General features: G+C 49.0%; 1 protein-coding gene and 1 long non-coding RNA gene across 2 annotated transcripts; both read left to right on the forward strand.

The window, feature by feature from the left end:
* The first annotated feature begins 15,994 nt into the window (after window positions 1–15,994).
* LOC115079803 (fatty acid-binding protein, intestinal-like) lies at window positions 15,995–23,097 on the forward strand. Its single transcript, XM_029583666.1, has 4 exons — window positions 15,995–16,151; window positions 17,939–18,111; window positions 19,376–19,483; window positions 22,815–23,097. Exons 1-4 carry the CDS (start codon window positions 16,085–16,087, stop codon window positions 22,863–22,865), a joined length of 399 nt encoding a protein of 132 aa, XP_029439526.1. The 5' UTR covers window positions 15,995–16,084; the 3' UTR covers window positions 22,866–23,097.
* Window positions 23,098–37,151: 14,054 nt separating this feature from the next.
* LOC115093329 lies at window positions 37,152–58,695 on the forward strand. The gene is made up of 2 exons (XR_003857334.1): window positions 37,152–37,500; window positions 54,189–58,695. It is a non-coding gene; the product is annotated as an uncharacterized LOC115093329 (long non-coding RNA).
* The last annotated feature ends 12,587 nt before the right edge of the window (window positions 58,696–71,282 follow it).

The following is a 71,282-nucleotide window of genomic DNA, read 5'->3' on the forward strand; positions in this document are numbered from 1 at the left end:
AGTGGCACCAGGTCGCAAAGCAGGCCCCGGCGTCGGCAGCTCCCCTAGCCGCAGGATACTGGCTCGGAGGCAGCCTCCGGGATGCATGGAAGGATGGCGGCGGCGGCCCAGCCCACCGCAGGAAAAGGACAACATTGGCGGCCTCCGGGCCGCATGGAAGCATAGCGGCACAGCCCGCCGTGCAGGAGGGTGACGTTGGCGGCCCAGCCCAGCATGCATGAGGGTGATGTCGGTGGCCTCTGGGCCGCAAAGGTAGGACGGCAGCGGCTCGACCATTGCGGAAGACAGGTGGTGGCCTCCGGGCCGCTAGAGACGGCGATGGAATGGCCTGGGAGACTGGCGGCAGAGGTAAGAGGCTGTCCTGTGAGCAGCATCGCAACAGGTGGAGCTCCAACTCCTTGAAACTGTTTTCGAACCTTTGGGGGGGGTTTCTGCATCGGGCCCCTCTTCGCGTTCGGTTCCTCCATTTGGTAGGTACCCTTGTTTTGCCTTCGTTCTTCATGGTCGATTCCCAACTTCTGCACCGTGGTGCCCGTCAGTCATTGACTGCACACTGGCCTCCTTTTTCGATGGCGTTGTCAGGATTTTGACAGTGCCCCCAGTGCCTGCGGACCATGTCCATCATGGATCCACATGAGGTGTGTATCCTCTGCCTGGGGGCCTCGCACATTGTCTGGGGGTGTCGTTTGTGTGATCAAATGATCCCTAAAGGACGTTGAGCATGCCTGGACAAAATGGAGAAGCTCTTCAGATCCCCTAAATTCTCTATTTTGGCCTCCATATCCTCAGCGCCCAAGGACCGCGGGGAATCATCTCCTTCTCTTTCCATGGCAGTCCCGCTACCTAGTACCCCTAAGGATCAGGGAGAGGGGGATCGATCCTCGGTGGTCAACCCCCTCCCGCTAACCTCGGGGTCTTCTTCATCCTCGGTGCTGGGGAAAGACCAGGCAGAGCGCCGGAAATCCAGAAAGCATTGACACCGGTCACCATCTCACCACGGTTCTGGTCCCGGAGCAGCATTTGCAGCTGCCGAGCTGCCATCAAAGCGGCACCGGCCACCGGAGGCCCCATCCTCTGGTGTCCCTGGCAGCATAAGGCATTCTCCACTGGCAACGGTGCTGGGCGCCGTGCCTCCTCGTGATCCTTCCAAGGATGTGCCGACAATGCCTTGTCCCCCTCCATCAGTCCTATCCACCCAGGGCTTTCAGGAGGAGCTGGACCGCAGGATGTAGTCGGCGTTGCTCAAAGCACTACAGAGTGTCAAGCTGCCAGAGCCACCGGCCTCCATACCAGTGCCTGAGCCTCCGCCATCGATGTTTCCACCCCTGCTGGAACGTCTGGACATCCTTCTTGGCGCGCTACCGACACAACCGGTGCTCGAGAGGCCTTTGATTCCTCCTCAGCCACCGACGCCCTCCACCAGAGTGATCCCAATTTCTGGGTCCTCCAAGGCGGATGAGGCCTCAGGGACCAGGCACCCTCGCCCGTGGTTCCCTGGGCTGCCACCGGTTCCTCCCGGCATACCGCGGCCAATGATTGCTCGATGCTGGGGGTTCCATTGATGCCACCGGTGCCCCCACAGCCTTCAGTGTCTTTGGGGACTAGGCCCACTGCCCCTCCCAGCCCCCACCCTGGACACCTGGGCCCCAGCGAGGAGGAGGGTCCTTATGACCCATGAGGCAATGACTCCTTGGACTCATCCTCTGAGTTCTCCAATGACCCTTTCTTGGAGCCCTCCCCTCTGGAGGAACAGCATCGGTCTCCGCCCGAAGACTTATCATTTGCCAGCTTTGTAAGGGCCATTGCAGGGGCCATCCCCTTCCAATTACTGTTGGAGGAGGATATCTGTCACAAGATGCTGGTGGTGCAGAAGTCGGGGTTTGACCACGAAAAACGAAGGCAAAACAAGGGTACCTACCGAACGGAGGAACCAAATGCAAAGGGGGACCCGACGCAGAAAACCCGCCAAAAAAAGTTCAAAAACAGTTTCAAGGCGTTGGAGCTCCACTACCGTGAGGCTACTGCACCGAGGAAAAGAAGAGACTGAAAGGGGACCTGGCGTGGACGTGTGGATAGCAGCAGGCTGGGCATGCTCAGTCTGCCAGTCAAAATTTCTAGAAACTTTGATAAAAGTTTTCTGTGCCAGGCTCCATTGGATGATGTAATCCGCATGTGACCACTACCATCCTGCTTGTCCTTGGAGAAAATATCTTGCATACCTCTTTGGTTCCTCCATTTATTTTTCTTTTGAAACCTTCATTACCCTTTGACTGACTTAGAAAGCTGGCTGAAGTCTATTGAAGATAGTTCCTGTGCCAGAAGGGCCCGCAGTGGTCACCCTCCCACTGAGCACCCTAGTGCATTACCACTCTGACACAGCTGAGACACATATAAGAGGCAAGTGAGGAGACTGTAACCTCAGAAACCTGTGCTGCACAATAAGATGCTACAACCAAACATCAGGACTGCAGAATGTGATGTTACAGTCAAACATCAGGACTGCAGAATGTGATGTTACAGTCAAACATCAGGACTGCAGAATCTGGTGCTACAGCCAAACATCGGGGCTGCAGAATGTGGTGCTACAGCCAAACATCGGGGCTGCAGAATGTGGTGTTACAGTCAAACATCGGGACTGCAGAATGTGATGTTACAGTCAAACATCAGGACTGCAGAATCTGGTGCTACAGCCAAACATCGGGGCTGCAGAATGTGGTGTTACAGTCAAACATCAGGACTGCAGAATGTGATGTTACAGCCAAACATCAGGACTGCAGAATCTGGTGCTACAGCCAAACATCGGGGCTGCAGAATGTGGTATTACAGTCAAACATCGGGACTGCAGAATGTGATGTTACAGTCAAACATCAGGACTGCAGAATCTGGTGCTACAGCCAAACATCGGGGCTGCAGAATGTGGTGTTACAGTCAAACATCAGGACTGCAGAATGTGGTGCCCCAGTCAAACATCAGGACTGCAAAATCTGGTGCTACACTCAAACATCAGGACTGCAGAATGAGGTGCTACAGTCAAACATCAGGACTGCAGAATGTGGTGCTACAGTCAAACATCGGGAATGCAGAATGAGGTGCTACAGTCAAACATCAGGACTGCAGAATGTGGTGTTACAGCCAAACATCAGGACTGCAGAATCTGGTGCTACAGCCAAACATCGGGTCTGCAGAATGTGATATTACAGTCAAACATCGGGACTGCAGAATGTGATGTTACAGTCAAACATCAGGACTGCAGAATCTGGTGCTACAGCCAAACATCGGGGCTGCAGAATGTGGTATTACAGTCAAACATCAGGACTGCAGAATGTGGTGCCCCAGTCAAACATCAGGACTGCAAAATCTGGTGCTACAGCCAAACATTGGGACTGCAGAATGTGGTGTTACAGTCAAACATCAGGACTGCAGAATGTGATGTTACAGCCAAACATCAGGACTGCAGAATCTGGTGCTACAGCCAAACATCGGGGCTGCAGAATGTGGTGTTACAGTCAAACATCAGGACTGCAGAATGTGATGTTACAGTCAAACATCAGGACTGCAGAATCTGGTGCTACAGCCAAACATTGGGGCTGCAGAATGTGGTGTTACAGTCAAACATCAGGACTGCAGAATGTGATGTTACAGCCAAACATCAGGACTGCAGAATCTGGTGCTACAAGCCAAACATCGGGGCTGCAGAATGTGGTATTACAGTCAAACATCGGGACTGCAGAATGTGATGTTACAGTCAAACATCAGGACTGCAGAATCTGGTGCTACAGCCAACATCGGGGCTGCAGAATGTGGTGTTACAGTCAAACATCAGGACTGCAGAATGTGGTGCCCCAGTCAAACATCAGGACTGCAAAATCTGGTGCTACACTCAAACATCAGGACTGCAGAATGAGGTGCTACAGTCAAACATCAGGACTGCAGAATTTGGTGCTACACTCAAACATCAGGACTGCAGAATGTGATGTTACAGTCAAACATCAGGACTGCAGAATCTGGTGCTACAGCCAAACATCGGGGCTGCAGAATGTGGTGTTACAGTCAAACATCAGGACTGCAGAATGTGGTGCCCCAGTCAAACATCAGGACTGCAAAATCTGGTGCTACACTCAAACATCAGGACTGCAGAATGAGGTGCTACAGTCAAACATCAGGACTGCAGAATGTGGTGCTACACTCAAACATCAGGACTGCAGAATGTGATGTTACAGTCAAACATCAGGACTGCAGAATCTGGTGCTACAAGCCAAACATCGGGGCTGCAGAATGTGGTGTTACAGTCAAACATCAGGACTGCAGAATGTGATGTTACAGCCAAACATCAGGACTGCAGAATCTGGTGCTACAGCCAAACATCGGGGCTGCAGAATGTGGTATTACAGTCAAACATCGGGACTGCAGAATGTGGTGTTACAGCCAAACATCGGGAATGCAGAATGTGATGTTACAGTCAAACATCAGGACTGCAGAATCTGGTGCTACAGCCAAACATCGGGACTGCAGAATGTGGTGTTACAGTCAAACATCAGGACTGCAGAATGTGGTGCTACAGTCAAACATCAGGATTGCAGAATCTGGTGCTACAGTCAAACATCAGGTCTGCAGAATGTGGTGTTACAGTCAAACATCGGGGCTGCAGAATGTGGTGTTACAGTCAAACATCAGGACTGCAGAATGTGGTGTTACAGGCAAACATCGGGGCTGCAGAATGAGGTGCTACAGTCAAACATCAGGACTGCAGAATGTGGTGTTACAGTCAAACATCAGGACTGCAGAATGTGGTGCTACAGTCAAATATTGGGGCTGCAGAATGAGGTGCTACAGTCAAACATCAGGACTGCAGAATGTGGTGTTACAGTCAAACATCAGGACTGCAGAATGTGGTGCTACAGTCAAACATCGGGGCTGCAGAATGAGGTGCTACAGTCAAACATTGGGGCTGCAGAATGAGGTGCTACAGTCAAACATTGGGACTGCAGAATGTGATGTTACAGTCAAACATCAGGACTGCAGAATGTGGTGCTACAGTCAAACATCGGGGCTGCAGAATGAGGTGCTACAGTCAAACATCAGGACTGCAGAATGTGATGTTACAGTCAAACATCAGGACTGCAGAATGTGGTGCTACAGTCAAACATCAGGACTGCAGAATGTGGTGTTACAGTCAAACATCAGGACTGCAGAATGTGATGTTACAGTCAAACATCAGGACTGCAGAATGTGGTGCTACAGTCAAACATTGGGGCTGCAGAATGAGGTGCTACAGTCAAACATCAGGACTGCAGAATGTGGTGTTACAGTCAAACATCAGGACTGCAGAATGTGATGTTACAGTCAAACATCGGGGCTGCAGAATGAGGTGCTACAGTCAAACAACAGGACTAGAGAATGTGGTTCTACAGCTGAACATTAGGGCTGCAGATTGTGATGCTACAACCAAAGATCGGAGCTGCAGAATGTGGTGCTACAGCTGAACCTTAAGGTCACAGAATGTGGTACTATAGGCAAACCTCAGGACCACAGTCTGTGATGCTAAAGCTAAACATCAGGACTGGAGAATGTGCTGCTACAGCTGAACCTCAGAGCCCCAGAATACAGTATTACAGCTGGAAGCCACAGCTGAGCCTTGGGGCTGCTCTATTTTGTAGGTTTTAAAGATGTTCCCAATTAAAGAAGTCAGAGTGTGCTGGCAATTTAGCACCATTCTGGATTTCATTTACAGCTTCATCAGTGCAGGTGAAATGTGCCAGCCACACTCTCCAATGTGAGGAGGTAGGTAACGCTGCACTGGAGATAGTCCTCAGTTATACTGCAGATCACAAATGAGGAAGCAATCCATTTTTGGCGTCCCTGCTTGTCAACATCTAATCAGTTTCTTCAGTTGTTATAATGGATTTCATATTAACGTTAAAACATGGGAATGTTAGACTGTGGTGGGGCTGAGAAGCTGAGGTGCACTGACCAGGAGAGAGACATCAGGGGAGTGGTGTCTGATGATCTCGAGGTAACAAAACAGCAGGATAAGGCCATGGCCAGAGGCTGGGGAATGCTGGGAGTGCTGGGAGGAAGAGGAGTTGAGAACAAAGGGAAGCCAGAATTCAAATCCCACTACTACTCCTTGGGGCCGATGTAATAAGACCCCCCCGGCAAAAGAGGCGCTAGTTACAAGCCGCGGGATGTAAAAAAACGTAAGTCATACAATGATTCGTGCGCAGAAACCCTCGCACATATGGAAAAATGCACGTACCTAAGCACGGTAAGGGCCTATGTAATAAGCACGGTAAGGGCCTATGTAATAAGCACGGTAAGGGCCTGTGTAATAAGCACGGTAAGGGCCTATGTAATAAGCATGGTAAGGGCCTGTGTAATAAGCACGGTAAGGGCCTATGTAATAAGCACGGTAAGGGCCTATGTAATAAACGACCTCGCTCAAAACCCCCGCCCGTAATCCGCGCATAAAAGCGAGCGAGCGAACGGGTCTCCCTATTAAGTGAAAGCATGAGCCTGGAAAGTATTTTTAATATTTCAAATAACCGTGCCGCAGAAAACATGGCAAACATCTTCATGGATGCCAATCCACGCTGGCGTAGCAGCGAGACAGGTGCTCGGTTTGGATGTGAGTCAATTAACAATCTTGCCGCTGTTCTGGCTGTGTGTCCGTCCGCCCAGGGAAGCACCTACCTCGGATGCTGAGAAAAGCGCTTTGCCCACTCTGAAGCCGAGACAGGCGCTCATCAGGCCGCTCGTGTTTCATTCATGGCAGAAACATCTCTATACGATAGGGCGCCCAGAAAGGCACCTTGCCATTTGGGCGCTGAGCTCGGCGCTTTCTGGGTCCCGAATCTGAACAATCGGGTGCCCAGAGAAGCGCCTGGCTAGGCTGGCCACTTGGTCGCCGAGATAGGCGCTCAGCTGGGTGGTTATCAGGACGCTTCTGAGTCGGCACTGACACTTAACTCGTGCCCTGACCATGGCGGTAGAAAACCCGCGCTAGCATAAGCAGGGCTCCCTGCATTGCCCACGATTAGCTGATCGCCTCCTTTGCATGCGGTTAGCGTGCATTCGCACAGGAGAAACCGCGGGTCTGTAAGCGCGTTCGTACGTACTTTTATCCCACGCACAAAATCCTTATTACATCCCCGTATAGGGCTTTGCGTGGGAAAACGTGCGTACAGACGCGCATACGTACGCGCGCACAAATCCGCGGCAGCTTCGGCGCACCTTATTACATCAGCCCCCTTGTGACTTTACGCAAGTCACGTCACCCTCTGTTCTCTCTGGTACAAACGTACGGGGACATAGCACGGGAGAGAACCTTTAGTAAATAGGTCCCTGTGATTGTAAGCTCTCTGGGGCAGGGAGAGCCATACTGTACCTGAATTGTAACTCCCGCCAAGTCATTAAATCCCTACTCTTTGTGGCAGGGACTTATCAAACCTGGAAACTATGTTGGAAACTGCCCTGATGTAAAAAAAAAAATTGGAAATGTAGTCTAGAAATGCAAAATTATTATATCACCTGATCCTGGAGCCTCCCTTCCTGCCACCCCTGACCCCAGATCCTCCCTCCTCTACTCCCCCTCCTATGCTCTCCTTCCCTCTTCCCTTCCATATGTCCCAAACTAAATCCCCTCTCCCTCCTGCATCTCCTCTCCTCTCCCCACCCCATGACATTGAGAATTGAGATCACTTTTCTCACTCAATAAAAAGAGCATAAATAATACTGATACAAGCAAGACTGGAAACCCAGATTATCTTGGTAATTTAAATGTTTGTTAATGTGTTTCAGAATTTTCTAATTTTATTGGAGAATCTACCCCAGAGCTGCTGCAGGGAAGTGTGGGGGCTGTGCCTTAAACCTTCTGGGAAGGGTAGGGAGAGAGGGTAACAGCACCAGCAATGTCCCGGGGTGGGTGGGAAAAGGCATTAAATCCAAATGCCCAGGTGACATGCTTAGGGCAGACAGAGAGGTCAGTGGTAGGGAAACTCGGTGGTCTTCAGAAAAAGGCTCTAAAAGATTTATTTTAGCAAAAGCTAAGAAGCAAGTTCTTTACCCTCCCTCTCTCTCTCCCAGCTCCTGGGATCTGTGCTCTCTTCCGGTTGCATGGGACGTGCTGCTTCCCAGTAATAATACTGGTCACGACTACTGAAACAGCTGGGGGCCTTAGCTTCCCCTAGCAAGTTGTGTGTCTTTAGATCCTATCCTAATCTGCATTCATTTAGAAAGCTAAGCAGGAGAAGGTGAGTAGGGAGAGAAAGCCCGGCCTAAGCTGAGATCTGGCGATGACCTGGAGTTAGGACGGCCCCTCCCTGTTCTCAGGTGCAGGGCCACACATTCAGCCCACGCGTGGCTACCTTTAGTAGTAGCTCTTTCTGAGACGCTCCACATGTGTCCGAGCTCTGCACAGAGCGGCCTTCCCACCTCCATGCTGAGAGTCATATTTTAGACCATCGCACTTCGGGAGGGAGGCTAATAGCCCCCCCTCCACAAAAGACATGAAAATACCATTGCCGCCTCTGCATCCCGCAGGACTCGCACAAAATGACCTGAAAAAAAAATGTCACCGAATGGTATTGTGACCTGGCTGTCCGGAGGTGTCCCTGGCTGCCGAGCTCAGAGCATGGGGGGAGGCGGGGGTTACCAGTCCATACTGATAGCTTGAAATTAAATAAGACGGACTACAAATCCCACAATGCATTAGGGCAGAAACAAAAGAAGCAGGGAAAGCATGCAGAGGCCTGGCTTCGGGAATGCTTTGCAACATAGATTTGTGGAAGGAGTGCCTGAGGGTGTGGGGGACGGAGTTTGGAGAGAATCAGGGTTGTACATTTTTGTGGCGTATGTAGTGAAGGGTATGGAGTTCTGTCTGCATGCATAGGGGTGGGGGAATGTGTGGATTGTGAGTTTGTGGATGTATTTGTGGTATATAGGGTAATGGTTGAGTGGGGGCTTTTGGTGTGTAGGGGTGATATGGATGTGTGTGGGGTGGGGGAGATAGGAACAGGTGGGCTTGGTTGGTGCAGGGATGTGTGTGGGCTACGTGCCTTGGAGGTAGAGCTCTGTGCAGGAGTGAGTGTGGGAGCGTAGGCGTGCATGGGCCAGTGGTTGGGGGACATAGGGACAGGTGGGCTTGCTTGGTGCAGGAGTGAGTGTGGGCTACGTGCCTTGGAGGTAGAGCTCTGTGCAGGAGTGAGTGTGGGAGCGTAGGAGAGCATGGGCCAGTGGTTGGGGGACATAGGAACAGGTGGGCTTGGTTGGTGCAGGAGTGAGTGTGGGCTACGTGCCTTGGAGGTAGAGCTCTGTGCACGAGTGAGTGTGGGCTACGTTTCTTGGAGGTAGAGCTCTGTGCAGGAGTGAGTGTGGGAGTGAAGGAGTGCATGGGCCAGTGGGTGGGGGAGATAGGAGCAGGTGGGCTTGGTTGGTGCAGGAGTGAGTGTGGGCTACGTGCCTTGGAGGTAGAGCTCTGTGCAGGAGTGAGTGTGGGCTACGTGCCTTGGAGGTAGAGCTCTGTGCAGGAGTGAGTGTGGGAGCGTAGGAGAGCATGGGCCAGTGGTTGGGGGACATAGGAACAGGTGGGCTTGGTTGGTGCAGGAGTGAGTGTGGGCTACGTTTCTTGGAGGTAGAGCTCTGTGCAGGAGTGAGTGTGGGCTACGTTTCTTGGAGGTAGAGCTCTGTGCAGGAGTGAGTGTGGGAGTGAAGGAGTGCATGGGCCAGTGGGTGGGGGAGATAGGAGCAGGTGGGCTTGGTTGGTGCAGGAGTGAGTGTGGGCTACGTGCCTTGGAGGTAGAGCTCTGTGCAGGAGTGAGTGTGGGAGCGTAGGCGTGCATGGACCAGTGGGTGGGGGAGATAGGAGCAGGTGGGCTTGGTTGGTGCAGGAGTGTGGGTGGGCTACATGCCTTGGAGGTAGAGCTCTGTGCAGGAGTGAGTGTGGGAGTGAAGGAGTGCATGGGCCAGTGGGTGGGGGAGATAGGAGCAGGTGGGCTTGGTTGGTGCAGGGATGTGGGTGGGCTACGTGCCTTGGAGGTAGAGCTCTGTGCAGGAGTGAGTGTGGGCTACGTGCCTTGGAGGTAGAGCTCTGTGCAGGACTGTGAGTGGGAGCGTAGGAGAGCATGGGTCAGTGGTTGGGGGAGATAGGAGCAGGTGGGCTTGGTTGGTGCAGGAGTGAGTGTGGGAGTGTAGGAGAGCATGGGTCAGTGGTTGGGGGAGATAGGAGCAGGTGGGCTTGGTTGGTGCAGGAGTGAGTGTGGGCTTCGTGCCTTGGAGGTAGAGCTCTGTGCAGGAGTGAGTGTGGGAGTGAAGGAGTGCATGGGCCAGTGGGTGGGGGAGATAGGAGCAGGTGGGCTTGGTTGGTGCAGGAGTGAGTGTGGGCTACGTGCCTTGGAGGTAGAGCTCTGTGCAGGAGTGAGTGTGGGAGCGTAGGCGTGCATGGACCAGTGGGTGGGGGAGATAGGAGCAGGTGGGCTTGGTTGGTGCAGGAGTGTGGGTGGGCTACGTGCCTTGGAGGTAGAGCTCTGTGCAGGAGTGAGTGTGGGAGTGAAGGAGTGCATGGGCCAGTGGGTGGGGGAGATAGGAGCAGGTGGGCTTGGTTGGTGCAGGAGTGTGGGTGGGCTACGTGCCTTGGAGGTAGAGCTCTGTGCAGGAGTGAGTGTGGGAGTGAAGGAGTGCATGGGCCAGTGGGTGGGGGAGATAGGAGCAGGTGGGCTTGGTTGGTGCAGGGATGTGGGTGGGCTACGTGCCTTGGAGGTAGAGCTCTGTGCAGGAGTGAGTGTGGGAGTGAAGGAGTGCATGGGCCAGTGGGTGGGGGAGATAGGAGCAGGTGGGCTTGGTTGGTGCAGGGATGTGGGTGGGCTACGTGCCTTGGAGGTAGAGCTCTGTGCAGGAGTGAGTGTGGGAGTGAAGGAGTGCATGGACCAGTGGGTGGGGGGAGATAGGAACAGGTGGGGCTTGGTTGGTGCAGGAGTGAGTGTGGGCTACGTGCCTTGGAGGTAGAGCTCTGTGCAGGAGTGAGTGTGGGCTACGTGCCTTGGAGGTAGAGCTCTGTGCAGGAGTGAGTGTGGGAGCGTAGGAGTGCATGGGCCAGTGGGTGGGGGAGATAGGGGCAGGTGGGCTTGGTTGGTGCAGGAGTGAGTGTGGGCTACGTTTCTTGGAGGTAGAGCTCTGTGCAGGAGTGAGTGTGGGAGTGAAGGAGTGCATGGGCCAGTGGGTGGGGGAGATAGGAGCAGGTGGGCTTGGTTGGTGCAGGAGTGAGTGTGGGCTACGTGCCTTGGAGGTAGAGCTCTGTGCAGGAGTGAGTGTGGGAGTGAAGGAGAGCATGGGCCAGTGGGTGGGGGAGATAGGAGCAGGTGGGCTTGGTTGGTGCAGGAGTGAGTGTGGGAGCGTAGGAGAGCATGGGTCAGTGGTTGGGGGAGATAGGAACAGGTGGGCTTGGTTGGTGCAGGAGTGAGTGTGGGCTACGTGCCTTGGAGGTAGAGCTCTGTGCAGGAGTGAGTGTGGGAGCGTAGGCGTGCATGGGCCAGGGGGTGGGGGACATAGGGACAGGTGGGCTTGGTTGGTGCAGGACTGAGTGTGGGCTACGTGCCTTGGAGGTAGAGCTCTGTGCAGGAGTGAGTGTGGGAGCGTAGGCGTGCATGGGGCAGTGGGTGGGGGAGCTAGGAACAGGTGGGCTTGGTTGGTGCAGGAATGTGGGTGGGCTATGTTTCTTGGAGGTAGAGCTCTGTGCAGGAGTGAGTGTGGGAGTGAAGGAGTGCATGGGCCAGTGGGTGGGGGAGATAGGAGCAGGTGGGCTTGGTTGGTGCAGGAGTGAGTGTGGGCTACGTGCCTTGGAGGTAGAGCTCTGTGCAGGAGTGAGTGTGGGCTACGTGCCTTGGAGGTAGAGCTCTGTGCAGGAGTGAGTGTGGGAGCGTAGGCGTGCATGGGGCAGTGGGTGGGGGAGCTAGGAACAGGTGGGCTTGGTTGGTGCAGGAATGTGGGTGGGCTATGTTTCTTGGAGGTAGAGCTCTGTGCAGGAGTGAGTGTGGGAGTGAAGGAGTGCATGGGCCAGTGGGTGGGGGAGATAGGAGCAGGTGGGCTTGTTTGGTGCAGGAGTGAGTGTGGGCTACGTGCCTTGGAGGTAGAGCTCTGTGCAGGAGTGAGTGTGGGCTACGTGCCTTGGAGGTAGAGCTCTGTGCAGGAGTGAGTGTGGGAGCGTAGGCGTGCATGGACCAGTGGGTGGGGGAGATAGGAGCAGGTGGGCTTGGTTGGTGCAGGAGTGTGGGTGGGCTACGTGCCTTGGAGGTAGAGCTCTGTGCAGGAGTGAGTGTGGGAGTGAAGGAGTGCATGGGCCAGTGGGTAGGGGAGATAGGAGCAGGTGGGCTTGGTTGGTGCAGGGATGTGGGTGGGCTACGTGCCTTGGAGGTAGAGCTCTGTGCAGGAGTGAGTGTGGGAGTGAAGGAGTGCATGGACCAGTGGGTGGGGGAGATAGGAACAGGTGGGCTTGGTTGGTGCAGGAGTGAGTGTGGGCTACGTGCCTTGGAGGTAGAGCTCTGTGCAGGAGTGAGTGTGGGCTACGTGCCTTGGAGGTAGAGCTCTGTGCAGGACTGTGAGTGGGAGCGTAGGAGAGCATGGGTCAGTGGTTGGGGGAGATAGGAGCAGGTGGGCTTGGATGGTGCAGGAGTGTGGGTGGGCTACGTGCCTTGGAGGTAGAGCTCTGTGCAGGAGTGAGTGTGGGAGCGTAGGCGTGCATGGGCCAGTGGTTGGGGGACATAGGGACAGGTGGGCTTGCTTGGTGCAGGAGTGAGTGTGGGCTACGTGCCTTGGAGGTAGAGCTCTGTGCAGGAGTGAGTGTGGGAGCGTAGGAGTGCATGGGCCAGTGGGGTGGGGGAGATAGGGGCAGGTGGGCTTGGTTGGTGCAGGAGTGAGTGTGGGCTACGTTTCTTGGAGGTAGAGCTCTGTGCAGGAGTGAGTGTGGGAGTGAAGGAGTGCATGGGCCAGTGGGTGGGGGAGATAGGAGCAGGTGAGCTTGGTTGGTGCAGGAGTGAGTGTGGGCTACGTTTCTTGGAGGTAGAGCTCTGTGCAGGAGTGAGTGTGGGAGTGAAGGAGAGCATGGGCCAGTGGGTGGGGGAGATAGGAGCCGGTGGGCTTGGTTGGTGCAGGAGTGAGTGTGGGAGCGTAGGAGAGCATGGGTCAGTGGGTGGGGGAGATAGGAACAGGTGGGCTTGGTTGGTGCAGGAGTGAGTGTGGGCTACGTGCCTTGGAGGTAGAGCTCTGTGCAGGAGTGAGTGTGGGAGCGTAGGCGTGCATGGGCCAGTGGGTGGGGGACATAGGGACAGGTGGGCTTGGTTGGTGCAGGACTGAGTGTGGGCTACGTGCCTTGGAGGTAGAGCTCTGTGCAGGAGTGAGTGTGGGAGCGTAGGCGTGCATGGGGCAGTGGGTGGGGGAGATACAAACAGGTGGGCTTGGTTGGTACAGGAATGTGGGTGGGCTACGTGCCTTGGAGGTAGAGCTCTGTGCAGGAGTGAGTGTGGGAGCGTAGGCGTGCATGGACCAGTGGGTGGGGGAGATAGGAGCAGGTGGGCTTGGTTGGTGCAGGAGTGAGTGTGGGAGCGTAGGAGTGCATGGACCAGTGGGTGGGGGAGATAGGAGCAGGTGGGCTTGGTTGGTGCAGGAGTGAGTGTGGGCTACGTGCCTTGGAGGTAGAGCGCTGTGCAGGAGTGAGTGTGGGAGCGTAGGCGTGCATGGACCAGTGGGTGGGGGAGATAGGAGCAGGTGGGCTTGGTTGGTGCAGGAGTGAGTGTGGGAGCGTAGGAGTGCATGGACCAGTGGGTGGGGGAGATAGGAGCAGGTGGGCTTGGTTGGTGCAGGAGTGTGGGTGGGCTACGTGCCTTGGAGGTAGAGCTCTGTGCAGGAGTGAGTGTGGGAGTGAAGGAGTGCATGGGCCAGTGGGTGGGGGAGATAGGAGCAGGTGGGCTTGGTTGGTGCAGGGATGTGGGTGGGCTACGTGCCTTGGAGGTAGAGCTCTGTGCAGGAGTGAGTGTGGGAGTGAAGGAGTGCATGGACCAGTGGGTGGGGGAGATAGGAACAGGTGGGCTTGGTTGGTGCAGGAGTGAGTGTGGGCTACGTGCCTTGGAGGTAGAGCTCTGTGCAGGAGTGAATGTGGGCTACGTGCCTTGGAGGTAGAGCTCTGTGCAGGAGTGAGTGTGGGAGCGTAGGCGTGCATGGACCAGTGGGTGGGGGAGATAGGAGCAGGTGGGCTTAGTTGTTGCAGGAGTGAGTGTGGGAGCGTAGGAGTGCATGGACCAGTGGGTGGGGGAGATAGGAGCAGGTGGGCTTGGTTGGTGCAGGAGTGAGTGTGGGAGCGTAGGAGTGCATGGACCAGTGGGTGGGGGAGATAGGAGCAGGTGGGCTTGGTTGGTGCAGGAGTGAGTGTGGGCTACGTGCCTTGGAGGTAGAGCTCTGTGCAGGAGTGAGTGTGGGAGTGAAGGAGTGCATGGGCCAGTGGGTGGGGGAGATAGGAGCAGGTGGGCTTGGTTGGTGCAGGGATGTGGGTGGGCTACGTGGCTTGGAGGTAGAGCTCTGTGCAGGAGTGAGTGTGGGCTACGTGCCTTGGAGGTAGAGCTCTGTGCAGGACTGTGAGTGGGAGCGTAGGAGAGCATGGGCCAGTGGTTGGGGGACATAGGGACAGGTGGGCTTGGTTGGTGCAGGAGTGAGTGTGGGCTACGTGCCTTGGAGATAGAGCTCTGTGCAGGAGTGAGTGTGGGCTACGTGCCTTGGAGGTAGAGCTCTGTGCAGGAGTGAGTGTGGGAGTGAAGGAGTGCATGGGCCAGTGGGTGGGGGAGATAGGAACAGGTGGGCTTGCTTGGTGCAGGAGTGAGTGTGGGCTACGTGCCTTGGAGGTAGAGCTCTGTGCAGGAGTGAGTGTGGGCTACGTGCCTTGGAGGTAGTGCTCTGTGCAGGAGTGAGTGTGGGAGCGTAGGCGTGCATGGACCAGTGGGTGGGGGAGATAGGAGCAGGTGGGCTTGGTTGGTGCAGGAGTGAGTGTGGGCTACGTTTCTTGGAGGTAGAGCTCTGTGCAGGAGTGAGTGTGGGAGTGAAGGAGAGCATGGGCCAGTGGGTGGGGGAGATAGGAGCCGGTGGGCTTGGTTGGTGCAGGAGTGAGTGTGGGAGCGTAGGAGAGCATGGGTCAGTGGTTGGGGGAGATAGGAACAGGTGGGCTTGGTTGGTGCAGGAGTGAGTGTGGGCTACGTGCCTTGGAGGTAGAGCTCTGTGCAGGAGTGAGTGTGGGAGCGTAGGCGTGCATGGGCCAGTGGGTGGGGGACATAGGGACAGGTGGGCTTGGTTGGTGCAGGACTGAGTGTGGGCTACGTGCCTTGGAGGTAGAGCTCTGTGCAGGAGTGAGTGTGGGAGCGTAGGCGTGCATGGGGCAGTGGGTGGGGGAGATACAAACAGGTGGGCTTGGTTGGTACAGGAATGTGGGTGGGCTACGTGCCTTGGAGGTAGAGCTCTGTGCAGGAGTGAGTGTGGGAGCGTAGGCGTGCATGGACCAGTGGGTGGGGGAGAAGGGAGCAGGTGGGCTTGGTTGGTGCAGGAGTGAGTGTGGGCTACGTTTCTTGGAGGTAGAGCTCTGTGCAGGAGTGAGTGTGGGAGTGAAGGAGTGCATGGGCCAGTGGGTGGGGGAGATAGGAGCAGGTGGGCTTGGTTGGTGCAGGAGTGAGTGTGGGAGCGTAGGAGAGCATGGGTCAGTGGTTGGGGGAGATAGGAACAGGTGGGCTTGGTTGGTGCAGGAGTGAGTGTGGGCTACGTGCCTTGGAGGTAGTGCTCTGTGCAGGAGTGAGTGTGGGCTACGTGCCTTGGAGGTAGAGCTCTGTGCAGGAGTGAGTGTGGGAGTGAAGGAGTGCATGGGTCAGTGGGTGGGGCCAGGGCAGGTAACTTGGCCTTGTAGTGATCAGCTGAGCCGCTGAGCTTTAGCCAGCCACCTCAGCAGCCTGATTAGAGCGCAGATAAGTGAGGGGATAAATTGCAGCTGGGAGAGGCTTTACCTGTTCCAGCTCTTGCTTGCACAGACTCTTGTGGACGAGCTCTCTCCCTCTCCCTCAGCATCATGGCTTTTGACGGCACTTGGAAGGCGGATAAGAGTGAGAACTATGACAAATTCATGGAAGTGATGGGTAAGCTTGATTGGACTTGTGACTGCTGTATTTCTGCAGAGCAGAGGGTGACATTTTTATGGGGATCAAAGTTTGGGGATAACTGTGTAGACATTTAACTTCCCTTAAGAGAAATGTGGGTGTAACCTGCCCAGTGTGGCTCTTACTACCTTAAGCTTGCTGGGCCGGAGTAGAAGGTGAACTGCTGGGGGATTTAAGTGTCTAATATTTTTGGATAAAAGTACTTGGTCCCTGTGTACTGAGGCACTAATTAGCCTGAAAACTTGCCTCCACCTGGCTATTTCCAGGAGTGTGATGCTATCTCACAACTGTAGCCTAGCCCATGGCCACTGGATGCACCATTTGGCAATACACAAAGTGGCCATGGCTTGTCCTAGCTGCAGGTGGCAGGAAGGGGGGTCTCTACCTCACGACCTGTGTCAGCTCCTGCAGAGGACACAGGCTGATCACGGATACTGAGGAGGGTGGGGGTAACGTGACCTGTCGGATGCAGTGTGTGTAACGAGCAACTGGCCTCTGTGGCAATTTATTTAATTAAAATCTTTTCTATACCATTGCAATGGTTTGCATGTAGGCACATACATTAATGTAGGTGAATGCATGCTATAGCAGATTCAGTTACACTATATATTGGGGTGGGGGAATGTGTGGCTTGTGAGTTTGTATTTGTGGTATATAGGGTAATGGTTGTGAGGGGGCTTTTGGTGTGTATGCAGCTTGCCTGGGCTTTTGGCTGATGCTTTCAGGGTGTGGATCACAATGTGCAGTGTAGACCTCCATGATTCATGACGAGGCTATGCAGAGGCTGCCCCCTCACCACTAAGGATCAGGGTGAGAGCAGCTGCATAGAGAAGTAAATTGGCTGCTGTAATGCAGGTGCTGGTGATAATGTACTCTCCCTCTGTTATGGTCTTGAGCAGTGGTGTTGCTGTGCTGCTTGCAATCTGCTTCCACATCAGATGCCAGCTAAGGTGTGAAATTTTAATGGGGTGGCTTTAAACTGTGTAAGAGGGGGAGATGCACACCTAACACTTTCTCTAATGAAACAGGGTGACAGCCCTGTTTTCACTCCAGACCCCTCTAAAAGAGCTGAAGGAGTAATGCATGTGGGCTGAGATCTTGGGGACTCTTTTCTAGCCCTGGACTTGGGGAATGCTGGATGACTCCCAGCTTGGGTGTGGCTGGACATGTTGAACAGAGGTGAACGGCCTGACACAGTGCTGTACTTCATTGTACTAATAGCCGTATCCTCACTGGGAAGGACTAGGACCTTTGGAGGTTGTGAGCTATAGGATTGAGCTCTCTGGATTTTTGGAAGGGAATCTGGTGTGGGGCTCCTGTGGAGTCTCCAATGCTGAACTGACAAACCTAAGACTGTCACTCGTATGTTAGTGCATTGAAGCCTATAGTAAAAAACTCTCCTGGCTCTATAATGAGGTCTTACTCTTGTAAGGATTTATTGCAGAGTTTTTCCTCAGAGCTGCTAACGTGTGGCTTATCTGCCTTCCTGTAGTGTAGACCAGAGGCAGATACCTCTCTCCCTTCAGCCCCCATACATTTCATGCAGCTGCTGCTGGCATCGCACCCTGTCTGAGCTGACGTGGACATGTTTAACTCCTTCCTGATCCTTTCCCTCTCTCTGAGACTCCTCACTGTGCTAGGGTTAGGATTTCTCTTGACTTGGGTGGGGGGCACATCCATGTGGAAGGAGATCTGGTGTTGGCTTTTGGGCTCTTCATGAACCTGCTGAGAACCACCTCCTCCTCCTCCTCCTCCTCTCCTTGCAGGTGTGAACCTGGTGAAGAGGAAGCTGGCATCTCATGATAACCTGTGCCTCACCATCCATCAAGATGGAGACTCCTTCACCATCAAGGAAAGCAGCACCTTCCGCAAAATAGACGTTCTCTTCAAGCTGGGGAAGGAGTTCGACTACACCCTGGCTGACGGCACAGAGCTCTCGGTAAGGGCAGGCAAGACCTACGGGGGGGGGGGGGGGGGGTGGATGGGTAGATACAGAGACTGTGGGGGGGTGGGGGGGGTGGATGGGTAGATACAGAGACTGTGGGGGGTGGGGGGGGGGATGGGTAGATACAGAGACTGCGGGGGGAGGGGGAGAGATGCAGAGACTGCAGGGGTGGGTGGGTGCAGAGACTGCGGGGGTGGGGGGTGGGTAGAGGCGCAGACTGCAGAGCTCTCAGGAAGCTTGAGGGGTCTGCACAGGACACAGCACCTCCTCATCAGAAAGCAACATGGGGTCTTGTCCTGCTTCTGCTCCCTAAGTACCAGGACTGCTTTAAACTGTTTTTAGGTAGGGTCTGCTAGAAGATGATGCTCTTTTCCTGCTGGCTGGGTGGGGCTGAGCTGGGACCTCCAGTGCCCTTCTGACCAGGTCATAGTTTGGCGCCTGGGTGGAAGGTTAGCAAAGCAGACTGGGATTTTTATAGCACTTATAGGGGGGGGTGTGAGGGGAAGGGGGATTTTCATGAAACCTGCTGACATCTAAGATGACTCCATCACTGCTCTCTGCTTCAACAGTAGGGGGAAAGGGAATTGTATTCAGTCAGCAACCAAAAAGGACCCTGACTCTTACGTTGTGGGGGTAACTCGCCATTGCTACCCTTAACCAATCAGCTTAATACTTTTGATGCAACTCCAACACTGCTCTGCTTCAACAGCAGGAGGTAATGGGGAATTGGACTCAGACAGGAACCAGCGAGGGTCCTGACTGTGACAGTACGGGAGTGACCTGCACGGCACGGCAGATACTGGCATAAGCTTGCTGGGCAGACGGGATGGACCGTGTTGGTCTTTCTGCTGTCACTCTCTCTTTCTAGGACTGACTAGTGCACACGTTCAGCTGACACACGGAGATGGAGTAACATGCACCTTGTGATGGGAGAAGAGCAGCTTCTGATGGCCATTAAACAAGCTTGCTAGCCCCTGTAAGAGCCCCAGTATAGATGGGACAGAGGGAGGAATGGACAAGGTGGGGATAATGGTCAGGTGTGGTGTGAATGGGAGATGTAAGCCAGGACTGTTACCTCCGTGTATTGTGTCCCAGGCTGGGTGTGTAGGACTCTCACCCTCCTTATTCCACAATCCCTGGCAAGGAGCCAGGCCAGCTCAGAGTGCAAGTGACTTGTGCTCTATAGCCTAGGGATCGGCCCTTCCTACTGCCATCCCCTCTCGTGCAGCTCTTCATATCCTGCCTTATGACTTTTTAGGGAACCTGGATCCTGGAGGGGGAGAAACTTGTAGGAAAATTTACCAGGAAGGATAACAGCAAAGTATTGGACACGTGCCGAGAAATTGTGGGGGATGAGCTTGTGCAGGTAAGTCTCAACCTTTCTATATTTCACTTCCTGACAGTGGCCAGAGCAGGTGTTAAAAAAAATATTGGGACTTGTGGCTGCTGTGTTAAATGCATCTTAAGTTGTAAAGAACAAAACTTGGAGCACTGCATCAAAGCAGTGAATAAGGAGGGTGGAGAAATGGCTCTGGGAAGGAGAGGGCGTAGATGCAACCTCCTGCAAATGGTGCAGAGCTTCTGATGTCTGCATGGAAGAGGGGGTCCCTGATCTGGGAGATGAATATACTGAAGACTTCTTCCTAGCACCATTCAAGTGTCACCAATGGCGTTGTCTTCTCTTCTGTTACAGTGCTTCCCACCCCCCCCCCAGGATCTCCTGTTTATCCTGCCTTGCCTAGGAGGCTGGTCATGTACCCACCGCCCTTCCTGTGAAATATTTTTGCCCACTACTCATGAGTCTCCCAGCAGGGTTACTTAGCTTCTTTCCACTGAACGCGATACCTTATTGCTGCTCTCTACTTCCCGGCAGGAGCTGCACATGTTTAGGCCTTAAGTCTGGTGCAGGCACTACAGCATCCTGATGAGACACTTCAAGTGTTAGAGAATATCCCGTTCTGGAAACAATCTCGCGCTCTCTTTGTGATGGCTTGTCCTCTCCCTGCATCCTAGCATTCATCTGCTTCTGGCCACCACCTTGCCAGCTTTGTAACTGCCCTAAGCATTGTCCCATCTTGGTTCACAGCCTTAATTCAGAAAAGCATGCAGACAAGTGTAGAGGATCCCAGTGGGAAGGTGGCATTTAGGATAGTGGTAGAAGAACAGCCTCCTAATCCATTACTTAGTAACTCTTGCTTCCTTCAAGAGCAAAAGAAAATGGGGAGAGCTGATGAGGATAAAGGTGCAAACTGTACTCTTTAAATCTTGGGGCAGCTGGGTTGGTACCAACAGGCTGGAAAACTCAGAAGGCAACCAGGTACTATCAGCAAGGCCTTAGTCTGGATATTGGGGGCAACTATTGGCTGCTTGTGAGAGCATTTATGTTCTAAAGCTTTGGCGTAAATGGGAGGGGGTGGGGAGCTGGATGGCCAGGAAACAGGATACGGATCTGACCCAGTAGGACAACAGTGGCCAATTCAGGTCACAAGTACCTGGCAGGGTCCCAAGGGGTAGACTTCAAGCTGCTTATCCCAGGGATAAGAAGTGGATTTCTGCAACTCAACCTTAATGGTTTATGGCCTCTTCTCCAGGAACTTGTCCAAACCTCTTTAAACGCAGCTACACTACTGTAATAAGTTTCACCACATCCTCTGGCAACAAATGCAAGAGTTCATGTGTTGAGGAGAACAATTTTCTCATCAATTGTTAAAGGTTTTACCTAGGAATGTCAATGTGTCCCCCTAGACTTACTGACGTTTGCTCCTTCCACTTCACTCATTTAGCAGTGTGGGAATATTGTGCAGAATCTGGCATGTCACGAGCAGGCCAGTCTCTGCCATGCATGGGACGCCTCTGCTCATGGTGAAGATGGAACAGGTCCCAGTGTGCCACAAGCAGAGCGTGGCCTGCTCATGGAGGAGGGAGACTGCCTCTGTTCACTGCAGAGATGTAGCAGGCCTTGATGAGTGTAAAAGAGTGCAAGCCTGCTGAGAGATTGTGGGTTTGGGAGCCAGAGGGAATCTCTGTGAGGAGATTGTGAAGGAATGTGTGTGAGACTAAGAGCTGCTGTATAGAAAAAGGGATTTTATACATGAGGGAGCCTGTGTGAGGATGCTTGTTTGTGAGATGGCAACCTGTGTGTGTGTGTGTGTGTGTGTGTGTGTGTTTAGAGGGGGTGAGCCAGAGAGGGGGGAGATAGAAGTAGCCTGTGTGTGTGTGGGGTGGCAGTACTGAGAGGGGTCAAACTCTGGGAGAGGTAATAGTGGAAGGATTGAGCGGGGGGGGGGGGGGGGGGGGGAGAAGAATTGGCGTTGGAGTCTGAGAGGGCAAAGTGAGACTGGCCAGGGGAGTAGGGAGAGGTTGGAAGAGACACACACTTCTAAGGAAATATTTAACTCTGCATTTTTAATCTTTCTGTATTACACTTCACATTTTTACAAACTGTCATGTGTATATATAGTTTTGACCCAATATAAAGTGTCAGAATTTTGCAGAGTTGAATCTTTGTGCACAGAATTCCCCCAGGAGCAATTTTTCTAGACCTCTTATCTCTTTTGCAAGCTGAAGAGCCCTAACTTTAGCCTTTCCTCATAGGGGAGCTGTTCCATCCCCTTTATCATTTTGGTTGCCCTTCTCTGTACCTTTTCTAACTTTGCTGTATCTTTCTTGATGTGGTGACCAGAACTGCACACAGTACCCTGCTCAAGATGAGGATGCACCATGGAGTGACAGAAGCATGATGATACTTTTTTATTCTTCATGCCTCTAATAATCCCTGGCACTCTATTTGCCCTCTTGGCAGCTACTGCTGCACAGGGAGTAGAAGATTTCAATGTATCTTCAACAATGACACCTAGATCCTTTTCCTGAATGGCGATTGTCGCTATAATTCAGGTTACTATTCCTGAAGTGCATCACTCTGCACTTGTCCACATTAAAACATCTGCAATTTGGATGCCCAGACTCCCAGTTTTCTAATTTTTAACAACTTTTAAATTTTGTCATTGGCAAATTTATTCACATCACTTGTTCCCATTTCCAGGTCATTTATAAACATAAAACGGCAGTGGTCCCAGAACATCCCTGGGGCTCTCCACTAGTCACTTCTCTCATTGGGAAAATTTACCATTTAGTACTACTTTCTTCTTCTAACCAGTTGGCAATCCATAACAGGACACCGCCACCTTTCCCATGATGTTTTTTTGTTTCTCTCTTGAGGGTCTTTGTCTGTCAAATGCTTTCTGGATTTCCAGAGAGCACTTGACAAACCTGCAGTGATGCCAGACTTAATGGTAAAGTCACCCCCTGGTACAGAGCAGATCCTATGCTCCTTTCCAGGCAAGTGAAGCTGGATCCTTCACAAACTGGGATGGAGGAAGTTGTACAGCTGGGAGTGGAGTTTGATTGGTCCCTCCCAACCCTGAACCTAAATGTGCTGCTAAAGTATCCCTGACATCTTGCAGGGAGCTGCCACTTATCAGAATGGGAACCTTAAGGGCCTGGGAGTAGCTGCTGACTTGAAGGGGAGATTTCTGTGCAGTGATGGCCACAGCCCAAGCCTGTGCCTGACACCTCAGAACTAGTGTTCCATCAATTTAAGTAGCTTCAGATGCTGAGTGGATAAACTCATCTCCTGTTCATGTATCTCTTCCTATTGCAAATGGGAAGCTGAATGTTGCTTGTGTTTAAACTTTCAGACCTATGCGTACGAAGGAACCACGGCCAAGAGGACATTCAAGAGAACCTGAAGGTTACGCTGGATAAAGAGAACAAGTGCTGTCCTTACCTCCCCCCCCCCCCCCCCCCCCCCATTAAACTGTTACTGATGGGACTCCCACGGGCATAACACACCCAATGTCTAATCTTGCCAAATGTAGCCAGGTCTGTTCTGTAACGCAACAAACACAACATCTGCAGTTGCAAAGATTTACACTTGTAAGGTGAAAACAAAAAAAAAATAAAAAAGAATTCTGTAACGCTGTCTGTGGCAATGTCATTCCTTTCAGTGCTGTGTAAAGCACGTTCTCCAGCTCCTCACTGAGAAAGCAGTCCCCTGGACTCACAGCACACATGCACAAGATGCTCCCGGTAACACTGGCCGACCCTATGCAACAACACAGGGAAAGGGAGACGGTAGGACCGCAGGGTAGGAAAGGCAGTCGAGCTATGGGCCTCTTGCATTCTAGCAAGGTGCGTATATAAAGTAGGCACACGAGCCACTTCTAGGGGAGCTTGGACTCTTGGTGGCTGTATGGGGGGGGGGGGGGAACCTCTTCAGGCATGTTGCCACGGTGTAGGGCACCAGAACTGCTGCTCTTCTGCCCTCACGGGCTGGCTGCTTTCTTTGGGGGTGAAGGCTAACCACCGTGGCCCAGGCACTAGTCTTCTGCCATGTGTTACCATAGCTCTCTGGGCTGTTCAGGTACATGCACCTATCATGACGGAGGCTGGGTGCCCACATATTTTACTGGGAATGATGATTACGTTATGTATAGAACAATTAAAGTCCATTTACAGGCAGGTTTGGTAGAAGCAGAGCACAGGAGAACTGTAAGTGTCCCTCGGCATGGCAGGCTGAGAGATTGCTTCCCGGTGGGGTGTCCTAGTGAGTTAGATGTAAAATACTGAGATGGTAGACTAAAAGTTTGAAGAAGCTGGCATTCAACTCATAGTGCTTGCTTTTTATTATATTCAAAGCAGGAAACCTGTTAGGGAGTCAGTTGGACCATTTTAGATGAGCAAGGAGCTAAAGGGAAGATAAAGCCATCACGGACTGAATTCTTTAAATCTTTAACTAGAGCACTAGGGGTGATCTGGGAAACTACAGAATGGTGAGTCTGACCTCAGTGCTGGGAAAAACAGTGGAAACCTACTCTAAAGAACAAAATCCTGCAATACCTAGAAATGGGAACACAACCAGCACGGATTTACCTAGGGGGAAGTCCTGCTACACTTTTTTGGAAGGAGTTAATAAACACGTGGATAAAGGTGAACCGGCAGAGGTCGTGTAGATGGATTTTCAGAAGGCGTTTGACACAGTTCCTCATGAGAGGCTTCTAACCATTAAGTCATGGGACAAGAGCCACTGTACAATTGTGCATTGCAGAGTAGGATTAAATGGTCAGTTTCACAGTGGAATGGCTCAGGCTCTAGTGTGGCACTGGTATTTCATATTATACAAGTGATCTGGAAAAAGGAACAAGTAGTGAAGTTTGCAGATACAAAAGTGGATTGTGAAGTTTAGGAGGATCTTGTGAGACTGGGAATCCAAATGGCAGATTCAATTTAAGTTGGGACGAGTGCAAGGTGCTGAACATAGGCACCATTGTGCACAGTACTTTGAAATCCTTGATTCAATGTGTGGCAGCAGTCAAAAAAGCAAACAATTAGGAACAGAATGGAGAATAAACCGCATGTCATAATGCCCCTGTCTCATTCCATACGGTGGCCACATTTAAGACTTCTTTGCAGTTCTAGTTACATCCCAAAAAAGGTATAGTTGCCTTTGAAAGGGTACAGAGAAGGATGAGTAGAGTTGCCAACTGTCTGGATTTACTCCAGATAATACAGGACTTTAAGGTGGTGTCCATTAACCAGAAGGAGGTCTAAAATGTCAAACTGTCTGGATTTTAACTCGCCAAGTACAGCAACTCTTGCTATCCACATTGCCTCACTAAGGGGGTCAATTTCCAAAGCGATCGTACACGAAAAGGGACATTTCACGTGCGATCACTAAATGGGGGCGGCGTCAAGACCGGAACAGGAGGAGTCGGGGCGGACGCCGCAGAGACATGGCAGACAGTGAAAAGCTAAGAACCCACTTTGCACCCAATAGCACCACCTTTTATGATGCACAATTGGGGGTGAAAGCTGGCAGTGATAGCACCGCAGAGGTGCAATCGCTGCTGACTTTCACAGGCCTGCCCCCCTGCTTCCCTGTACTGTGACATTCAGGAAGCTGCCATAGGTTAGAAAATCTAGGCCTAAACAGTGTGGTTAAACTCCACAAACAATGGTGGTGGTAGGCAACCTCCAAAATTGCATTCACAGATGTGTATACTCTCTTCCTACTACAATCTTAGCAGCCAGCACCTAATCTCCCACCCAGCTGTTGTACCTACACTGCCACCCTTCAAACAACATTAAAAGGCCCTGGGAGGTTGCTGATACAATCTCTCCTGGCTCCTGCCCATATCAAAACAAGAAAAGGGGCTGCAGATGCCTCACTACCTGTCTGTGGCACCTCTCCTCTCTGCTGCAGTAAGAGTGGGGCCACCAGCTCCTCATCTCCTTCCTGCTATTCAAAAGTAAAGGCCAGTACTGCTTCCCTTCTGAGTGGCACAACAAGAGATCCAGAGGGGCAAAGGTGGCTGAAGCAGAGGCCACCAGGAGTGTGTGTAGGAGAGTCAGCCAATGCATCAAAGAGAGCTCATGTGTGTGAAGGGGGGAGCGAGAGTCAGTGCATGTGACACAGCTTGTGTGAGAGGGAGCCAAGGAGCAAAAAAGAACCTGTGTGTATATATGTGAGAGGGAGAGAATCAGAGTATGAGAGCCTGTGTGTGTGTATATATGTGAGAGGGAGAGAATCAGAGTATGAGAACCAGTGTGTGTGTGTGTGATGGCCAGAGTTTTGAGTGGAAGACTGAGAATGTAAGAGGACTTGTGAGTTCTTGTCTGTCAGAGTAAACATGCATGAGTGTATTTGTGAGACAATGAACATGTATGTTATAGAATGTGTATGAAAGGTAAGTGTCCACCTTCCTTCTCCCCCTCTAATCCATGACGTTCTCAGGTATGGACATATTTTTCAATGGACTTTGATATTTCTGCTGTTTTGAAATATTTTATTGGTGTTTCATACATTTTTTAAATTGAGTTATTAATGGGTTTTTTTTATCAGCTTTTTTTTAATAAAGCTTCATTTTTTGAAAATAGGTCACAAACATGGTGCTCAGTGCCACAAAGGAAGTGCCACATAATACATAAGTAATTAGCAAATAAAGTCAAGACAGCATAAGTCATTTGTCTGGTGTGGATGGTCACAGAGTAAGATCACAGTTCAATGAATGCCTAAAGCCAGAAAAAGCTCTACAGAATCTAACCATGCAATTTCCAAAATTCCCCCCATACAGCATCATAGTCCTCGAATTTACTTTTTAAAGCAAAGGTAATATGTTCTAGGGTGGCTCGCTCAACAACTTCAGTTCACCAAAAGGAGTCGTGGTCATGTCTTCCAAAAATATGTGATTGTCAGTCCTTCAGCTTGCAACAGAAATGACACCAAGGTTTTGTCCTTGCTCTACCGATCCTGCTCATCTCAGCTATTCAACAAACATAGCCAAGGCGAGAGAGAACAGAGTTGCTTACCTGTAACAGGAGATCTCGGAGGACAGCAGAATGTTAGTCCTCACCCATGGGTGACATCATCAGATGGAGCCCTGACCTGAAAAGCATATCAAAGTTTCTAGAACTTTGACTTAGCACACTGAGCATGCCCTATACCATGCATCTACATAAAAATATAAGATATGCCATATTGAGTCAGACCAAGGGTCGATCAAGCCCAGTGTCCTGTTTCCAATAGAGCTAATCCAAGTCACAAGTACCTGGCAGATAAGCAATATTAAATCTCACTCAAGCTACTATTCCTTACTGATTAATAGCAATTTATGGATTTTTTCCTCTAGGAACTTATCCAAACCTTTTTTAAACCCAGTGACACTAAGTGCCGTAACCACTTCCTCTGGCAATGAATTCCCGAGCTTAACTATGTGCTAAGTGAAAAAGAATTTTCTTCTATTTGTTTTAAATGAGCTATTTGCTAACTTCATGGAATGCCTCCATTATCTGAGATAGTAAGTAACTGATTTACATTAACCAAACAGTCTAACTTCAGTTAGTCAGCCAGAGTGACTCACTGCTCTCTTGATTATCAAATGTTGGTACCTAATCAAACCAAATCACACTACCTCAACACCTTTCCAAGGTGAGTAACTGAACTGAACTTTTCAATCTTTTTGCTTAGGTATACACTGCTCCTAGCTTATTTCTAGTTTCTGGCTACTTTTTTTTTTTAATTTATTTCTCATTTTCAAACATACAAACATTTAAGTCAAGTTTGCATTTAGAAATACATGGATTGGTATTCAACTTTTAAATCAAAGAAAATCAAATTACTTAATGAACCAAATATAAAATCTACAGCTGAAGACCCAATACCATTAGTATTAAACATAATTGAGAGCGTGTTACACTGTAGTTAGAAAATATAGGTGAGCATACCTCGAAAAATCCTAATTTAAAGGGCATCTACATAGTGCCTGCTACACTACTATTTCTTGTTGACTCGACATAGGGGATGAGGCCGGGAGTTTCCTCTGTTCTATAAAATCCTTTAATTGTTTGGGTACAAAGAAAATAAATATATCATTTTGTTTTTTTAACAAACATTTACAAGGAAATCGTAATGTGAAAGAAAAACCCAAAGTAATTACCTCCTGGCAAAGGGCCAAGAAGGCTTTCCTTCTCAATTGTGTGGAAAATGCCAAATCTGGGAAAATCTTAATTGGTTTACCTAGGTAGTTGACAGGATATTTTTTGAAAATAATTCTTCATTATTAGATTAATATCTTTAATTGAGGAAAAATTTACCAATAGGGTTCCCCAATCAATAATTTGAGCACTAGACTCTAAAAAAAATTGGTGAGGTCTCCTTGAAACATCATATCAGATCTATTATTTATATTTCTAGACTTAGGTAAAAAATAACAATTAATTACCATTAAGGATTCACCAGAGACAATGCCAAGTATATAGGGGAAAAAAATTTTTCAGAGTGATTGAAGGTAATTCCCCAATCACTCTAGGGAAATTTAAAAATCTTAAATTATATCGTTTGGCACGGTTCTCTAGAGTTTCCAATCTTCTAGTAATAATTTCCCTGTCTTTAGCAACAGCTGCTTGAAATTCCTGATTTTTCCTTTGCAAATCTTCTAAACCTTTTATCCTGTCAGCTGACTCCTTAATTTGTTTCTGAATATGCAATACATCTTGTTGATTCCCAGATGTTAACGCATCTACTTTCCCTTCTAACCCCTTAATATTGGATAACATTCCCGCCATCATTTCCCATAAAATGTCAAGTGTAACCACTGCTGGACGAGTGGGAGATGCTGGATTTATACCATGGGTTAATTGATCATTATTCCCACCGAAGGGGGTTCTTAACTCCAGGTCCCCCACTCCACTACCTGGAGTTACACTCATGGAGTCAGGTGCCTCTTCTCCAGCTAGACCATTATTGCGGGATATTAAATTTCCCACTTTAGGGCTAGTTCCAATGACCCCGGTTGAAGCTCCCTCAGGACTTGTCTCCCACAGTCTTTGAGCAGGTGGAACGCCGGTATTTGGGCTAAGGGAAGCCTCATCTGCCGGCTCACGCATTCCTCCCTGAATGAGTGACACATCAGATTCCTTGGTTTCTCCTTCTTTTAAAGCAGGTGAGAGCAAAAATCTGCTGATTTCCTGTTGTATTGGTGAGGGCAATGGAAGTGAGGGAAACACCCTCACCTTCCCTTTTCGTTTAGGAGGCATTTATCTAATTAGAAACAGTAACCAGAACAATCTGCAAAATTTGCCCAGTCTATGGTGCCAACAAACTTTTCGTGCAACAGATGACTAATCAGAGAGAGAAAATAAATCTTAAGGAAAAAACATCGATACCTTAATAATAGACCAAGCACAAGTATGGAAAACTGCCGAAGTCCTGACGAATTCGGGCTAAGCCGTTATGCCGCACGCGGCTTTAGTGGTGCGCCGGCTCTGCTGCACGCCGCAGAGCACCCCGCTTAAATGGGGCACTTCCGGGTTCCACCTCCGGGGCCGCCCTTCGACGTCACGACGTCGGTCCGCTGCAGCTGGAGAAATGCCGTCGGGGAAGTCCTCTCACCCCCCGGAGGCTCAAACAGCTGTTGCAGGTACGATGGTCTGCGTCTCAATCTCTGCGCCCTCGTACTTTTTTTTTTTTTTAATACAAACACTCAGTTCTGCTTACTAGCTGCCTTACTGACTGACCATTTAAAAATACAAACAGTCTAACTTGTTTAAGAACATAAGAACATAAGAATTGCTATGCTGGGTCAGACCAAGGGTCCATCAAGCCCAGCATCCTGTTTCCAACAGAGGCCAAACCAGGCCACAAGAAACCTGGCAATTACCCAAACACTAAAAAGATCCCATGCTACTGATGCAATTAATGGCAGTGGCTATTCCCCCCTATACATCGTGTAACTACAGCAACGGTTATTTTTCCCTATATGCAACACCTTGCACTTGAGTGAAGTGACATCTCGTATTCCATCCACATTTTTAACAACTTTGGCACGATAGCCTTGGACAAAACTTTTTCATGTTCAATAAGGAGTTTTTCCTTCAAAAAGAAAGGGATGGCTATGGGTGCCACGATGGCGCCTGACGTGGCTAACTTATACATGGGGAATTCGAAGAAAAATGTGTGAAAGACAATCCCTTTAATAACCACATAAAATTATGGAGAGCATATATTGACGATATTCTGGTGGTATGGGAGGGTGAGCTTAGTGAATTCACAATATTTATGGAATGGTTGGAAGGTTGTGATAATAATTTGAAGTTTACGTATAACTTCAATAAGCGTCAAGTTGCATATCTGGATATTTTAATCCATGTTACAACCTGTGGGTTTGAATTTTTCTATATATCGTAAGCCGACTGATAGAAATACATTGCTGCGGTATGACAGCTGTCATCCCTACCATCTGCGTAATAATTTACCGTATGGTCAATTTTTGAGATTAAGAAGACTTTGCTCAGACATCAAAGAGTATAAATCGAAAGCCCAAGTGATGAGCCAGAATTTCCAGCAAAGAGGTTACCCACCTCAGATTGTTAGGAGGGCTTACAAACGAGCACGTTGGATCAATAGAGACTTACTGTTTTTGCCTAAGAATTTACAACATGATAATAACAGGTTGGTTTGTGTGTTGCCGTTCTTGTCACAAGTATACAAAGTTCAGAACATCATAAAAAAAATTTGGCACATTCTACATTTACATGAAGGGTTCAATGAGCTTCCAAGGTTTGCCTTTAAGCATGGGAGAAACCTGAGAGACATGATAGTACACTCAGACTTCGCAGAGGAAAAGAATGATGAGAGAGATCAGAGATTTCGGGATTAAGGACACTTTCCTTGTGGAATTGCACTGTGTGTACTCAATCTTTTGCAGGTAGTGTTCTACCGTTTTTTGCTAATGGCAAATTTCAGCTTCGATCACTTACTAACTGCGAGTCTAAGGGTGTGATTTATGGGGTTATGGTGCCCATGCCCCCATTTATATATTGGCAAAACCAAACGTTGTTTAAAGACCCGCATGATTGAGCACAGGAGTGCCATTACACGCGGCAAGGTTGAAGCGCCGGTAGTACAACACTGCCTTTCACATTTGCATACGTTTGATGTTTTAAGATTTGCCGTGATAGAAAAACCTCTGCCTAAGAGCCACGGAGGTGATTTTGATGGTTACCTACTTCAAAGAGAGCAAAAATGGATTTATTACTTGAACACGGTAGATCCAAATGGATTAAACAAAGACATTGACTGGTCAGTGTTTGAAAAAACCCGCGGCGTTTCAAGAGTGTAGAATGTGGGAATTGGAGTTCATTTGGTTTAGATGATCCGGATTTCGGGTGTCGGAATAAGTGGGATGTGCTTAAATCTCAGAGCGATATGGCTGTAGAGATTAACTGGGACGCTGAGGCGCCATTTTGAATCCCCAGTGAGACCTGTAGCTTGGTCCGGGTAAGTGGAGTATATCTCCTGAAGCTTAATAGTGGATTATAGTTTACACTAGGATTTTTCTTTATAAGAAGGGGTGTGTGGGTCTGCTTTGAGTGGTTTTAATTTATGGTTTTTAACTTTCAGGGTACACGGAATATTTTGGCCTGATTCGAGATATTATAATTCCCCTGAAGAAGACTGATACTTCAGTCGAAACATGTTGGGACGGTCAAATTGAACAGCAAAGCATTGTAGCTGCTCGATGAAAAATTTACGGCTAAGTATTCAATTTTTTTGAACTTGACATTGAAAGAACGTTCTGTTCTGCATAAGGCTGAATAATTGAAAAGATTGACATGGTTATAGAACTGTTTTTGAATAAAGGTATTTGGTGGGTGGACAAATGACAGTAAATGATTATAAAAAAGAAGCTCTGTAAGCTGACAACAGTCTGCGGCCCATTGCGTGGCGAGAGGCTGCAGATTACAACACTAGAGCAATAATCTTGATGATATTGTCATTTGTTGGGTAATTAATGGTTGGATAATAAGTTTGTCGACAGTTCGTTTGTTAGATTCATTGAGTGAGTTGAGTCTCCTCTCTCCTTTGTTTGTGACACCTTGCACTTGTCCACATTAAATTTATCTGCCATTTGGATGCCCAATCTTCAAGTCTTGCAAGGTCCTCCTGTAATGTATCACAATCCGCTTGTGATTTAAACCACTCTGAATAATTTTGTATCATCTGCAAATTTGATAACCTCACTCGTCGTATTCCTTTCCAGATCATTTATATATATATATATATATTTATATATATATTGAAAAGCACCGGTCCAAGTACAGATCCCTGAGGCACTCCACTGTTTACCCTTTTCCACTGAGAAAATTGACCATTTAATCCTACTCTCTGTTTCCTGTCTTTTAACCAGCTTGAAATCCACAAAAGGACATCGCCTCCTATCCCATGACTTTTTAGTTTTCGTAGAAGCCTCTCATGAGGGACTTTGTCAAACGCCTTCTGAAATCCAATACACTACATCTAACGGTTCACCTTTATCCACATGTTTATTAACCCCTTCAAAAAAATGAAGCAGATTTGTTAGGCAAGCCTCCCTTGGGTAAATCCATGTGACTGTGTCCCATTAAATCATGTCTTTCTATATGCTTTACAATTTTGTTCTTGAGAATAGTTTTCCACTATTTTTTCCCGGCATTGAAGTCAGGCTCGCTGGTCTATAGTTACTCGGATCGCCCCTGGAGCCTTTTTTAAATATTGGGGTTACATTGGCCCACCCTCCAGTCTTCAGGTACAATGGATGATTTTAATGATAGGTTACAAATTTTAACTAATAGGTCAGAAATTTCATTTTTTAGTTCCTTCAGTACCCTAGGATGCATACCATCCGGTCCAGGTGATTTGCTACTCTTTAGTTTGTCAATCTGGCCTACTACATCTTCCAGGTTCACAGTGATTTCGTTCAGTTCGTCTGACTCATCACCCCTGAAAACCATTTCCGGAACTGGTATCTCCCCAACATCCTCATTAGTAAACACGGAGGCAAAGAATTAATTTAGTCTTTCTGCAATGGCCTTATCTTCCCTAAGAGCCCCTTTAACCCCTCTGTCATCTAATGGTCCAACCGACTCCCTCACAGGTTTCTTGCTTTGGATATATTTTTTAAAGTTTTTATTATGAGTTTTTGCCTCTGTGGCCAATTTCATTTCAAATTCTCTCTTCGCCTGTCTTAACAATGTTTTACACTTAGCTTGACAATGCTTATGTTTTATCCTATTTTCTTCAGATGGATCCTTCTTCCAATTTTTGAAGGATGTTTTTTGGCTAAAATAGCCTCTTTCACCTCACCTTTTAACCATGACGGTAATCGTTTTGCCTTCCTTCCACCTTTCTTAATGCGCGGAATACATATGGACTGCGCCTCTAGGATTGTATTTTTAAACAATGTCCATGCCTGTTGAACACTTTTAACCTTTGCAGCTGCACCTTTCAGTTTTTTTCTAACTATTTTCCTCATTTTATCAAAGTTTCCCTTTTTAAAATTTAGTGTTAGAGCTGCAGATTTACTTATTGTCCCCCTTCCAGTTATTAGTTTAAATTTGATCATGTTATGATCACTATTGCCAAGTGGCCCCACCACCGTTACTTCTCTCACCAAATATTGCGTTCCACTAAGAATTAAATCTAAAATAGCTCCCTCTCTTGTGGGTTCCTGAACCAATTGCTCCATGAAGCAATCATTTATTACATCCAGGAACTTTATGTCTCTAGCAAGTCCTGATGTTACATTTACCCAGTCAATATTGGGGTAATTGAAATCTCCCATTATTATTTCATTGCCAAATTGGTTTGCTTCTCTGATTTCTCTTAGCATTTCATCATCTGTCTGACCATTTTGTCCAGGTGGACGGTAGTATACTCCTATCACTATACACTTACCCAACACACATGGGATTTCTACCCATATAGGGGTAGATTTTCAAATAGCGCGAATTGGCCTACTTTTGCTGGCGCATCAGGCGCAAGCAAAAGTAAGCTGGATTTTAGTAGATACGCGCGGAGTCGCGCGTATCTGCTAAAAACCTGGATCGGCGCGCGCAAGGCTATTGATTTTGTATAGCCGGCGCGCGCCGAGCCGCACAGCCTACCCCCGTTCCCTCCGAGGCCGCTCCGAAATCGGAGCGGCCTCGGAGGGAACTTCCTTTTGCCCTCCCCTCACCTTCCCCTCCCTTCCCCTACCTAACCCACCAACCCGGCCCTGTCTAAGCCCCCCCCTTACCTTTGTTGGGGGATCCCCGCGCGCCAGCGGGCCTCTTGCGCACCGGGACGCGACCTGGGGGTGGGTACGGAGGGCGCGGCCACGCCCCCAGACCGCCCCGGGCCGTAGCCACGCCCCCGTACCCGCCCCCAAAACGCTGCCGACACACCCCGAAAACGCCGCTGCGCTCGGTCCCGCCCCTGACACATCCCCGACACGCCCCCCTCCGAAAACCCCGGGACGGCTCTGCGCGCGCCGGTAGGCCTATGTAAAATAGGCTCACCGGCGCGCAGGGCCCTGCTCGCCTAAATCCGCCCGGATTTGGGCGGATTTAGGCGAGCAGGGCTCTGAAAATCCGCCCCATAGATTCTACTGAGCATTTAGTCTCTTGTATGATCTTTATCCTGTTGGACTCTATACCCTCCCGGACATAAAGTGCCACACCCCCACCAAGTTGATCCATTAATTCAAATTTGCTCATATTATGAACACTATTGTCATATGGCCCCACCACTGTTACCTCTCTGCTCCACTGAAAATTAGATCTAAAATTGCTCCCTCTCTCGTCGGTTCCTGAACCGATTGCTCCATAAAAATGTCATTTATTCCATCCAGGAACGTTATCTCTCTAGTGTGTCCCAATGATACATTTACCCCAGTCAGTACTGGGGTAATTGAAATCTCCCATTATTATCGCACTCCCAATTTGGTTAGCTTCCCTAATTTCTCTTAGCATTTCACTGTCCGTCTCACCATCTTGACCAGGTGGATGGCAGTATACTCCTATCACTATACTTTTCCCCAACACACAAGGGATTTCTACCCATAAAGATTCAATTGTGCATTTAGTCTCATGCAGGCTGTTTATCCTGTTGGACTCTATGCCATCCTGGACATAAAGCGCCACACCGCCTCCCGGGTGCTCCTCGCTGTCATTGCGATATCATTTGTACCCCGGTATAGCACTGTCCCATTGGTTATCCTCTTTCCACCATGTCTCTGAGATGCCAATTAAGTCTATGTCATCATTCACTGCTATACATTCTAATTCTCCCATCTTACTTCTTAGACTTCTGGCAGTAGCATACAAACATTTCAAAGTTTGTTTTTTGTTTGTATTTCCATTCTGCTTTTCCATGACTTTTGTTCCGTCTCCATCTGCTGGCAGAGGTACATAACCCACTGGTGGAGACTGACCTGCCAGAATGCAGACGAAACAGGAGTTATATGATCTCTTACATGTGAACGAGTTATAATATGTGCTGCTAAATTTTGTATCATCTGTACAGGATGGATTGTAGCCCTAGGTACAGTAAGATATAGTAGTCTAGATAATTTAGTATTAGTGCTTGTAGAACTGTAGGAAGAGACTATGTAAATAGTTCTAATGTTGTTTCATTTGTGAAAAGTTACTGGACTATGATTGACATTTGGAAATAATCATTAAATTTTATTTGAACATCTACTCTGTGTCCAGCCTATCTGTCCCTGAGGAAGTACCGTACCAGAGAGAGACACATACTTAAGGAGAAATACACCAGCACCCAGGCCAAGAAGGATTTCCTCCCCCCTCAGAGCAAGTACTCCCCCTTCTGGGATCTGCAGCTGGAGGAGATATGATAGAGAAGAGAGCCCTGATTTAAAAAAATACTTTTATGGCCCTAGGGGAAACAGGATTACACTTTGTCAAGCTGATGCAAATTTGTACGCTCAGGCTCGCGCACAGGTTAACCCGCGGTTGGATGCGCTACACTAACACCCCATGTAATAAGGGGATCAGCGCGTCCAAACCAACGCATAGCTAAAAGCGCTCATCACATGCCAAGTAGATGAGATTAGCTATTACACCGACGCAAAAAATCACCATGCGCCCGAGTGAAGCCTTGAGGCGCCTCGAGCCCTGAACAGACAAGCAGAAAAAAATACCGCTTTTCTTTGGTTCCTCCAACTTAATATCGTCGCAGTACTAAGGAGGAGGAACCACAGAAAGCAGCAGCATCAGAAAAAAAAAGTCTTGATGGCAATCAAATTATGAAAATGGTTAGCTCAATTTATTAGCGTCCGTTTTCCCGAGCTGCACACAGCCACATCAAGTGGGCGTCCAATGCCATGGTCGTGCCAGGGCTGCACAATTTATCCCTAGGACGTCCTTTTTAACGTAGCAAACCATTTGCTTATTGCAATGGACGCCAAGAAAGGTGAATGTATGTGCGGTAAAAAATGGGCATCCAGTCTGCGCTCGTTTTTTTTCCCCATCGATAGCAGGGCTGAATTAGCCATGCTGTCATGGGAACTGTCCGTCAGGCCATTAACAGTGATGGCCTGAACACTGGCCCCCCCCCCCCCCTGATGAGTAAATCAATGCCTCCATCCCAGACCTTGTACACTGCACCCTGTGTGGCTGCCCAGTGTCGAGCTCTTCTGAGTCCTGGCTCCTTCCCTGTTCAGCAGCATGTGTGAGTGTGCGGGAGTATGTGCCGGAGTGTGTGTAAGGAAGGAAGCCTGCGTGTTTATGAGCGACAGAGAAGGGCATGTGTAAGAGAGAGTGAATGGGAAGAGAGAGGAGACCCCCCCCCCCCCCCCCAGCACACACATCTCCTCCAATAATCCACAGCAATCTCAGGGTGACTGGAAATCAAAGGTTCCCAGAGATGGAGAGCAAGGGATTTTTTTTTTTAAATCCTTATTAGTTTTAATTACTATGTGTTACTTGATGTGTCAGCTGTTTTGAAATATTTTTTTCTGTTTATTTGTATGGTTTTACTGTTATGATGGATGTTTTCTATTTCCTGCTTTTCTTGTTGTATTATGAGGAATGGTGATGTCCCTGCATACAGACCGGCAGGGCAGTTGCAGTTTCCAGTTTGGATTTTGTCTGCACCTTTGTAGTTATACTTTCTGGTCTCTTTATTCTGTATTTGGCCAGGGTGTGTCTGGGTTCTCCTTATGTGACTGAGGCTTCAGGTATTCTGTTAGCTTGTACATGCTGTGTGCGGATCTAGAGCAGCCTCTCCTTCGCTGCTCCGAGAGGCTGGATTTAATATTTATGTGCATTTATTAAAAATGTATGCAAATGAGCATGTAAACTCCAGTGTCCAGTCTCGGTCTCTGGAAACGCTGGCAACCCTACCAAAGACAGAAGGCGCGTTCCTCCGCCGCTCCCTGATTACTGAGCCTAAGCCTCCGAATGCGTTTGAACGCCAACCGCAGCATGGCGACCACGCACGCGCAGAGCAACCGCCAACCGCAGCATGGCGGCCACGCACGCGCAGAGCAACCGCCAACCGCAGCAATGGCGGCCACGCACGCGCACAGCAACCGCCAACCGCGGCATGGCGGCCACGCACGCGCACAGCAACCGCCAACCGCGGCATGGCGGCCACGCACGCGCACAGCAACCGCCAACCGCGGCATGGCGGCCACGCACGCGCACAGCAACCCGCCAACCGCGGCTTGGCGGCCACACGCAGCACCCCCTACCAATCAATCACCTGCCGCCCGAGCGAGTCGGCTGCGCCTGCGCAGTAAGCGAGGTGCGTGCGTGCGGTGCTGGTGCAGAAGGCGGAAGCAGCGATGGAAGCGGCTCGGGAGCGGCGGCCTGGACCGGAACCGCAGCCCGAACCTCGGGGCTGCCTGCGCGCGCTTGCCCGTCACTCGTACTGCTTCGACGTGTGGCTCTTCGTCGCCTTCGACCTCCTGCTCTTCATGGTCGTGTATCTGCTGCCCTGAGAGCGAGCCGGCGCCCCTGCTGGTGAGCCCCGGCCCCGTGCCAGTCCCTGCTCCCCTCTGTCTGGTAAGTCCTAGGCCCTCGCTTCCCCTTCACGTCTCTTGAATCTGCAGCCTCCCCCCCCCCCCCCCCCCCGCCAGCGAGTCCCCAAGCCTCTGCCTGTTCCCTCATCCAGTGACTCCCAGCCCTCATCTCCCCCTGCTTGGTAACTCTCGCCCTCTCCGAGCTAAGCCAGGCCCAGCCCCCTGAGGGCACTGCCACCCTGAGCCATTTCCACCATCCAATCCTCAGGAGTGAGCGAGCTGCCAGACAGACCTGAATAGGTGAATGCTTGCGGCTCTGCCAGGAAAGGGGTGGGCAGCTTTGCCCCTGAAGTGCTACAAACTTGCATTTATTAAACACCTATTCTGCAATTTCACAGGGAAACCATTACAAGGTGGTGCTCGTAATGAAACCGTCTCAGTAATAAAAATGCAACAGAAGTACAACTTACAAAGAGTGCAGAACAAATTATACAATCAAAGGTGCCATTTTCAAACTTTATAGTTGATGCAATAAAGTGAGCGTAAAAAACGTGCGTCCAAAATGGATGCATGGCTTTTTACCTGGCTCCCTCATTCCCCTCTCTTGGGTTCATGATGCAATAGGAACATGAGCTGCCACACTGAGAGGCCACACTAAGGATAAATTGTGTGTCCCTAGCGTGTCCATGGCTTTGGACGTGGGTTAGGAAAACGGACGCTCAATTTTACGAGCGACCATCAAGATGGGGTTTTTTTGCCCTGTGATGCTGCTTTCTGTTGTTCTTCCTACTTAGTATTGCAAGGAAACTAAATCAGAGGAACCACAGAAAAGTATTTTCTGCTTTTCTGTTCTGAGTTAAAATTTTATTTATTTATTTAACTTCTTTTACTATACCAACACTCAAGACCAGGTCTTATCGTACCGGTTTACATTAAAACATGGGGGAACCAATTAACGTATAAGTAGAAATGAGAAGTTACATTAAAACAGGGAGAGTAATAACATGGATGGCGGAAGATAGGACAGAATTAAACAATAACAGAAATGGGAGATCAAGAATCAACCAATAAGTTAACAAAATTACAAACTATAAATTAACATAAAACAATAAATTAGTAATACAGAAACATGGATTATAATCAGCGGATATATACTTGGTATGTCAGATGGGGGGTGGCGGGAAAAAAGGTGGGTTGAGGTAGAGAGGGGAAAGGGAAAAAGGTTGGGAGTGAGGGGAGGGATAAAGGGTGGGTTGAAGGGTGAGAGAGTTGGTTGAAATGGATTCCTTCAACGGTAGGCTTGTGTGAACAGCCAGGTTTTAAGTTTTTTTCTGAAGGTTAAATGGCATTGTTCCTGGCGTAAGTCTTGAGGAAGCGAATTCCAATGTAGCGGACCTGCTGTCGAAAGTGCTCGCTTGTTAATGGAGTTGTGGACTGATGATTTGTTGGGAGGGGCCTTGAGCTTACTTTTGTAGGCAGTTCTTATTGGTCTTGAGGATGTGTGTAGTTCCAGAGGGAAGGTGAGTTGGAGAGTGGATTGTTGGTAGACCGATTTGTGGATGATAGTGAGAGCTTTGAACAGTATCCTATGTTGAATAGGAAGCCAATGTAAGAATTTTAGGATAGGTGTGATGTGGTCCTTGCGCCGTGTGTTTGTAAGGATCCTGGCCGCTGCGTTTTGCAGCATCTGTAGAGGTTTGGTCGAAGAGGCGGGGAGACCGAGTAGAAGAGCGTTGCAATGGTCTATCTTTGAAAACAGTATTGCTTGAAGCACAGAACGGAAATCCTGGAAGTGTAAGAGCGGTCTTAGATGCTTCAGGACCTGTAGCTTGAAGAAACATTCTTTAGTTGTCGCGTTAATGAATTTTTTGAAATTCATTCTAGAGTCAAGGGTGGCCCCAAGGTCTCTGACATGGCTTGCTAGTGGGGTTATTGTGTTGTTGGTGCAGGGGTGGTTATCACTAGGGGAGATAACCACCCCTGCATAAAATGCAGGGGTGATAAAATGATAAAATGCGTGCATCGGGCGCACGGTGATTTTTTACATCAAGGTACTGGCTAACAGCCTCATCAACATGGCACGATGAGCGCTATTAGCTACATGCTGGTTTGAATTTGCCGATCCCCTTATTACATCAAGGTTATGCATCAACCTATGCGCTAGCCTAAGTGCACGATATTGCATCACCTTGTTTGAAACTGAGGACCATTATGATGGCAAACTAGAGTAGATATTACTCAAATCAGTCTGGCCTTAACCTTCTAAGGTAGAGCATCTCTTTGTTTAGAGAGACATTTATGTAAGAACATAAGAAATTGCCATACTGGGTCAGACCAAGGGTCCGTCAAGCCCAGCATCCTGTTTCCAACAGTGGCCAATCCAGGCCATAAGAACCTGGCAAGTACCCAAACACTAAGTCTATCCCATGTTACAATTGCTAATGGCAGTGGCTATTATCTAAGTGAACTTAATAGCAGGTAATGGACTTCTCCTCCAAGAACTTATCCAATCCTTTTTTAAACACAGCTATACTAACTGCACTAACCACATCCTCTGGCAACAAATTCCAGAGTTTAATTGTGCGTTGAGTAAAAAAAAAACTTTCTCTCCGATTAGTTTTAAATGTGCCACATGCTAACTTCATGGAGTGCCCCCTAGTCTTTCTACTATCCGAAAGAGTAAATAACAGTTTCATTCTTTTAGGTTTGTTTATTGGTTTTGTTTGTGTTATGTATTTTTTCTTGTTTACTTTTATAATCCTTTTAGTATGACACAGGGCACCCTTTCAAGTTTGCTTGAGCCACTTAGTTCACCAAACCAAATTTTACAATGTTACATATATTCATACCTGCTGGTCATTGGTCATGCCAGGAAATGTACGTTTAACTAATTGAACAGAACTACTTTCCACCCCGACTTCACACTTTTCTCTCTAAACCCAATCCCCCTTAAGATCCGATTCTTCTCCCCAGCACCCAAGTGTTTCCCTTTAAGGATTGCTTTGCTGTGTACAAAAGTTATTACATTACCCTGTGAGCACTACTTTCTTTGATGCAAAAAGCCTATTCGTTTTATGCACCAGCAACCCAGTCCTTAAAGGGAACACTGGCTAAATCCATCTCTTGGTTAAAATAATTGCCTAATATCTACAAACAGTGAAAATAAAATGTGTGAAAAAATATTTACAGCAATAGCATTCAAAACTGCTTTCTGCATGTGGGTGAAATTAATAAAGATCAAACTTCTGTTAAAATAGAAATGAAGAAGGAATGATGATAATGTCGTAAGAGCAGTGATGAGAAGTACCAACATTTTCACAGCAAGAATTAATGTTACACAACACAGATCCTCGCCAAAACAAAATAGAAAGGACATAAAGTATAAATAGAAAAGTGCCAACAAAAAAACCGAAGTGGAAATCACAAGCCTGCGGAAATGGAAAAACAGAAACATCATTATTCCTCTCAAAATATCAAGCAATAAAATCAAGATATAAAACATTCAGACACACAATCAAGACATAAAAAGAATAAATGTTAAAACAGCCAACTAACATCCAAGAATTACAACATTTTTATAAATTTTGCAAAATAAAATATTTCAAAATGACAGCAATTTCAAACACCACACAATTAAAATAAGGATTTAAAAAAATTCTTTGCATACCTGGGATCGTTTTGATTTCAAGTCACCCTGACATGGTCATGGATTGGAGGAGGGAAGGCTGCTCTAACTTTATCTTCTCTCTCTCTCACAGGCACAAGCAGACTCCCAGACTCTCTCACAGGCACAAGCAGACGCCCAGACTCTCTTTCTCTCTCTCTCGGTGTCTCACACACCCGCACACAGGCTCCCAATCTCTCTCTCTCAGGCACATACAAACATGCTGATGCATAAGCTCTCTCTCATGCTGTCGTATATGTTCTTGCATGCTCTCTTTCTCCCAGGGATGTGCAAGCAACAGCATCTACCTCCTTGGACTCTTGCAGCCCCACTCACATGTGCACACAAGCTCTTACACATGCTGTTGCTCTCACACACAATTCTTGCACACGCTATTTCCTAGTGTGTAGCCAGATGGGCTCAGGAGCAATGGGTATTGTGCTCTCCTGATAGCAGATGGGAGACAGAGTCAGATTTCAAAGCTGACGTCAGCCTACATATACCCTTGCAACATGCTTAGCTCTTCAGTATTTCTCCATCTCCCATAGCAGATGCAGACACTATCCAAAAGAGAATAGTGTAACATTTACAAGAAAGAAGAAAATTTACCTTTAAGAAGAGAGCCCCGCTTCTCCTGCGGTGAAACCTAACAGTCCCTCCCCCAGTCTAGACTTTCCTGAGGTCGATTCAATATCCCTTAGAGGTGAGCCTTAGTCCGCCGGCCGATTCCCGGCGTGGACGTTGCCTCCAGGGTGGCTGAAAGGCAGCGGGTGCAGATTCGAGCGCTGCAGTGAAGGTATTTCCCTCTCCCCCCGCAGCTGGAGACCGCCCGGCACACGACCGGTAAGCGCCAAGACCAGGTAAGGTAGAAACTTTTCTTCTAAGTCTCTGGTCTCCAAAGCTCGAATAGCCGTACTGACCTTCCTCCGAGGTTTAAATCGGGTTGAGCAGCCTCCCTCTCGTTAGGCCCCGATCTGGTCAAGGGTCCACACGTGGAGACCCTCCGGGGGGGGGGGGGGGGACACGACACGACGCCATCTTGTCGCCGGGGTCATCGGCGCCATCTTCCCCCCTCGCCATCGGTACACGCGGAGCAGGCCAAAGGCCCGAGGCACCTAACTTGAGCGCGTCCTAGGGATACACGCTTAACTGCACGCACAACTAGGCCGCACGCCCAACTGCGCGCATAACTGTGCCACACAAACAAAACCCGCCGCCTGCACGCATAACTTGTGCGCATGTACTGCTCATAGGTTCTGCACTCTCGACACGCACAACTAAGAGCATCCGCACGCATAACTCTCGCACTGATGAGTTTTTAAGCCCTACATGCGCACAAACGATGGCACCACCTTCCAAGAAGGCCAAGGGACCCTTCCTTTGCCCAGCCTGCCACTTGAGAGCTGCAAAGCCTGAATTAGAATTCCTCCTGTGCCAGCAGTGCAAACAGAACCAGGGAGAGCCAATTCAAGACCTCTCACAGCCAGGAGCGGGATCCGGAACCACTGATGGCACCCCAGACCTAACCTTGTCCAACTCGGTGCCCCCACAGGAAAGTTCCTTTGGGGCTACCACTGCAATCCCTCTTGGCTTCAACATGGACCCAGGAACCTTCTCCTGGATGGAATTTTTCAAAGGGCTGCAAACCTTTGTCCAGGCGCAACCAGCCCCGCTGCCGGAAGCACAAGTCCTTCCCAGCACCTCTCGAGGCTCTCGAGACTGTTGTTTGTGGCATTGTGGACCCTTGGTCACTGTGAAGATGACACCGCCCAAAGGGAGGAGCCCCGTGGGAACACAGTGATAGGCTAAACTCAGACACAGAATGGAAGGCTTTATTGAACTGCTGTAGATAGATGGTATGAAGCAGGAAGATCAGGCACTGACGTCCATGAGGTGCCAATACTTTCAACAGTCTCAGAAGTAGATTCTCACCCAGATGTTTCAGAGAGGCGGGACCTGCGGAGCGGGCCGCGCCAAGCCTGGTGGGGTGGAGTTGGACCACCGGATCGTAAAGGTACTCACAGAAGTGTAGGCGTCTTCCTGGTAGAAATGGTGGGACCGAAGGTCCGTGGTACAGGATACTAGAACAGTAGGCCCTCGAGGAACGAGTACCTGGTAGTCCAGAAATTCTGTAGAATAAGAGAGAGAGAGAGACCCCGAGGAGCGGTTGTCTCAATAAGGCCCCGAAGGGAGATGGAAGCGAGAGACCACCGAGGAGCGGGAGTCTTGAGCTTCTGAAGGAGCGAGGCCCTTGGAGTGTAGAGTGGCGTCTAAGCGTGCAGCTTAGAGCAGTCAGAGTAGCTTAACCAAAGTCCTTGCTAACTCAATGGTGGTAGCAAAGCGGAGGCTTGAAATACCCGGAGGTATTGATGTCATGCGGTGGGGTCACCCCCGAGGTTCCTGCCATGACATGTATTTGAGCGTAGGAGAGGTGCGCGAGCCCTAGGATGCCATGGGAGTGAGCATGGCGGACTGGAACGCCCATGCTAGACTGGAGATACTGAGGGCACTCGGCAACCAGAGGCAGCCATCATCAGTGCCCAAAAAGGAGGAAAAGGGAAGAAAAAGGGGTAAGGCAGAGCAGTCGCAGCCGTCTGTGACCGGACGCAACAAAGACATGCCTTTCCTAACCAAGATCATCCAGGATGGGGATCCAGACACCTCAGACTCCCTGGAAGAAGGGCAAGTCCCCCAGGGATGGAGTCATACTGGACCATGCTCCCGATTCTTCCACAAAGACGAATTAACCAGCCCTCGTATCCCTAACTATGAAAACACTGGGTCTCCCAGGCACGGATCCTACATTGGAACCGAAAAATAATCCCATGTTGGTGTACCTCCGTAAAGCCTCATGCTATTTTCCTATGTTGGAGCCCATCAAGGAACTGATTGACCTGGAATGGAACGCTCCAGAGGCCAGTTTTAAAGGGGGACGGGCACTAGAAGCCCTATACCCGCTGGAACCCACGGCCAAGGAACTTCTACGCTTCCCTAAAGTGGACGCTATGATCTGTGGTGTCTCAAAACGCACCACAATCCCTGTGGAGGGAGGAATGGCACTGAAGGCACTCAAAACAAGGCTGGAAGCCATCCTTAAGCAGTCCTTTGATGTCTCAGCAATGATGCTACAAATTGCCTTCTGCTGCGCCTTGGTGGCACGTTCCTGTTTGATCCTCCCCAGAGACGCTACCACGCCAGAGAAGCAATGGAACCTGCAGTTCTCCTTTCTCACCGATGCTATTGCTGACCTCATGTGCACATCATCCAGGGGTGTCGCTGCCGCAGTGGCGGCCAGAAGACAATTATGGCTCCGAAACCGGTTGGCTGACATGACCTTCCAAGGCAAAACCTCACAAAAATGCCTTTTAAAGGATCTCTCCTGTTCGGGAGCGAACTGGAGAAGTTAGCCAACAAATGGGACGAAACCCCAGTACCCCGATCACCTAAAGACAGGAACAAAAGAACATATTTATTTATTTATTTAAATGATTTTATATACCGATAGCCGTTTGCACATCGTATCGGTTTCCAGAAAACTAAAAACTTTTTGGACAGTGTCATTAGACAGAACCTTTGGCACTGCCATTACATAGAACAGTAAACTTTGCATACAATAGAAGAACATCAGCAAACAGAAACTGGGTAACTATTTACAAGGAACGAAGGTTCCTAAAATTGGGAGCAGATGAAGGAGAAGTTAACAAACGTACATTGTGAAGGTAATACATGTAAGGCACTGTAAATATATAAGGAAATCAAAGGGGAGAAGGGAGATGAGAGAAGAGTCAGCAGAAGCACATTGTAAATGGTGATACCAGGAATGCATTATACACCACTTGGGTGTATAATGTATATCAGTGCTCCTCCCCCCGAAGAAACAAGGGTAGAGGATCGCAGCGTTTTAAACCTTACAGGAACACACATTCCCAAGCACGTCATACTTTAGGAAGGTTTCAGTCCTTTCGGAACAAGCACATTAAGAGGAGCGAGCTCAGGGGCAGGCTCCGGCTGTGCCCCACAATGAGAAGACGCAGACCCATCCACAGGAAGAAGACATAGGGGGCAGACTTACCCTCTTCTACCAAAGGAGGGTCCTAACTATCATTCGAGAGGGGTATGTCCTGGAATTCCAAAGCATCCCCCCAGACAAATTTATGAGATCACCGTGCCACTCCCACTACAAGAGACTGGCATTGGAAACCACACTAGCAAGACTACTCAGCCTGAAGGCAATAACTCTGGTGCCTACATCTCAACAAAATACTGGTCACTATTCCATCTATTTTATCGTTCCCAAGAAAGAAGGAACATTCCAGCCCATCCTGGACCTCAAGGCTGTCACCGTTACCTGAAGGTACCACACTTCCGCATGGAAATCCTACGCTCTGTTATTATGGCAGTGCAACTGGGAGAATTCCTAACCTCCCTGGACCTATCCAAAGCATACCTTCACATCCCGGTCCATCAGGACCACCAGCACTTCCTGCACTTTGCAATACTGGGCAATCATTACCAATTTCGAACGCTACCCTTCGGACTAGCCACCGCTCCCAGAACCTTCACCAAAATTATGGTGGTAGTAGCGGCTGTACTGAGGAAAGAAGGAGTTCTGGTACATGCTTACTTGGGCAATTGGCTGATCAGAGCAAAGTCTCTGGAGGAGAGTCGTCACGCGACCACCAGAGTCAAGAACTTACTACAAGAGCTCAGGTGGGTCATGAACACAGCCAAGAGATGCCTACAGCCCTCCCAGTCACTAGAATACCTGGGAGTCCGGTTCAATACCAAGCTGGACAAGGTCTACCTTCCCCCTCCAAGGAGAAGGAAACTAATGGGTCAATTGCGAAACCTGTTGAACTCTGTTCGCCCCAGGCATGGGACTACCTTCATGTCCTCGGCCTCATGACATCAACCCTGGAAGTTGTTCCATGGGCAAGGGCCCATATGCGATCACTACAACGCTCCCTATTGTCATGATGGAATCCAGTGTCCCAGAACTACTCAATTCGCCTCCAGCTACTGACAGAGATTCGGCATCAGCTTCAATGATGGCTACAGGAAGAACACCTAAGCAGAGGCGTAAACCTATCTGCACCAAAGTGGATCTTGCTCACCATGGACGCGAGTCTGCGAGGGTGGGGAGCCCACTGTCAGGAACTAACAGCCCAGGGACAGATGCGGAATGGAACATAAACCGCCTGGAAGCTCGAGCCACAGACTCCAAGGCGAGTCTGTAAGTTATGTCGGACAATGCCACAACTGTGGCCTACATCAACCGCCAGGGAAGACCCAGGAACCAGCAGGGGTCTCTGGAAATAGACCCTCTCATGAAGTTGGCAGAAACAAACCTGTGAGGGATTTCAGCCTCCCACATCGTGGGAAAAGACATCTCAGCGGATTATCTCAGCAGAGAGAGCCTAGACCCGGGGGAATGGTCAATGGCGGACACAGCCTTCCAGCTGATACTGAATCGCTGGGGTCCCCCAGCCATGGACCTCCTAGCAACTCGTCGCAATGCCCAAGTCCCCAGATTCTTCAGCCGCAGACGAGAACCACAGTCTCAAGGAATCTACGCTCTTGTCCAGAACTGGCGAGAGGAAGACCTCCTGTATGCCTTCCCACCCTGGCCACTACTGGGCAGAGTCATTCACAAGATAGAGCACGACAGGGGACTAGTCCTACTAGTCGCCCCGGATTGGCCAAGAAGACCATGGTACGCGGACATTCGAAGACTATTGGCGGGGAATTCTCTGCGTCTACTGCCGTACAGGGACCTTCTTCAGCAGGGACCGATCTCCCACAAAGACCCGGCTTGATTCTCTTACGGTATGGCCCTTGAGAGGACTACCTAAAGAAACACAGCTACTCAAAAGCCGTGATTGACACCCTGCTCCGAGCACCCAAGTTCTCCACATCTGTCTTACATACGGATCTGGAGAGTATTTGAATCCTGGTGTGAAGGCCGTGCCCTCCTTCCGAGGACAGTCAAGATTCCCACGATCCTAGAATTCCTACAGGACAGCATGCAGAAGGGGTTGTCTCTCAACTCCCTTAATGTTCAAGTCGCTGCACTGGCCTGTTTCAGGTCCGAAGCGGATGGCATCAGACTATCAACTCATCCTGATGTGTCTCGCTTCCTGAAAGGAGTCAAACAACTCCAACGACCTCTAAAGTGGCCGGTGCCTCTATGAAACCTCAACCTAGTACTAGACTTCTAGCAGGGGAGTCCTTCAGACCAACAAGCTGTCTGACTCTACGCCTCTTGACCTTAAAGACTGCATTCTTGATCGCAATATGCTCAGCTCGGCGCATCTCTGAACTTCAAGCATTATCATGTCGAGAACCATTCCCCAGGTTCACCCCAGGCACCATACAGCTGCGTACAGTACCATCCTTCCTTCTGAAAGTGGTTTCCCAGTTCCATATGAACCAGACCATATCCTTACCATCACCAGATGAACACAGGGATTTGGAAGACTCACGCCTCCTTCGCCACCTGAATGTCGGCAGAATCAGAGTCCGATACCTCCTTGCGCAAAACTGATCACCTATTCATTCTTCATAGCAGGAAGAAACAAGGGGAAGCGGCATTGCAGGCGACCATAGCCTGCTGGATCAAAGAAGTCATTTATTTTTATTTTAAAGATTTTATATACCGACAACCGTTTGCACATCGTATCGGTTTACAAATAACTTAAAACTTTTATAACTTACAAATAACTTTGGAACAGTGATATCAAGGGTAACAATTAGGCATGGGGCCCTTTACAGTGAACAATAAAGCATGGAGATAAATCATTACAAAAAACAAAACAAAAATTATTAGGAGAAAGGTAGGGTCAAATTCAAATTGAGGGTGGAAAGGAGGGGAGGGGGAACGTTTAAGTAATAAAATAAAATAGAAGACTATGTACAATATTTTACAAGATGGTCGATGTAGTTACTAGGTTTTGAGGGTGGAAGAAGGGACATTGCATGGAAAGTCAGGAGTAAGGATTAATGATTTGGGGAGAAATGATATCAGAATGGTTTCTGTACAAAAGTGACGGGACAATCGGGGGGATTGTAAGAGTTTTAGGAGAGCTAATCGATGTTATCAGAGACACAGCGTGGAAAGGGTTTTTAGACTTTGGTCGCAGGGGGTGTGGGAGCAGAGGAAGTAGATAAGGAGGGGTAGGCTTGTAGAAAGAGCCAGGTTTTAAGTTTCTTTTTAAATTTGGGCGTAGATGTTTCCATGCGTATGTCAGCGGGCATGGAGTTCCACAGGGAGGGGCCAGCAAGTGAGAACGCTCTGTTTGTTGTGGAGATGAGTCTGGTGGATTTGATGGTTGGAATGGATAGGGTTCCTCGGAGAGAGGCGCGTGTTGGTCTAGTAGAGGTGCGAGGAAGGAATGGGGGATTTATCCAATGGTGTTGGACATTGGTGATACTTTTGTGAATGAGGGTAAGAGATTTGTAAAGGATGCATGACTGTATAGGTAGCCAATGAAGATCGATTAGAGTAGGAGTGATGTGATCATGCTTGTTCGAGTTGGTGAGGATACGAGCTGTAGTGTTCTGCAGTAGTTGAAGAGGTTTGGTGTAGGCAGCAGGGAGGCCTAGAAGAAGAGTGTTGCAGTAATCTATTTTAGAAAAAATAAGAGACTGGAGTACTGTACGGAAATCAGAGAAATATAAAAGGGGTTTAAGTTTTTTTAGGGTTTGCAGTTTGAAATAGCAGTTGCTGAGGATGGATTTGATGTAGGGTTTAAAGGTGAGTTGATTGTCAAGAATGACACCAAGATTGTGTGTGTGGTTAGGGAAAGTGGAAGGAGAGAAGGAGGGAGGAATATGGATTGAAGAGTGTTTAGATGAGATGATAAGGAGTTCGGTTTTTTGGGGATTGAGAGACAAGTGCATGCTGGTGAGGAGGAGGTTAATAGAGGATAGGCATGCTTCCCAGTTTTGGAGAGCGCTGATCATTAATGCTGACCACATAGAGGCAGGAAAACCACTACCTCTACAGGTCAAGGCACATTCTACAAGGGCCTAGGCAGTCTCCTGGGCTGAAACCAGGCTGCTTTCGCCAGCCGAGATCTATCGGGCGGCGACATGGTCCTCCCTACACACCTTCTCCAGGTTCTACCGCTTGGATGTCCAAGCCAGGGTGGATACAGCCTTCGCAAGGGCAGCACTAAGTGGGCCACGGGTAGCTTTTGTACGTCCCATTGGTCCTGAGTCCATCTGGCTACACGCTAGGAAATGGAGAAATTACTTACCTGATAATTTTGTTTTCCTTAGTGTAGACAGATGGACTCAGTATCCCGCTCACAGCTGCTCCAGAAATAGAGAACCGCAGATATCAATCTCGAGACTGTACGGGTAAGCCTCGACCTATCTCTGTTAAGACACCCGCAGTTACCTAGGTGTCTGCGTTGATTGTTTCAGCGCACCAGCGGTCTCCAGTGCCAAAGTCAATCAAGTATACACAAGTGTAATCAAGTATCAAGCAACACCTATCCACACTGGCTTTTCGAGGAGAATACTGAAGAGCTAAGCATGCTGCACGGGTATATGTAGGCTGACGTCACCTTTGAAATCTGACTCCGTCTCGCATCTGCTATCAGGAGAGCACAATACCCATTGGTCCTGGGTATTGTGCTCTCCTGTGCAGGCTTGCATTGGTTCTCACTCTCTCTCTATCCCTTGAATGTGCATTTTGCGGAAGCAGTAGTCTGTCTTTTTTTTTTCTCTTTGGCCCTGCTGCTGATGCCGCAGCCTCCTGTCTTCCATTGTGTGGATCGACCTTCTCTCTTTGGATGCGCGGCCCAGCCCTGCCATGTTGACTTGTCTTTGGCCACCCAGCCACGTCGCAACAATATTCTCTCTTCAGTCACTTGGCTTGGGCCACATAACTGGGCCCAATGCAGCATTCTTCTGCCTTCAGCTGCGGGGCCCGGTGCTAACAACCCTCCCGCTGCAGTGCAAAACTAGAAAGAAGAGGGGAAGGGAGAGCACCACAGCAGAGGATGGATCTTGCCGTGGCCCAGTGGATGAGAAGCTCTATGCCGAGGTATCTGCCTTTTTGAACTGGTGGTTGGCATTGCAGTTAGCCCTGATACAGTCTGGCAGGGAGCTCCAGAGCGAAGGACCTACTAAAGCAAATGCTCGGTCCCTTCTTAGCTCAGGTCTTTATTTAGATTTATATTCCGCTTTTCGCCCTTTTTTCAGCGCTTCAAAGTGGATTACATTCAGGTACTGTAGGTATTTTCTCTAGTTGCAGTCTTGCCATTGTGAGTAGATAATTTTTCCAAATGTGGCGCTTGTTTTGGGAAGGGGGACATCCATGATGAATAAGCATGAAATGTTTGCATGCAGTTATACCTTATGCGTATTTATTTTGGACGTCCTGAAAACCAGATGCATTTGGACCCTCCAGGACCAGAGCTGCCCTGCACTAGGACTTCTAGTTATTACTGTACTTGCAGCCCGCCAGAGAGACCCTGCTTCTGCTGCCTCTTCAGTGTCTTGCCACTAAGGATCCTCTACTTGTTTTACTCCTGGGGATATCTGCACAAACAAATGTAAAATTCTGCACACTTTACATTGGTCAGAAATAATACATTGTACATGACAGTCTAAGAAACTAATTTAAAATGTAATACAGAAAAAAGTTATTACTTAAAGATGCAGAGTTTTAAATATTTTGAGCAGAATTTCCCTAGAAGTTCACTGTAAGAGTCTCTTCTCCCCTGGCCAGTCTTCTTTCACTTTTCCTTCTCAGGCCCCAACTCCTCCACTTGCCACCATCTCTCCCCTCCCACTCTAGGCTCACCCCCTTTCACTCTATCTCCACTCCCAGAGTTTGACCCCTCTCTCAATACTGCCCCTCACAAAGGCTCCCTCTCTCTTGTGCACATACACACCCCCTCGTGCAGGCTCCCTCTCTCTCGCGCACATACACACCCCCTCGTGCAGGCTCCCTCTCTCTCGTGCACATACACACCCCCTCGTGCAGGCTCCCTCTCTCTCGTGCACATACACACCCCCTCGTGCAGGCTCCCTCTCTCTCGTGCACATACACACCCCCTCGTGCGGGCTCCCTCTCTCTAGTGCACATACACACCCCCTCGTGCGGGCTCCCTCTCTCTCGCGCACATACGCACCCCCTCGTGCGGGCTCCCTCTCTCTCGCGCACATACGCACCCCCTCGTGCGGGCTCCCTCTCTCTCGCGCACATACGCACCCCCTCGTGCGGGCTCCCTCTCGCTCGCGCACATACGCACCCCCTCGTGCGGGCTCCCTCTCGCTCGCGCACATACGCACCCCCTCGTGCGGGCTCCCTCTCGCTCGCGCACATACGCACCCCCTCGTGCGGGCTCCCTCTCGCTCGCGCACATACGCACCCCCTCGTGCGGGCTCCCTCCCTCTCTTTCGCGTGCATACACCAGCTCCCAGTCTCTCACATACGCACTCCTTTACAGTCTTCTCACATAAGCTTGCTCTTTCTGACAGCACACCCAGGCACCCTCACTCTTGCTCACTCTCACCCCCTAGGCTTGTCAGTATTACACACACACACCTCTACACACAGATTCCCTCTCACTGGGGCTTGCTCCATCTTTGTCGTGACAGGGTTGGCCACTGCTTGTGGCAGCCGGGTCCTGCTTCATCTTTGCCAAATTCTGTGTAGAAAATGGAATTTAAGTGCAGGAGGGGAACGCTGCGCAAATTCTTCTCTCCACAGTAGTGCAGAATTCCTCTAGGGCTATTTTATGCTTTCTTGGAATCCTCAGATCATCATCTCAAAGCTTATACATTCCCTTGTGAAAGCAGACAGTAGAACCAGGGGTCACGAAATGAAACTCCAGGGAGGAGGACTCAGAATCAATGTCAGAAAATATTTCTTCATGGAGAGGGCGGTGGAGGCCTGGCATGCCCGTACGGAGCAAGTGGAGAGGACAAAAACAGTAAACTAATTGATAAAGGCTTGGGATAAACATTGGATCCGTAAAGCCTAGAGCATGAAATGAAGAAAAAGGTACATGGAGGTAACCTGCATAGAGCAACAGTTACTACCCCCTGTAGGGAGATGGGGCCTGCAGTATATCCTGAGTTATTAATAGCAGCAGGTCCATAGGGGTGGGGCCTGCAGTATATCCTGAGTTATTAATAGCAGCAGGTCCATAGGGGTGGGGCCTGCAGTATATCCTGAGTTATTAATAGCAGGTCCATAGGGGGTGGGGCCTGCAGTATATCCTGAGTTATTAATAGCAGCAGGTCCTTAGGGGGTGGGGCCTGCAGTATATCCTGAGTTATTAATAGCAGGTCCATAGGGGGTGGGGCCTGCAGTATATCCTGAGTTATTAATAGCAGCAGGTCCTTAGGGGGTGGGGCCTGCAGTATATCCTGAGTTATTAATAGCAGCAGGTCCATAGGGGGTGGGACCTGCAGTATATCCTGAGTTATTAATAGCAGCAGGTCCTTAGGGGGTGGGGCCTGCAGTATATCCTGAGTTATTAATAGCAGCAGGTCCTTAGTGGGTGGGGGTGTAGGGAGAGGGGATCTGCAGTATATCCTGAGTTATTAATAGCAGCAGGTCCTTAGGGGGTGGGGCCTGCAGTATATCCTGAGTTATTAATAGCAGCAGGTCCTTAGGGGGTGGGGCTTGCAGTATATCCTGAGTTATTAATAGCAGCAGGTCCTTAGGGGGTGGGACTGTAGGGAGAGGGGACCTGCAGTGTATCCTGAGTTATTAATAGCAGCAGGTCCTTAGGGGGTGGGGCCTGCAGTATATCCTGAGTTATTAATAGCAGCAGGTCCTTAGGAGGTGGGGCTGTAGGGAGAGGGGACCTGCAGTGTATCCTGAGTTATTAATAGCAGCAGGACCATAGGGGGTGGGGCTGTAGGGAGAGGGGCCCTGCAGTATATCCTGAGTTATTAATAGCAGCAGGACCATAGGGGTGGGGCCGTAGGGAGAGGGGCCCTGCAGTATATCCTGAGTTATTAATAGCAGCAGGACCATAGGGGTGGGGCCGTAGGGAGAGGGGCCCTGCAGTATATTCTGAGTTATTAATAGCAGCAGGTCCTTAGGGGGTGGGGCTGTAGGGAGAGGGGACCTGCAGTGTATCCTGAGTTATTAATAGCAGCAGGACCATAGGGGGTGGGGCTGTAGGGAGAGTGGACCTGCAGTATATCCTGAGTTATTAATAGCAGCAGGACCATAGGGGTGGGGCCGTAGGGAGAGGGGCCCTGCAGTATATCCTGAGTTATTAATAGCAGCAGGTCCTTAGGGGGTGGGGCTGTAGGGAGAGGGGACCTGCAGTGTATCCTGAGTTATTAATAGCAGCAGGTCCTTAGGGGGTGGAGCCTGCAGTATATCCTGAGTTATTAATAGCAGCAGGTCCTTAGGGGGTGGGGCCTGCAGTATATCCTGAGTTATTAATAGCAGCAGGTCCTTAGGGGGTGGGGCCTGCAGTATATCCTGAGTTATTAATAGCAGCAGGACCATAGGGGGTGGGGCTGTAGGGAGAGTGGACCTGCAGTATATCCTGAGTTATTAATAGCAGCAGGACCATAGGGGTGGGGCCGTAGGGAGAGGGGCCCTGCAGTATATCCTGAGTTATTAATAGCAGCAGGTCCTTAGGGGGTAGGGCTGTAGGGAGAGGGGACCTGCAGTGTATCCTGAGTTATTAATAGCAGCAGGTCCTTAGGGGGTGGGGCCTGCAGTATATCCTGAGTTATTAATAGCAGCAGGTCCTTAGGGGGTGGGGCCTGCAGTATATCCTGAGTTATTAATAGCAGCAGGTCCTTAGGGGTGGGGCTGTAGGGAGCTGGTGTGTGCCATCTCTAGCAATGCTCTTGCTTAGAAAGATCTTGTCTGAGCAGCTGAAATCTGTGAAAGTTGCTTCTTTGGAAGGATAAGGAAATATTTGGGCTGAAAGTATTCATGGGAGTGTGAGTAGGGTAGAAGTAGGCTGGGGCAGAGGCCGTTCTGGTAGGATTTGGGAGCTGTATTCTGTTGTAGGAAGCATTGTCAGATTGTTAAATATTTGTTTCTGCTGTTTCCCCCCTGCACTTTCATGTAGGAACTTCCTGAGGGTGGAGCAATCCGGGCTGCACTTGGGACTTGTTCAAGATGGCAGCACCTCCATATTCTGAAGCTCAGCAGGATGGAGCCCTGGACCAGGATGTGACTGTTAACGTGAGGGAGTATGTCCAGGGGAGACGACAAGCTCTTGCACAAGAGGTCTCTGGCAGCTGAGGGAAGGGACTTTCTGCTGATTACCTCTCAAGATTATGCTTTTTTCATGCTAAACAGTCCTCGTACAGAGTATTATGATACTTTCAGGCCTGAATTCTTTGTTTAATGCTGCATGAAAGTTGATTGTGGGAGTCGTTCCTACAAGCATTGGAAAGGGGGGCATGTCCCATGTCATCCTCCATTAGCAGCAGAGAGAGAACTTGCTTACTGCCCCACACGCAGCAGGGGAGAGACAGCGCTCATGCCCCTCGCAGGAGTCGGCTGGATTCTGGGGAACACAGGATGACGTTGGGGGCTTCCGTCCTGTGGTGCGGTCACTAAATGCCACTCTAATTTGTTTAGCTGATCTGTTAGCATTCTCTGTTATCTGTAATCTCATTGACAGGGCTCTGATGTTTATAATAAAGGACCTGCTATACTGAAGCCTTTACATTTACAGGAAATTGAAATGCGCAGGCTGGTTACATGCAAAAGGGGTGTGGTTTGCCAGGTTTGATGCCTCTTATTGGGCCAACATGAGAATGACCTTAAGCACAGAGGGGGAGGTTGCAGCCCATCTGCATATTTCTCCCAGGCTCCCTCAGGCCTTTATTTCCTATTGCTGTATTTTTAATCTTCCCCAAGCTTATTCCCTGCCTCTAACCACTTCTACTATCAAATCTACCTTCTCCATTCTCTGTCTTCTGCCCTGTTCAAAGCTTTCTTCCTCTCACTGAACCATCTCCACGCTCCCTGCCAGTACCTCATCTTCTCAGCTGGGGATATCTGGGCCTCCAAGGCAGCTTTCACACCATCTGTGCTCCTTGAGCCCATCCCTGTTCCCTGTGCAATGCCCACTCTGTTTCCTACATCCGTGAGCTCTCCATCTCTTGTGCATCCTCTTGCCTTGACGGAGACCTGACGCTTCCCTGAGGACTCTGCTTCAGTTGCTCTCTGTCATGGAGGTTTGCTGTGCAGTGCTGGTGTTAGGATGCTGCTCTTCAGGTGTCAACGCAGTCTTCTGCCTCAGTTCCTCTTTATTTTTATTTCTTTGTTTGAGGCTGATGCCATCTGCCTGTTCACCCCTCACTGTCTCTCCAGACTGCTGTCATTTATTGATACTCACATAAATCCACCCCCCCCCTTCCATTCTCACTGACTTTGATTCCTGGCTTTCCTTCTTCCCTTATTCTTGGGGATTTTAACCGCCACACTGATGCCTTCTCTGACTTATACCTCAGAACTTGCCTGACCTCTAACTTTGCTCTACTCACCCCCTACTCAGCAGCATGGCCACTGCCTTGATGTAATCTTCTCTTCCAACTTTTGTCTCTGACTTCTCCCCCTTGTGATTTTCCCAGAGCCATCATCTGATAACTTCCTTACTGAATCACCCTCCCCTACAGCCTTGTCCAGTCACCACCAGCACCTTCAGGAAGCCCCAGGCTACTGCCCCTTCTATCAGCTCCACTACTGTCTCCTCTCCTCCACTGAGGAAGGTGATGAGGCAGTTTCTTACCATATTATCCTCTTCTGCTTTAGACCCTCTCGCCCTTCCCTTACCCATCCTGTAAGGGGCACCAGATTCCAGCCTTGGCTCGCCCTAGAATTTGCTTTCTATACTCCTGTGCCCTTGCTGCAGAGCAGCTCTGGCTAAAATGTCAAGCAGACCTCCTTCCATTCTGCTGTTGCATTTGCTAGGCCTTGGGGAATTCTGCACACACAATTTTAAAATTCTGCATACTTGATAGTGGTCAAAATAACACCATACATCATGAGTAATTAAGCAAGCAGGATGGCAGTCCTCACACATGGGTGACATCATCAGATGGAGCCCAGCACAGAACTTTGATCTCAAAGATTCTAGAACTCTCAACCATGCCCTGCTGAGCATGTGCAGCTGTGGTCATCACTCTGCTCCCTAGGCAGAGTCCCTCAGTCTCTTTTTCCCGTAGAGATGTGTGGGCGTGAGAGCGGCGTGCTCACAGTATTCAGCTTTGCTCTCTTCCTCTACAGTCTTTATAAGTGATTTCTTCTAGAGCTGCAGCGGTTTTCTTTCCTTTACCTTACGGTAGTTTTCTTTCCTTTCTCTTCTGCTAACCGCATGGCAGGCCGTAGTCATGGTGTAGACTGGCAGAGTATTTCTTCCTTTAAAAAAAAAAAAAAATACTGCACCTGCAGTTTAGTTTCTGTGTCCCCTCCTTGCTTTTGTACTTTTTTTGTCCGCTGCTGGCAGGACTGACTGAGTGCAGTTCGTGTAGGTTGCTGACTTGGGGACTCGCCTGAGTTCTACCCGGGCAGGAGCTCCATGTTGTTTCACTGATCGATTGGCATCAGTGGAGGTTCAGACAGTGCAGAGATCGAGGACCACACTGTTACGGTGGAGGGGAGAGCTCATCCTTCCCACACTCAAAGGAACTAGTCTCCAAGGGCAGGAACCCAGGATGATATAGCCGCCTCTCCTGCTTGTTGGTGATGGCAGTACAGTCTCTGGGAGAGAGGCTGAGGAGGAGTCAGGGCAAGCAGTTTGCTGCTGCACCAGGGCCATGCCCAGTTACAGTTGCCCATGCACTTTTGTGACCAGCCTACTGTTAATCTGATGCAGCGATGTGGACCAGGACTGCCCTTGAGCACCATGATCATCCTTGATGCCGTTGAGGTGCCAGGGCGCCCTCGATGCCGTAAGGGCCTTCTGTGCTATAGGCAGTTGTAGACGCGAGGCTCTCTATGCCCTCAATCCCATCGAGGTGCACAAGTGGCCATCCCAGTGTTACTGAGGTGCATGAATGGCCTCTGATGCCGTGGCTGCCCTTGGGGCTGTCGCGCTGCGGAGCTGCCCTGATACCATCGACACCCTTGATGCCGTTGAGGTGCAGGCTGCCATGGAGGCCATTAGGCCCTAGAAACCCCCAAGGCTGTCAACTGCCGCGGTTCTTGGGAGCTCTTAAGTGCCACTGAAGCCCTCGAGCAGGAGGGGCTTTGGCGCTAAATGGATCAAGCACTGGTGTCATTCTCTCCTCAAGGTACGCTGAGACGTACTAGCATAGGGGTCTGGTGCGCATGAGGTGCCTTGGCGCTGTCCTGACGGAGCACTGATGGGCATCACTGGCCTAGGGCTGTTGGGCACCATGGATGCTGATGATCTCGGGGGCCCTGAGCTGCCAAGGGCAGCAGACAGCAGAGGCCCCGTCTGGATTTGTAGTCCTAGGTCACTACATTCCTGATCTTAGCCTAAGGGGAGCAGCCACCGGGAGGGAAGGCTCTGGAGTCTTCTCCCTTGGAAGAGGAATATGTCCTTTCACCCTTTTGTGGGGAAGCTGCTGAGGTTCCACTCCTGGCCTTTTTATCTCTGAATCAGTGCATCTGCTGGGAGGCCAGGGAACAGCAGTGTTTCTGCTGGGGCTCCTCCATTGATTACTGTGACCTACCCCAGCCGAGGGTAGCAGCTGCCTGAGGAGCATTGATGGCTTCTGCCCCTTAGTGATCAGTGAATGGGAGAGTTGAAAGGTACTTGGAAGCAGGATGCCCTGATTCCCAATGTTCATCTCCAAGGAGCGATTCCACTGGTTTCCCCACTGAACACCCAATTGTCCACCCCCACGATATGTGTTCCTCATTCTTCGTTGCTGGGGAAGGGATGTCACTGCTTCTGACTGGTGGTTGCCCTCGGTTCCTTGCGAGCTCCGAGAGCTGCTCTTTTTAGGTAATTCTAAGGCACAGCAGGTCTGTTTTTGTGAGGGAGCCTTTCCAGAGTAGCTCCCAGCTGAACCTTAAGGGTTTCTCCCATCCTGCAGTCACCTTGATACCTGCTGAGCTGAATGGGCTGTTCTGGCCACTCATTCTTGTCTGCAGGACCCCGCCTCAGTGAGGAGGGTTCTAGTCCATCTAATTGGCGAGTATGCCTTTCAATCTACCACCATAGCCATGGCTGAGGGACCCTGCAACAGAGGTGCTGCTCTCTAGTTTAACCGAAAATTACCACTGCTACTTTGCATTGATTATTATATAGAAAGCTGAATCTTGCAAAATTGTTGGCAAACTAATTTATTTAAAGTACCCAGTAGTGTAAAAGCACAACATGTGCAACAGTAGCACTGCTCGAACAGATTGAATAGTCTGTGCTGCTGTCTAGTGCCATCACCTGGTTCTCACATGGAATTTTAATTCCTAATATTGCCGAGTCTATGACTCATACCATGCACATGTCAGCATGGAAGATCTTGAAATCAAAACCAGATACCCAAATCTATCCTTTATCCCTTTAAAATGGATTTTCAGCTAATTGCAAAAAAAAACAAACCAAAACAGCAAATGTGGATATTTGTCCTGACAGCACCGATTAAATCTCTTGGTTCCCTAAAAGAATAAAATCCTATTAAGTAGATCTTAACACCTCTCCTCAATCAGCTTTCAAAGACAAACTGTCTTTTATTACAGCAGATGAAACATTGAATCTGCTCCAATCCCAAGGTCATAGAAGCTTCAACAAGTGACTAGCAGGGTCAGTTCATGTGTATAAGAAAAAAAAAAAAAGTTTACTTGCTGTGGTTGGGGGTGGAGTGGGACCCATGGCCCCTGGCACAGGTTAAGCTCTGTCAGTGATAGCTGCCAGGAGGAGATCTAGGCTTGAAGTTGTAGATTTATGCTGATGACATCTACTTTCTCACTCCCAGCAGTGGCTCTCTTGTTGGCTACCATGGAATATTTGTAAATCTATTTGAAAGCCATTGAAAAATGGATGCTGTTTAACCAACTACTCTTAAAGGTGTCAAAATCTGAAATCATCATGCGATCTAGAACGAAGGATGGACCTGATAATTTAAAGGTTCAATTTAATCACTCAATTAAAATATCAACCAAAGTTAGAGATCTGGGAGGATTAGACTCGCACGTATAGAAAAAAATGTGACATGTTTGGGATATTTCAAACTACAGCTGCTGAAACATTTAAAGCCATTATTAGCACCTGACGATTTCAATCTGTAATGCTCAGGCTTTGATTACTGCAGTTCTCTGAGGGCTCTCAAAACAGCAGCCATCCACCTCCAGGCTTCACCGTAAGGATGGTGTGCTCTTCCCAGGCCTTGTTGACTCCTCTCTAAACATAGTATTGTGACCATAAAATTAAATTATTTTGTTCTAGAAATTTTGAGACTTCTCTAGGTGCTGTTTGGCATCTTGTAAGCAGCTGTTTTGTGGCATGGGTGCAGCGATGGCTTTTTTCTGGCATCTTTAGCATGGAGCCCATTTTTATTCAAGTATTTCTTGTGCATGCTGAAACACCCAAACCACTTTGTTTCAGAGAAGCCTGTAATGCAAGGGAAGTTGCTTCTGGGTTTTTCTTTGTATCCTGACAAATTTTCCTGAAAGTTGTGTCTGTACAATCTACTAGATAAATGAAGCTTGACCGATGTGCCGCAAATGCGCAGTAGAGAGCAACTCTACTGCGCGTGCAGCACGTCAATCAGAGCTTGCCTGTAACAAAAATGGCACAGCGAGGAGCAGTAGCGGCGGCGCATGCAAGGGAGGAACCTGCCCCAGAGATCTTCCGTCTGCACCATCCGAAGGGGTTGTGAATGAGCTGAGAGAGGGAGGGGAGGGGGAAGAGTGAGGGGAGAGAGGGAGGGGGGAGGGAGACGGGAGGGGGAGAATGAGGGGAGGGAGGGAAGAATGAGAGGTAAGGAAATGGACTGAAAAAAAATGTTAATGGAGCCCGTTGTTACGGGCTTAATGGCTAGTATATTTATAAATGATCTGGAAAGGAGAACAACGAGTGAATTTATCAAATTTGTGGATGATACAAAATTATTCAGAATAGTTAAATCACAAGCAGATTGTGATACATTATTTATTTATTTAAAATTTTTATATACCGACATTCATCCAGGATATCATATCGGTTCACATTGTAATGCAAATAGGCGCCAGACATGGCGCTTTACATTGAACAAATAAAAACATGTTAACAAAGGCATTTATGTTTAAACAATGTTATTAGGTTTTGATATAGAAAAATAACATCGCAAGAGAGAGTGTAGTCAGATCTCTCTCCTGAGCAACAAACCCAACATGCAATCACTGGTACCCCTACAGAGAACCAAACCCTCCCCCCCCCCCCCCCAATAACAGATACAATAATGAGGAATCGTGTAGGAAACCCAGGTGCAGTCCGCTAGAGGGATCAGACAGTCAGTGAGCAGAGAATGGTCAATCATTCAGCACCATACTCCTCGCACGATGGGGTAATGATTGCAGATAAGGACCCCAGATGGATGCGAAGCGTCGTCGTCGATGGGGAGAACCTCGTGCCGCCATACTTTCCATGGTCATCATCGCATGTAGTTGATTTCGCCAAGTCCAAAAGGAGGGCGCCTCCGGAGACCGCCAGACCAAAAGGATCGTCTTCTTCCCCACCAAACTCGCTTTCTGAAACAAAAGGCGCGAGCCAGGATCTCTAACTCGAAGCGGGGAGATGCAACCAAATAAAAACCACAGTGGGGAGAAGGGCAATACCACATCAAGCAAGGCGGTTAAATAGTCCGCAATCTTACGCCAAAATCTGTGGATCGCGGGGCAGGTCCAAAAAACGTGAGACAAACTACCCACGATTCCCGAACAGCATATACAAAAGGGCGTGAGGGCAATTGACAATTGATGTGCCCTCTGAGGTGATATGTAGGCTCGGGTCAAGAACTTATATTGCATCTCCCTATAGTATATATTGGTAGAGATCCGGGCTATGCGCCGAAAGCAGACACGCAAAAGAAAACCGGTGAGTTGAAACTCACCATCTTTATGCCATCGATCCACCAAGGAAGCACATACATCAACCTGGGCATCCTGCTGTAGAAGTCTATAATAATGGGAAATAGTAAGGGCCTTATCAACTGTAAACTGAAACATCACATCCAGGGCCTTAAACATAGCAATATCCTTAGTTGCCGGGGGCAGGGACCGGAGGTAGTGATGAACTTGTAAATATGGAAACGTGTGAGTGGGACGGAGACCATAAAGAGTTTGAAAATCGGTAAACCGCAGCAACTCCCCCTCCGAATTCCACAGGTGACCTAAATATATCACCCCCCTCGCCTCCCAGACCCGAAACGCACCAGATTGGGTACCAGGCTGAAAGTCCGCATTCCCCCTAATCGGTAAAAAATATGCACAAGTAGGAGGGATATGCAGGGATTTAGTAAGGCGCCGCCAAGATTGCCGTAGCGGCTGGATGAGGGAGGAATGCAAAAGGCACGAAGGGAGCCGACCCGCATGAGCCTGCAAGATATAAGAAGGCGCCCACGGGTAGAGTAACGTCCGATCAATCGAAAGTGGGGCATAATGCGAGGAACCCTTCAACCAGTTACGGAGGAGCCGCATGTTACAGGCTAGGTTATAGAGGGACAGGTTAGGCACCCCCAGTCCTCCCCCCCCCCCCCCCCCCCCAAGAGTTTTGAAGCCATCGGAGAGGCAATCTTGATTTCCCTCCTCTCCACAAAAATTTACGCATTTCCCCCTCCACCCGGTCTAGGTCCTTGCGTTTCAATAACAATGGTAAGTTCTGTAACAAATAGAGCCATTTAGGGAGCAGGGTCATTTTGAATAGGGCCACCCGTCCCGCCAGGGAAAGGGGGAGGGTTTTCCAAGCAGAGAGAGTGGCTTGAGTGTGTTTGAGCATCCCGGGAACGTTAGCTTGGTAGACTAGTTCAGGATCCGAGGGCAAATAAACCCCCAGATAACGAAGTGTATCTCCCGCCCATTGTAAGGGAAAGGAATCCCCCCAGTCTGCCGGCAATGTAGCCGGATACGCCAACGCGGACGACTTAGCCTCATTTAATCGGAAACCAGAAAAGGTTCCAAACGTTCCAAGGAGACGTAAGAGTGCAGGCAAAGACGAACGAGGGTGGGTAATAAAAAGTAGCAAGTCATCCGCAAAAGCCACGGATTTAAAAATCTCAGAGTCCATTCGAAGACCGCGAATCTCCGGGGCAGCAGCAATCGCGCTCAATAAGGGCTCCAACTGCAACAGAAAAAGGAGAGGGGAGAGGGGGCAACCCTGTCGCGTACCGCGTTGTACAGCGAATTCCTCCGACTGGGAACCATTGGCCACTATGCGCGCCCTAGGGTCAGTATAAAGAAGTTGTAGGGCTTGTAGAAAAAAACCCTCAAATCCCATACGGTGTAACACATAAAATAAGTAGCGCCATTCCACCCGATCGAACGCTTTTTCAGCGTCAAAACTAATCGCAAGATAGGGGAGTGACAATCTCCGGCCGATGGACATTGCGGCTAAAATCTTGCGAATATTGGACAAGGCATACCGTTTGCGGACAAAGCCAGCCTGGGATTCACCAACTAAATATGGCAGGCAGGTCGCTAGTCTGTCCGCCAGAATCTTCGCCAGTAGTTTGTGATCATAATTAAGTAAAGATATGGGACGGTAGGACTCGGTCTGCAGATGGTCCTTTCCAGGTTTTGGTATTAAGATAATATGTGCCAAATTATCATGGGCAGGAAAGGAACCCCGGGAGATTAATTCCGTGAATGCCGACGCTAGGGGTTGGGACACCGACTCTTTTAAAAGTTTGAAAAATTCCGAGGTGAAGCCATCGGGTCCCGGTGCCTTGAAATTCTTAGAGCCATGGATGGCAGCCAATACTTCCGTCGAGGAGATTGGGGCATTAAGCCTATCTCGGTCTGCCGGTGTCAAGTGTGGGAGCGATAATCCTGCACAAAAGCGCTGACAAGCAATCTGATTCCACCCCTCAGACGTGTAAAGCGAGGAGTAAAAGGCCCTGAAATTCGTTAAAATAGAGGGGGTATCATGAACCACTGTCCCCGAGGAAGTGCGTAGGGCCGGGATATGGCGGCAAGCCCGCGTGGACTTAAGATTAGACATCAGTTTACCAGCTCTGTTACTAAACTGGTAGAGTTTAAATTGGTAATACTGGTAACTTTTCTGTGCCCTTTGATGTAGCAGAGCATTGAGAGCATGTTGCTTAACCAGATAAGCCGCCCGGGCGGACACGGACTTAGACTGAATGAGATGGACCCTGGCTACCCGAGCTTGGGAGCTCAGCTCTAGGATGCGGCGATCCAGGATTTTCCGGCGCTGCGCAGTGTACGAGATAATTTCGCCGCGCAAGACCGCTTTGGCGGTGTTCCAAAATAAAATGGGTTGAGAGACGTGGGTTTGATTGTTAACCACAAAGTCTGCCCATTTTTATGTAAGAAAGGCCTTAAACTTCTCGTCTTGTGCCAAGTAATAAGGGTAGCGCCAATGACGTGGCGAAGTGGAGGGGGCCACAAGCCGAACCTCCACCCACACCGGGGCGTGGTCCGAGACGGCTATGCTCTCAATGCCCGCTGCTAAAACCCGGTGGAAGGCATGTGTACTCACTAGGAAGTAATCAAGCCTAGCAAATGAGGCATGTGCCCTAGAAAGATGCGTGAAGTCGCGCTCCATGGGATGCAGCGTCCTCCAGACATCGAGCAACTGTAACTGGGATTCCAACATGTTGGGACCCCGCCCCGCTCCTGCATCCCAACCCCGACATGTGGAAGCATCTAAGTGAGAATCACGGACAGTGTTAAAGTCTCCCCCGACAACTAGCATATCAGATAAATAAGGCAAAAGATGTGTAAACAAAGTACGGTAAAAACTGGGAGCATACGTATTTGGTGCGTAAACATTGAAAAAAACCACAACTTGATGAAACAGTTCAGTGACCAAGATCAGGTAGCGCCCCTGAGGATCCTTAATTTCCTTAGTAACATTAATAGGGAGTTGTTTGTGAAAAAGGATAGCCACCCCCGCGGACTTAGAGGAAGCGGAAGCATACCGCACCTCTCCCACCCATGTTCTACAAAGCTTCACATGTTCGCCATCCGAGAGATGGGTCTCCTGTAAGAAAGCCACCGCCGCCGACTGGCGTTTTAACAGTGAGAGGACTTTCGTGCGTTTAATAGGGGAGTGCAGGCCACATACGTTCCAAGAGATCAACTTCATAGCATTACTCATGACTTAGTTCTAAAGCATGTGGAACCGCACAATGAGGCCAGAAAAACCGAGAGCAGGCCTGCCCAGCCCAGGCCCCTCCCTTCAGATTCTGATCCCCCAAGGCCGAGGAGAAAAAAAAGGCTACTAGTGTGTCCTCGGTGACTACAGCGGTTTGGGAAACCCTCTCCACTACACAAAATCCCCACAACTCACACAAGTCCCCCCCGCACCCCACCCACCAAACCCCCCTTCCCCCACGAGCCCGAACCCCATCCCCTCCCCCACCCTTCCCCCTCCCCTACCCCCCAACCCAAGCAGTGTGCGAAACCCTTCCCCCCTCCATTCCACAAACCAGGCCTTCATTAAGAAGGCAAAGAGATCCGTCAAGACGTGAACAGGTCCACCCCAAATGTAAGGCAATATCAAGAACTTACAATAGCAGTAACAAACATGAACTATTAACAGTGCATCAACCAAACCCTTCCGCCTGTGGCCATCCCCTACAGGAGTACCCAAGGACCAAATTAACAGATGGGGCCCCTCGTAAGCACTCCAATAACCAATAATGTAAAAAAAGAGCACAGGGACTACAGGCCCAGCCAGGGCATAAAAGGTCTCGCACTAGGGCAATTTAGGCGCTAGGGCCAAACAAAATTGTAAGAGGCAAAAAAAGAAAAAAGAAAAAAAAAAAACCCTTAATTGCAAGGGCTCACTAGCAGACTAGACTGGGTGGGCAAGATAACATGTAAGCGGAGTAGCCAAAAATCCAAAAAGTATACCAACTCGGGTTTAATTTACCCCGGTCCAGGGAAGAGCATGCGATAACAGTGCTAGGAACCGGCTGGTTAGGCACAATACGCACTGTACGTCCTTATTCCCCTTCCAGAAGCTGTAGTCAGTAATCCTGAGCACTCCAAATGTTCCCCCAAAAAAAAACGTCAAGCAGCCCAAGGGCAAGTTAGGGACCCACACTCACCAGTCAGGCAAAAGGCAAAATAGGGAATAGAACAATAGTAAAAATAAATTTAAAAAAAACCCCGCGATGTTGGGCATTAACTTGTCGCAGCCGCTCCCCCCGAAGCATGGTAGAACGCCACAAGGCCCGCGTGGGGCTCGCTCAGGAGATGGTGTCAATGAAGCGCTGAGCTTGGTCCGGTGACTCGAACAGGTGGGGGACGTCGGCATGCCACACTCGGAGACGGGCCGGATACAAGAGGGAGAACTTGACTCCCCGGTTATGGAGATTAGTGCAGAGTGGAGAAAAGCGCCGCCGGGCCTCCGAAACCGCAGATGAGTAGTCTTGAAAGATCCGAATAACTTGGCCCTGATAAGTTAATGCAGTTTTCCTGCGGGAAGCCCGCCAAATCTCGGCTTTGTGCGCCGAATTTAAGATCTTGGCAATGATCAGGCGGGGGCGCCCCTGAGTGGCTGGCCGAGCACCCAAACGATGGGCCCTCTCCACCACCAATTTCCCACCGAGCTGTGGCAGCTCCAGGGCCTCCGGGAGCCAGGTTTCAAGGAGCGCACATAGGGTGTTTTCAGCTATCTCCTCCGAGAAGCCCATGAATCTAAGGTTGTCTCTACGGGCCCTGTTCTCAAGGTCCTCCACCTTCTGAGAGAGCGCGGCGATTAATTTTACATGAGAGTCTACCTTGCCCGCCATTACAGTCGCGTCATCTTCAACCCCCGAGACACGAGACTCCATCTGAGCAAGACGCGGTTGCAGGGCAGCAATGGAGTCCCGGACTTCCCCCAATTCTTCATGGAGCTGAGACCATTTCTCATCCAGCGCCTCTTTGATGGCGGCTTTGATGTCCATGAGGGTAAGATTCGAAGGGGGATCGGGGGCCGACTCACCCGCGCCGGCGTCCGCCATTTTGGGTTCCGGGGCCCGCTGTTTTTCTTTCTCTCTCCAACCACTCTTGGAGGTCATGGCCGGCGACGTCTTGCACCAGGTGCGAATCGAGGACATGCACTTAAAACCGGAGTTTGCTAAAATAAATGTTTTAAGTGGTTGACGCGCTACGATGGACCGCGATGAGCGGGGTGAGCCTGAGAGCCGGAGGTCCGCACGTCCTCACAGCTCAGCACATCACGTGATCTCAACAAAGGCATTTAAAAGAGGGGGGGAGATATCATGGGGGAGTTTGCATTAAATTATAAACAAAGTTTGCAATTATATACATATGTACAATGGAAAAACTATGAAGTGTGAAATTTAGGCAGGCTAGGAAGAGAGGAAGAGGAGGAGGAGAGAGGAGAGAGAGGGAGGAGCGGGGAGAAAGAAAAAGGGGAGGGGAGAAAGGGAGAGTGGAGGGGGGAAAGTGGAAATGAGAGTGGAGACAATCAGGAGGTAATCGGGAGGTAGTGTGAAAAATTAGGTGTATGCTTTAGAAAAGAGCCAGGTCTTAAGCTTCCGCTTGAAAGATTTGAGGCATTCCTCTTGCCGTAATTCGACTGGCATTGTATTCCAGAGGGTCGGCCCGGCTATCGATAGTGCATGGGCTCTCGTGGAAGAAAGTTTGTAGTGTTTAGGAGAAGGGATAGGCATGGTTGCGAGATGTGCGAGTCTGGTAGGCTTATTAGACTGATGTAGACGGAAGAATTCATTAAACCAGTTCATTTCAGGATTGTATAAGGCTTTGTGGATGAGTGAAAGAGCCTTATATTGTATACGGGAAGCTATTGGAAGCCAATGTAGATCTTTTAGAACAGGGGTAATATGGTCATGTCTACGTAAATTGGTCAAGATCCGGGCTGTGGTGTTTTGCAGAATTTGAATGGGATGGATGGCATTATTAGGTAGGCCGAGGAGTAGGGAGTTGCAGTAGTCAGTTTTGGCGAAGATAGTTGTTTGAAGCACAGTACGGAAATCGGGGGGGGATGTAGTAAGGGTTTGAGTTTTTTTAGTGTGTGGAGTTTAAAGAAGCCGTCTTTTAGTATGTTATTGATGAATTTCTTCAGTGTGACGTGACCATCAAGGATGATTCCCAGATCACGGACTTGTTGGGCAAATTGGAATTGCGAAATAGGGGGGAGGATCGGTTGGTTTTGGGGTGAGATGAGCATGATTTCAGTTTTTGTGGTATTAAGAGCTAAGTGGATGGAAGATAGGAGATTGTTAATGGAATGGAGGGTTTCATTCCAGAAATCCATAGTTTTTGATAGAGTCAGTGATAGGTATGAGAAGCTGAACATCATCAGCGTATATGTAATGAGGGAGATTTAGACTGGAAAGGAAGTAACAGAGGGGTAGGATGTAAATATTGAATAGGGTTGAGGATAGGGAAGAACCCTGAGGGACACCTCGGTTGAGGGGGATGGCCTTGGATACGTGATTTCCTAGCTGAATTTTATACTCTCTGTTGCTGAGGTAGGAATTGAACCAGTTGTGGGCAACACCTGTAATACCAATTTCAGTCAACCGCTGTAGGAGAATGGGATGGCTGACGGTGTCAAATGCTGATGATATGTCAAGGAAGGCAAGAATGTATGATTGCCCTTTCTCAAATCCTTTGATAATGTGGTCTGTCAGGGAAAGTAAAAGAGTCTCAGTGCTATGAGATTTTCGAAAACCGTATTGTGCGGGGGCAAGGATATGATTATCTTCAAGGTATTCTGTAAGTTGCTTGTTGACAGTTTTTTCAAGGAGTTTAGAGATGAATGGAAGATTGGATATGGGGCGATAATTAGCTGGATCAGAGGGGTCAAGTTTGGGCTTCTTTAGAATAGGTTTGACGATTGCCTGTTTAAGGGGCAGGGGTACCTGCCCAGAGTTAATGGACAGGTTGATGATTTTTGTTAAAGGTTTGGCAATGATGTTGGGTATTGTGAGGAGGTGTTTAGTGGGAATAGTGTCAGACGGGTGAGTGGAAGGTTTGGCTTTCTTGATAAAGGTTTCTATTTCTAATGTTGAAGTGCAGTCTAGGGAGGAGAGAACTTTAGTATAGTTACTGGTCTTTGTTTGGTTGAGGTCAGATTCGAAGTGGTTAATGGGACTAGCAGAGGAGGAGAACTTGGATAGCAATTTATCTACTTTGGTTTGGAAGAACGTGGCAAGTTCTTCGCATTTGGATTTGGCTACTACATCAGGGATGTCAGGGGTAGCTGTCTTGGTGAGTGAATTCACATAATCGTATAGAACTTTGGGGTTGTATTGGAATTGGTGTATTTTGTTGGCATAGAAATCTCGCTTTGTCGTGTTAAGTTTCTCACTATACAGATTTAGGGAGGATTTAAATTGTGACAGGTGTGTATGTGAGGGATCCTTACGCCAGATCTTTTCAGATTTCCGAAGGTGTTTTTTAACTCTTGGGAGTACCATGGTTTCTTACTCTTGTTGCTTTGCGGACAGACACATTACAGGAGGACCTTGCAAGACTGGAAGATTGGGCATCCAAATGGCAGATGAAATTTAATGTGGACAAGTGCAAGGTGTTGCACATAGGGAAAAATAACCCTTGCTGTAGTTACACGATGTTAGGTTCCATATTAGGAGCTACCACCCAGGAAAATGATCTAGACGTCAAAGTGGCCCTAAACACCCGCTGCAGTCCCCGACCGATGCGCTGATGAACCCCATCAGTGACCTCCCGCCCAACCTGCACCAAAGCCCACTCTAACCAGAGGTAATATCTTAACAGCATTTGACAAAGTTCCTCATGAGATACTTCTAGGAAAAGTAAAAAGTCATGGGATAGGTGGCGATGTCCTTTCATGGATTGCAAACTGGCTAAAAGACAGGAAACAGAGAGTAGGATTAAATGGGCAATTTTCTCAGTGGAAGGGAGTGGACAGTGGAGTGCCTCAGGGATCTGTATTGGGACCCTTACTGTTCAATATATTTATAAATGATCTGGAAAGAAATACGACGAGTGAGATAATCAAGTTTGCAGATGACACAAAATTGTTCAGCGTAGTTAAATCACAAGCAGATTGTGATAAATTGCAGGAAGACCTTGTGAGACTGGAAAATTGGGCATCCAAATGGCAGATGAAATTTAATGTGGATAAGTGCAAGGTGATGCATATAGGGAAAAATAACCCATGCTATAATTACACAATGTTGGGTTCCATATTAGGTGCTACAACCCAAGAAAGAGATCTAGGTGTCATAGTGGATAACACATTGAAATCATCGGTGCAGTGTGCTGCGGCAGTCAAAAAAGCAAACAGAATGTTGGGAATTATTAGAAAAGGAATGATGAATAAAACGGAAAATGTCATAATGCCTCTGTATCGCTCCATGGTGAGACCGCACCTTGAATACTGTATACAATTCTGGTCGCCGCATCTCAAAAAAGATATAATTGCAATGGAGAAGGTACAGAGAAAGGCTACCAAAATGATAAGGGGAATGGAACAACTCCCCTATGAGGAAAGACTAAAGAGGTTAGGACTTTTCAGCTTGGAGAAGAGACGACTGAGGGGGGATATGATAGAGGTGTTTAAAATCATGAGAGGTCTAGAACGGGTAGATGTGAATCGGTTATTTACTCTTTCGGATAGTAGAAAGACTAGGGGGCACGCCATGAAGTTAGCATGGGGCACATTTAAAACTAATTGGAGAAAGTTCTTTTTTACTCAACGCACAATTAAACTCTGGAATTTGTTACCAGAGAATGTGGTTAGTGCAGTTAGTATAGCTGTGTTTAAAAAAGGATTGGATAAGTTCTTGGAGGAGAAGTCCATTACCTACTATTAAGTTCACTTAGAGAATAGCCACTGCCATTAGCAATGGGTACATGGAATAGACTTAGTTTTTGGGTACTTGCCAGGTTCTTATGGCCTGGATTGGCCACTGTTGGAAACAGGATGCTGGGCTTGATGGACCCTTGGTCTGACCCAGTATGGCATTTTCTTATGTTCTTAAGTAAAGGCTCTTCAACGCTTTCTAGGGTTCACAAACATTTACCAACATTTCATTCCCTATTACTCTCAGAAGGTAGCACCACTTACTGCGTTAACCAAAAAGGGGGCCAATGCTAGAGAATGGTCTGCAGAAGCAATCCAGGAATTAAAAGAAGCCTTTCTGCTCGATTCTTGCCTACATCACCCAGATCCCATGCGACCCTTCGTAGTGGAGGTAGATGCTTCTGACATCGCGGTTGGGGCAGTTCTCTGTCAACTATCTGACAACGGATCACCTCTTCCTTGCTCGTACTTCTCAAGGAAGTTTACTCCCGCGGAGAAGAATTACAGAATAGGGGACAAAGAACTCTTAGCCATTAAAATAGCGTTTGAAGAGTGGCACCAGTAGCTGGAGGGGGCTCAACATCCAGTGGTGGTGTACATTGATCATAAAAACCTGAAGTATCTGTGTCGTGCACAGCGTCCGAACCCCCGACAAGCTCACTTGTCCCTGTTTTTTAGCCGCTTTAATTTCTCCTTATGCTACAGCCCAGCCTCCAAAAACATACAAGCATATGCCCTCGCCCTTACTACGTAATCTTAGGACTCGCCCTCCATACCCCAATACATCCTCAACCCCGCTAAGGTCCTTCTTGCAGCCACCGACTGGTGCCCGCTGGAAAGATGGTAGTGCCTCTTCGTTTACGCAAGAAGGTCTTGTTTTGGGCTCATGCTTCACTCACAGCAGGGCATCCGGGGAGGCTTCTTCTAAAGAACTTTTGTCTCGCTACTATTGGTGGCCACACGTAAACCAAGATATCAGAGCATATCTAGACTCCTGCCCAACCTGCGCTAAACAAAAACCCGTACCAGGATGTCCTTGGGGGTTACTGCAACTGCTCCCTATTCCTGTGGAACCTTGGACTCACCGTTCTACAGATTTCATTGTGGATTTACCAACATCCGAAGGGAAACATGTTATCTGGGTTACAGTAGACAGATTTTCTAAAATGGCTCATTTTGTAGCTCTTAAAAAGCTTCTATCTGCACCAGAACTTTCACAGCTTTTTTCTGAGCATATCTTTCATTTACATG

This window comes from Rhinatrema bivittatum, chromosome 1 (genome assembly GCF_901001135.1).
Source record: "Rhinatrema bivittatum chromosome 1, aRhiBiv1.1, whole genome shotgun sequence".
Classification (NCBI taxonomy): Eukaryota; Metazoa; Chordata; class Amphibia; order Gymnophiona; family Rhinatrematidae; genus Rhinatrema; species Rhinatrema bivittatum.

Excerpts from the sequence above, each read along its gene's own strand:
- LOC115079803 (XM_029583666.1), top strand. The coding sequence starts at position 16,085 with ATGGCTTTTGACGGCACTTGGAAGGCGGATAAGAGTGAGAACTATGAC. Across the intron at positions 18,112-19,375 it reads CTGACGGCACAGAGCTCTCG|GGAACCTGGATCCTGGAGGG; the intron begins GTAAGGGCAGGC and ends ATGACTTTTTAG. Across the intron at positions 19,484-22,814 it reads TGGGGGATGAGCTTGTGCAG|ACCTATGCGTACGAAGGAAC; the intron begins GTAAGTCTCAAC and ends TTAAACTTTCAG.